General features: G+C 43.8%; 2 protein-coding genes across 6 annotated transcripts in view; both read left to right on the forward strand.

Moving 5' to 3' along the window:
* Positions 1-2,428: 2,428 nt before the first annotated feature.
* On the forward strand, positions 2,429-48,865 carry FERMT1 (fermitin family member 1). Of its 5 annotated transcripts, none has more exons than XM_032295451.1 (15): positions 2,429-3,237; positions 6,760-6,931; positions 9,364-9,597; positions 13,401-13,547; positions 14,716-14,929; positions 17,962-18,064; positions 27,086-27,193; positions 27,704-27,835; positions 29,759-29,808; positions 33,468-33,592; positions 34,631-34,737; positions 37,209-37,430; positions 38,644-38,825; positions 43,526-43,667; positions 46,035-48,865. In XM_032295451.1, exons 2-15 carry the CDS (start codon positions 6,781-6,783, stop codon positions 46,206-46,208), a joined length of 2,091 nt encoding a protein of 696 aa, XP_032151342.1. In that variant the 5' UTR covers positions 2,429-3,237; positions 6,760-6,780; the 3' UTR covers positions 46,209-48,865. The 5 variants fall into 5 exon arrangements, with proteins under 5 accessions (XP_032151342.1, XP_032151344.1, XP_032151343.1 ...); XM_032295453.1 differs by having other exon boundaries at positions 2,431-3,237; positions 38,701-38,825; positions 46,035-48,115; XM_032295452.1 differs by having other exon boundaries at positions 2,981-3,237; positions 6,763-6,931.
* A 22,491-nt stretch (positions 48,866-71,356) lies between these two features.
* LRRN4 (leucine rich repeat neuronal 4) overlaps positions 71,357-71,769 on the forward strand; it is a 12,452-nt gene continuing 12,039 nt past the window's right edge. The window contains exon 1 of the mRNA XM_032295457.1: positions 71,357-71,606. The gene's annotated coding sequence lies outside the window, so the exon portion shown is untranslated. The remainder of the gene's footprint in view (positions 71,607-71,769) is intronic.

Below are 71,769 nucleotides of genomic sequence, written 5' to 3' on the forward strand. Positions count from 1 at the left end.
TATAGTGACTAGTGAATAAACAATCCATTACTGATTAATATGTATGAATTAATTACCAGACTCAGTGAATTGATTCTGCTTGTTTTTCTGTTTTTGTTTTTTGAGAGGGAGTCTCACTCTGTAGCCAGGCTGGAGTGCAGTGGCGCGATCTCGGCTCACTGCAATCTCTGCCTTCCAGGTTCAAGCGTTTCTCCTGCCTCAGCCTCCTGAGTAGCTGGGACTACAGGTGTGCCACCACGCCCAGCTAATTTTCTATTTTTAGTAGACACGGGGTTTCACCATGTTGGCCATGATGTTTTCAATCTCTTGACCTCATGATCCACCCCCCTTAGCCTCCCAAAGAGCTGGGATTATAGACGTGAACCACCATGCCCACCTCTGCTTGTTTTTGAAGGGGGAAAAACGTGTGCATTTTCTTTTTTTCTTTTGAGTTGGGAGTCTCACTCTGTGGCCCAGGCTGAAGTGCAGTGGTGCAATCTTGGCTCACTGCAACCTCCACCTCTTGGGTTCAAACAATTCTCTGCCTCAGCCTTCCTAGCAGCTGGGATTACAGGCATCTGCCACCACGTCTGGCAAATTTTTGTATTTTTAGTAGAGAAGGGGTTTCACCATGCTGACCAGGCTGATCTTAAACTCCTGACCTCGTGATCCACCCACCTCTGCCTCCCAAAGTGCTGGGATTACTGGCGTGAGCCACTGCACCTGTCCCAGGGTGTGCATTTTCTTAATATATATGTATAAAATGTTGAAGTTCAGAATACGCTTTTTAACCCACTTCTAACCCAGGAACTTAGGAGATGGGTTGGGCCTGTGTCACAAGAACAACAGGAACTGAGTAGTAAGTAAAACATAAAGTTAAATTAGACCCAAGACAGCCAGGCATGGTGGCTCATGCCTGTAATCTCAATACCTTAGGAGGCCAAGATGGGAGGATGGCTTGAGCCCAGGAGTTCAAGACCAGCCTGGGCAACAAAGTGAGACTCTGTCTCCACAAATGATACATTTAAAAATTAGCCAGACATGGTGGTGCACACCTGTAGTCCCAGCTTAGGAGGCTGAGTTAGAGAATCACTTGAGCCTGAGACATCAAGGCTGCAGTGAGCCATGATTGTGCCACTGCACTCCAGTCTGGGGAGAGCAAGACCCTTTCTCAAAAAAAAAAAAAAAAAAAAAAAGCGTAGGATACATAATATGGATGAAACTCACAAAGTTGAACACAAGAAGCCAGACACAAAATAATGCATATGGTCTGATTCCATTTATATAAAGTACAAAGACCAGCAAAACCCATCTAAGGAGTTAGAAGATAGGATAATGGTTATCCTGGCCTGTGGGGAGTGGGGGGCAGTGGTAACAACTGAAAGGAATAACTAAAAGGGGGCACTAAGGGGCTTCCAAGGACTGATGATGTCCTGTTTCTTCAACTGGGCACGCTTTATACATTACTGTCTTTATATACACTGTATATAGGTGTGTTCAGTGTGAAAACTCAGCTATACAGTCATGATTTGTGCTCCTATCTATATATATTGTGTATATGTATGGGTGTGTGTATATATAATACATATTTATATACACACAAGTCATTACATATAATTAAAAGTTTAAAAATTAACCTAGACCAAGAGGAAAGCTTAAAACCAGTTGAATTCTTAGCACAATGCAGAAATTTTCCATTGAAAAGAAAAAAATATTGTTATAAATAGAAGCATCATTCAAGGTCACACATAAAATCTGGACCAAAGTCTAAGTTCTAATGGGCAATGAGCAGGGTTTCCAGAGAGCAAGCATTAAATACTGTCTACCCAGGATGACAGCAGATGTTCTCATGGTGTTCACAGGTAGGGAAGTGGGCCCGGATAACCCTTCCCATCGTTGACAAATTCTACCAAATGAAGACATTCTGCTTCAAGTTTTTACTGATTTTATTTTAATTATAATATCCTATATTTGCCAACAATGTTCAACTCACCTTTTTAAATTAAATATGCTTTCAAATCTTAATAATTCCTGAATATGGTGAGGTTTAAGCAAAAACAAAGATTCAACTTCTAAATTTTGTAACTTTTTAATTAAAATTTAAGACATCACAGGCCTTGTGATGCAAATCGCTAACGCCTGTATTATACTACATGAAATTCCTCCATGGCCTGGCAGGCATTCTAGCCCTCTACCTACTTCACAGATGAGGAAATTGTCATTTCCAGTTTTATTAACCACTGTATTCTGGGAGCCCAGGCCCCTGCCTGTCGAGCAGTAAGCACTCAACAAACGTGCACGAAATGAACGAAGGAGGCTTGGAGAGGTTGTGTAAATTGCCCAGGTCACCCACCCTTCCTGGATGGCCCCGGCCCTCTTTAAAAATCAATCCAACAGGAAGGCGACCAGCGGAACTGGGTGATGATCCTGAAGTGAGCCACACGAGATGTGGCCCAGACTTCCGCATGCAGCCTGCCCTCGGGTCTCCTGGAGTCTCCCCAGGTCGGGCGCCTCAGCTTTGGTGAGAGTCACACGCGACACACCCTCTTACTCAGAGACGAATCGCTCTGTTGCCTCCCCTCGCTGACCACAGGTGCTCCAGGGCTCTTTCTAAAGGAGACAGCTATTCCAGCCGGGAGGCTGGAGTCTCCCGGCCTGAAGGCCCCGGGGTGTGAGGGATGGGTTTGCCTGGAAGGAGAGGAAGTGGCCGCGCGGCTTTAATCATCGGGGCTAGTCCCCGGCGGGCCTCGGGGGACAGGGAAACTGGAGGCGGCCTTAAAGCGGCGAGATGAGAGGTCGCAAGAGGAGCTGCAGAGTGAGCGTGCGTCCAGCTTCTCGCCGCCAAACCGCCCTTCCGCCACCCTTTGCCCTTAAAAATCTGCAGACTGCGCCTCCTCTCCGAGGGAGCGAGACCTAGCAGGCCCGGGGCTGGGCGTGCCCTCGCCTGCCCCGCCGCGCGCTGCCCTCAGCCGGGCCGCTGGGGGCCGCGCAGGGCGGAGACAGTGCACCTGGCACATTGTGCCCGGCGGGCGGCGGACACCGAGCCTCAGCGGGAGGTCCCGGCGCAGCTTCGCCAGCGCGCCCTGGCTCCAGCCCACCCCTGCTGCAGCCTTGGCTGGGCAGCCGCCGACACTGGACGCCCCCCGCTCCCAACTTCGCCAGCGCCTCCTCCCCGGCTCTGCGCCGGGCGGTTTGTAGGGACTCAGCTCTCCACGTGCAAGTCTGTGAAGCGGCACGCAACAGGCTCCTGGAAAGGAGGTGGGTGCTCCGGTACTAGGGCTGGGGAGCTGGAGGTTCGGAGGCTTTGATGGGCACCAGTAGCTCCTGATCCCCCTACCCCCTTTCTTTCTGCAGCCTCTTGTACTTAAATGGCTGTTGATTGAAAATAATTTCGTCTGGATGTGACCACCTTCTCCTGCCCTATGCATCTGGCCACACGAAACAAACTTTCAGTCCAGCCTTAATGGGAGTAAGGGGCATGCTTATCCACCCAACATCCGCCCCAGGTCCTGCAGAGCTGGCAAAAGACAGGCTGAGTGGCCTTCGGGCACCAAACACCTTCAGATCTTCCAGGGGAAGCGTCGGGGACTGTCTTCCCCTCCTTCTTCTCTTTCCTCCTTCCTGCTCTCCATCCCTCCATCCCTCCTTCCCTGCTTTCCTTTCTTTCTTTGATTTTCTGCGAAGGGCTGTTGAGCTTCACGTCTGCCAGTAGCTTTGCTTCTTGTTTTGGTCTCCTTAGATGCGTTTTCCTGGCTGAAGTTTGCTGCTATCCTTGACAAGTAACAGCTTGCTGCAGACTAGAAGTTCACTCAAAAATGAAGGCGCAGAAAGATAGGAGAGGAATGCGGGAAAACCAGCTTGTCTAACTTTAGCCTGCGTTTTGTCGTAAAGGGAATCAGCATCTACCTATTGCCTAAATGCATAGTGTTTTAATCACCCAGGTTAGGAAAAGAAAAGACCTTATATCGGATTGTCCAGTGAAATAAGCAGTAAGGAATCACCTTTAAAAGTTATTTTCTTTATACACAAAACTTTTTTTTTTTTTTTTTTTTTTTTGAGACGGAGTCTCGCTCTGTCTACAGGCCCCAGGCTGGAGTGCAGTGGCCGGATCCCGGCTCACTGCAACCTCCGCCTCCTGGATTCAAGCAGTTCTCCTGCCTCAGCCTCCAGAGTAGCTGAAACTACAGGCGTGCACCACCATGCCCAGCTAATTTTTGTATTTTTTTAATAGAGACAGGGTTTCACCATGTTGGCCACAATGGTCTTGAACTCCTGACCTTGCGATCCGCCCGCCTCAGCCTCCCAAAGTGCTGGGATTACAGGCGTGAGCCACCACGCCAGGCCCCAAAACATTTTAAATAACTAGACCTCCCAATCATAGAAATTGTAAGGATCTTAAAGTCAAACAGTTCAATGCCAAGTTATGAGGTTGACGATGGGGCATCTTTTTTTGTCTGCTCATTGGGCAAGATTCATGTTGATAGAAATGCTTAGTAAAGGCAACTGAGAATTCAGTTCATGCAGTTTAAGGAGTTTTCTTTCATTTTGGCATTACAACATTATCAGAGTGGTTTCCCAGTGTGGTGGATAAGAGTTTGAAGTTAGAAAGAAAGACCTGGATTTCCATCTGGCTCCAGCATCTCACTTGCTGTGTGACCTCAGACAAGTTGCTTCATCTCTCTGAGCCTGCGTTTACTCATTTCTAAATGAAATTGTTGGGAGGATGAAAAGGGATAATGGAAGACAGGAGTTAACACAGAGCACATCATCCAGTCGGCAGGTGATACAGGATACCTGAAGCCGATGATGACAGAGGCAAGCAGTTAGGCCTAATGCAGTCACTGACTAAACCACTCCCCATGCAGAGGGTTCTGTGTGTGCCTCTGTGCATGGAGAGTAGATGCATTGCATGCTTCTGACTATAAAAACATAAGGAGCTACTTCTGAACTCTTAAATTTGATTCTAATCATAAAATGTGTCCCAAATCTGTTCAGATTTGGAGTATTAAATGTATCTATGTAACATATTTTGAGATTCTCTTATGCTTACAAATGAGGAGTTTCAAGTGAACACACAGAACAGATATGACACTGGTTGTTGAATTATCATTAAAAGTAATGTTCGTCAGATGTTACCGACATTCCTGGCTTAATATTGATCTGAATAGGTTGAAGGGAGGAACTGAGTATGGCCACAAACCAGCAACATCTGGAGCCTGTTAAGAAATGCATGGCCCCACTCAGCAAGGTGGTTCATGCCTGTAATCCCAGCACTGTGGGAGGCAGAGGTGAGCAGTTCACGAGGTCAGGAGATCGAGACCATCCTGGCCAACATGGTGAAACCCCATCTCTACTAAAAATACAAAAATTAGCTGGGCATGGTGGCATCTGCCTGTAATCCCAGCTACTCAGGAGGCTGAGGCAGGAAAATTGCTTAAACCTGGGAGGTGGATGTTGCAGTGAGCTGAGATCACGGGCAACCTCCAGTTTGGGTGACAAAGCAAGACACCGTCTCCAAAAAAAAAAAAGAAAGAAAGAAATGCATGGCCCCTCCCCGGGCCTGCTGATAGAATATGCATTTTAATAGAATCCCTGGGGGATTTGTGTATATCCTCAGTTAGAGGAGCCCTTTCTTAGGAGTTTGAGTGCACTGATGTTTCTCAAAAATAGGCCTTATGAAAACAGATTTCTCATAAGCTGGCTTTACATGGTAAAGTGAAAAAGACTCATTATCATTTAAATGATGTTTACTTTAAATGTTTAAAACAGCCAAGGACTGTAGCATTATTTATTTCTGTTTAAAAGTAAGAGAGAACTGACACCTCACGTTTTGTTTAAGTTCTGCCGATTTTGGATTCCAGTGTTCCTGTTACCCTCCAAAACGTTTCAGTTGTGAATGTTCTCTCTTGCTAGCTTCTCCAGTTAGGGGAAAACTATGGGTTTGAAGTTCACACCCCCATCTGTACCTTGAAGAGCGAGCTTTTTATATCTGTTACTCCTGTTTTTAAGTCTTTTGCCAAAGATGTATCCAAAAACTTAATTGGTGCATTTATATAATCTATTTTTACATGATATAAAACAATAATAAGTAAATCAAATACATGGCAATAATTATTAATAACCCATATCTTTATATGCACTTAAGGTAAAACTATGTATTACAATGACAGAAATAGGATTTTGGCTTTTTAAATTTTTTGAGCTTTATTATAAAATATAAATTTTTGTAGGAGGAATGTAATAATATACATTAAAGATATTAGAGATAAGAGATTTTAATGACATCCCTTAAGCGTCAACTTTATTGAAGTATAATTTGCATACAACAAAATGTATTCAATGGTAGTATATTTTAAATCTGTGCATTTTACTACATGCAAATTATACCTTAATAAAATTGATTTTTTAAAAAGGTAACATGGAAGATTGCCTATTGCCAGGTAGCTGAGAGAAGGTCAAAAGAAGTCAATAGAGAGAGGAAATGAAGATCGAAGCATTGAGTGGACGAAGAAAATACAGAGCCAAATGGTCTTGGATGAGTGGGTGAATGAAAAATGAAGTACATAAATTTAGACAGTTTGAGACCATTTTTATAAAATTTTTTGTTTTTAAAGTTAAGATGCTGAATTTAATATCTGGAGTATCAGAAACTTTGCAGAGTTTTTTGAAGAGGAGGTTAAAATGAAAAACGAAACGAAAAACAGAAATTTTGCTCTGCAAGTCTCCTGGCACGTCCCGTTTCCTTCCCACATTCCAATCTATGTCTGCCTTTGTGTTCAGAAGACACCAGCATTTGCCACAATGCTGTCATCCACTGACTTTACATCTGCCTCCTGGGAGCTTGTGGTTCGCGTTGATAATCCCAGTGAAGAAGAGCAGAAAGATGTCACACTGCGAGTGTCTGGAGACCTTCATGTCGGGGGAGTGATGCTCAAGTTAGTAGAACAGATCAGTAAGTTACTCCTGCTTTATGGTTTCTCTGCATTTGAAACCCTCTCTGTTGCATCGCTGCTAATGGCTGGTCTAGGTTTTTCTGATCATCTATCTTGTAGTGGCCTGGGGAGCAATCCCCCACCCCCCATCCCAGAGGAAAGAGAAATAGAGAGCCCAGGCTGGGTGCTGTGGCTCACACTTGTAATCCCAGCACTTTGGGAGGCCAAGGTGGGCAGATCACCTGAGGTCAGGAGTTAGAGAACAGCCTGACCAACATGGCGAAACCCCATCTCTACTAAAAATATAAAAATTAGCCAAGCATGGTGGTAGGCACCTGTAATCCCAGGTACTCAGAAGCCTGAGGCAAGAGAATCATTTGAACCCAGGAGGTGAAGGTTGCAGTGAGCCAAGATTGTGCCGCTGCACTCCAGCCTGTGCAAAAGAGCAAGACTCAGTCTCAAAGAAAAAAATACAAAAACTTGAGTCTTTGGTGCCAAGTAAAGTTCCCAGCAGGTATAATGCTGGACTTCAGCAGGGATGGAACCCATTCCACTAGTGACATCTAATGTGGCTTTAGGTAGCTTGGCATTTGAATGCTGTGTTAATTCTCTGTTTATACTTGATAGCTTAGTGATAAATTGGTGCTGCAATGTCTTTTAACACTTATCCACCACTTACTACTCTCCCTGTTTAAGGAAAGAAATCTTCAGTGTTCCATTCTTCACATCAGGAGTCAACATTGTCAACCTAGAATTTAATAACATTCTCTTTTCATTGTGCTTATTTTACCTTCTATTTAAGGCCTTGGAGGCTGGCTTTTCATTTACTCTAGCAAGATAGCTTTTTTTTTTTTTAAGTAAGTCCTTATTGACATATAATATACATACAGAAAAGTTCACTTATTATAAACAAGGGTTCATTTATCTTAAACAGTTCAATGAATGTTCTCTAAGTCTTGTAACCACTCAGATCAAGAAATAGAACATCACCTGTTCCCCACCCCAGCTCCATACCTTGACCTCTCCCAGTCACTGTCGCCAAGGGTAACCACTATCCTGACCAATAACACCGCAGGAATAATATGCCTTATTTTGAACTTTATACAAATGAGATTATAAAAGATATACTCTTATACATTGACTTTCTTTCACTCAAAATTATGTCTGTGACAGTTATCCCTATTGTTGCCTATTGTTTTGGTTCATTTTATTGCTGTACAAGATTCCATTGTATGAATATGCCACAATTATTTATCCATTTACCTCTTAATGGACATTTGGATTGTTTCCATTCTCGTGCACTTACAGAAAAAGCTGCTATAACACCTGTCTTTCAGCGATCATTTCTGTTGGGTGGTATAGCTCAAATTAAAAAATGATGATTCATAAGGTTTTCCAAAATACTTGTGCCAGTTTATGCTTCTACTAACAGCATTAAGAGGAGAGTTTTCTGGTTGGGTGCGGTGGCTCACATCTGTAATCCCAGCACTTTGGGAGGTCGAGGCGGGTGGATCACGAGGTCAGGAGTTCAAGACCAGCTTGGCCAACATAGTGAAAACCTGTCTCTACTAAACATACAAAAATTAGCCTGGCATGGTGGCACACACTTGTAGTCTCAGCTACTCATGAGGCTGAAGCAGGAGAATTGCTTGAACCTAGGAGGCGGAGGTTGCGGTGGGCTGAGATTGCACCACTGCACCACTGCACTCCAGCCTGGGCAACAGAGCAGGACCCTGCCTCGAAAAAAAAAGAGAGAGGGAGAGAAACATTTAAAGAAAAATAAGAAAACAAAGATACAGATAGCTCTTCATTTTGCAAAATAAAAGATTGAAAATTGACTCCAACATTGATGAAGGGAAAAGATTGTATTTTAATGCCAACGTTAAGGGAGAGAAAAGATTTGACATTAATGCTAACATTGACAGGGAGAAAAGATGTTAACTCTGACTTCAGTTTAAACACTTTGGATATGGTGGTACTGATAAAGAGGTGGACATTACTAAGAAGAATGAAATGTCAGTTGTACAGTACTTCTGTGTGGTCTTCAGGGCCTATTGATACTCCCTTGTGACACAGTGGTGTAAGGATACATTTCTGTAAGAGAAATAATCTTGATTAAACACAGTCAGGTGCTGTTGGCCTTCTGAGAAAGGGCCCTGGCACAGAGAGATGTTAGCAGGGAACTTTAGGTTCATTGTGAACACATTTTTATATTTCTTTTCCTCCACAGTATTTAAACATAAATGATGGTAAGGTTCAGTCCCTATTACTTCCCTGGAGACTTTGGAAAGAAGCCAAGGGTTATTGAGCCTGGAATTGTAAAAGGCGATGGGGAGCTGAAGATCAGTTTTGGTTTCTGTTTTTTGCACACGATGAAATTGACTCTGCAGCTCCAGGACCCTCCATGCTGGGCTCTCTCTCATTTTACTTAATTGCGTTTTCATTTTTGCAGACATATCCCAAGACTGGTCAGACTTTGCTCTTTGGTGGGAACAGAAGCGTTTCTGGCTTCTGAAAACCCACTGGACCCTGGACAAATATGGGGTCCAGGCAGATGCAAAGCTTCTCTTCACCCCTCAGCATAAAATGCTGCGCCTTCGCCTGCCAAATTTGAAGATGGTGAGGTTGCGAGTCAGCTTCTCAGCCGTGGTTTTTAAAGCTGTCAGTGATATCTGCAAAACCCTGAGTGAGTATCCTGGAAGGGCCCCTGTGCCCTTTAGACTCTTGCAAAGGAGGATGGGAAAATTATGTGTGCATTCTGCCTACTTTAAGCAATGGACTAGAGAACATTCACCTATTAGGAAGCACACGTTTAAGCCCGGTTCTGGATATTGCAGCCATTTAAGTGTAGTTAAGCCCAGTGGAACATTACTGGCATAAATCAGGTACATCTCCACAAAACTTAAAACTATTCCAGACCAGGTGCAGTGGTTCATGCCTGTAATCTCAGCACTTTGGGAGGACAAGACAGGCAGATCATGAGGTCAAGAGATCGAGACCATCCTGGCCAACATGGTGAAAATCCATCTCTACTAAAAATACAAAACTTAGCTGGGCATGGTAACGCATGCTTATAGTCCCAGATACTTGGAAGGTGGAGGCAGGAGAATTGCTTTAACCCAGGAGATAGAGGTTACAGTGAGCCGAGATCGTGCCATTGTACCCTAGGCTGGGCAACAAAGAGAGACTCTGTCTCAAAAAAAAAAAAAAAAAAAAAAAAAAACTATTCCACAAGAGATTTGTAAATAGACAAGATAAATCATTAAGATTGCCCCCACAAATTTATTTATCCAAGCTATACTCAAACATTATTATACAGTATTTAAGATAAAAAAAAAGAATTGTATTAAATACTTAATCACCATAAAGCTATGTATCTTAATTGTTTTTGAGATAATTGTGTTGCAAAGTCTTAATTGCTTCATTAAGAACTGGCTCAAGTAAATAACTGTTCACAAAAATCACTTATGAAGTGATTAAGCATAAAAGTATACTTAATTGTAAATTTAAACCTAATTACTTATAGATTTGGTATCCTATAATTTACAGTCTTAAAGACAACACTACCCAAACCATTCTTTTCTTTATAAAACTCCATAAAGGGAAAGACACACCATGAAGGTATTCTCATTTTATATTTTTTGAAAGTATTATAATCATTGATTCCAAAACCAAAAGTCAACATCTGAACCCAGAATAGATAATATGTAGTGAGTAATCTATTTTTTCCATTAAACCATAAACTACTTTATTCACTCATTCAGCAAATATTTATTGAGCACCTACTGTTTCCCAGGCATTGTGGTGAAAGCCAGGGATACACTAGTGATACAGAGCTAAAATCCCTGCCCACCTGGAGCTTGCATTTTAGCAGGCAGAGGCAGACACTAACCAATAAATGTAAATGTAACAAATTTTAAAATATAAATGTAACAAATAAAAAAAGAATGTAAGAGGTTAAAATGGGATGGATAGTACTTAAAAAAAGAGAAAACCTATCAGCAGGATTGGAAATGCCAGGGTTGGGCAGTGGGGGCTGGTATGGTATATGAAATGGAGTGAGGGCAGAAACCGTTTCCTGAACATCTCTGCATTCCTCACTCCAGTCACAATGCTCAGCACACAATAACTATTGAGTGAACAAATGAACAGAACGTTTCATTACAGAATGTAAGTTGCAGTCTTGTCCATGGTGTGCAAATGGCAAGCATGAGGACACCTTATTTTTTGGCAATATTCTAATGAAGATTTGAAAACAAAGTAGATGATTAAATAAAATAGTATATTCTACATACCACAGTAGAATAGAAGCACACATCATAGTTGAGGCCAAAAACTTAAAGCTTTCAAATAAACAGAAGCAGTCAGTTGTTCTCTTTTCCTGATTATCTCTTTGTGGTAGTTTTAAAGGCTCACTTGGTGTTTCTAATCATTGCATTTTATACCTTAACAATTGAAGTGAAATAAAATTCAGCAGTTTAGTGGTTTTTTTCTATTCTTGAAGAATAGAAAAGATGCAAATATTGGCCTTGAAGATACAGGTGTTTCTGTTTCGTTGTTTTGCTTTTAGTGCTCACAGGGGAATTTTTTATTCATGACCGGGTTTTGTGAATAAATTATGCATTTGGAATGGTCACAGGTGTGTTGCAACCTGACAGTCTTTGGCTGCTGGGGAGAGTCAAGCTAAATTGCTAGGCTCAGTTTCAACACTGAGCAGTGTATGAATTAAATGATGAGAGAACCTAATGGAATCAGTGCACTTACCTTCAACAAAGCTGACCAGAGACTAAAAGTCCACATTAATTAGCTTTTACCTGGAATGATAGCCACTAGTGTAATTAAAGGTTATCAGCAATTCTAATCAACAATTATAAACATATTTGATTAATGGGGGAAATGGAGATTATCAAAGTTTCAGCTCCCAGAAGCAGACCCTGAGATAAGGATTCAAATACAAATAGTTTATTTAGGAGTTGATGCCAGGAAATACTGCTGGTACAGGGAAGTAAGACAGAAAAGAAGAGTGTCACCAACCAAGTTACACTTCAGCAGCTGGTGACTTCTGGGAGAGAGTGTAGACACAGCCTCAGGGTAAGGATGTTTATGCAGCACTGTGGACAATCACTGAAGGCCACTCTTGAGGAGCATTCATTCCCTGAATGTGTGGGCTGTTGCATGTGTAGGTAGGCAGTGCAGACCCTGGCCAGCTGTTGGAGCAAAGCCTCTGGCAGAAAGACACATGGTCTAGATTCCACCCGCAGCCAGGTGAGGACCAGGAAGATATGGGCAGGGCATGAGGACATCGCCACAGGGATGGAATGAGTTGATGGGCAGTGCATAAAGGAAAGACTTTCAAGATCTGTGGTCTATAAAGAAAAAGGAAGCAGGACCTTTGTTGGTTGTTTAAAAAACTGGAAAAAGGAAAGGGAGAGGGAGCAAGGAAGAGAAACGTATTAGTTCATTTTCATGCTGCTGATAAAGACATACCCAAGACTGGATAATTTACAAAAGAAACAGGTTTAATGGACTTACATTTCCACGTGGCCGGGGAGGCCTCACAATCATGGCAGAAGGCGAGGAGGAGCAAGTCATGTCTTACATGGATGGCAGCAGGCAGAGAGAGGTTGTGCAGGGAAACTCCTTATAAAACCATCAGATCAGCCAGGCATGGTGGCTCATACCTGTAATACCAGCACTTTGGGAGGCCGAGGTGGGCAGATCACAAGGTCAGGAGTTTGAGACCAGCCTGGCCAACATGATGAAACCCTGTCTCTACTAAAAATGCAAAAATTAGCCAGGCATGGTGGTGGGAACCTGTAATCTCAGTTACTTGGGAGGCTGAGGCAGGAGAATTGCTTGAAATTGGAAGACGGAGGTTGCAGTGAACCAAAATCATCCTACTGCACTCCAGCCTGGTAAACAAGAGCAACACTCTGTCTCAAAAAAAAAAAATCAGATCTTGTGAGACTTAATCACTATCAAGAGAACAGCACAGGAAAGACCCACCCCCATGATTCAATTACTTCCCACTGGGTCCCTCCCTCAACACGTGGGAATCCAAGATGAGACTTGGGTGGAGACACAGCCAAACCATATCAGGAAGAAAGGCGAGAAAGAGGTAAAGTTGGTGGTAAATAGGTAATGAGAATAGCATAATGCCAATAACGGCTGAAGCTGAGCAGGGAGCACATGAAGGGGACATTATACCATTCCCTTTGCCTTGGATACATTTGAAATACTTTTACAATAAATTTTTTTAACTAGAAATTTCACTAGACTGAATCTCCCTCCACTATTTTCTCCCCCAACCTACTTTGGAGGTCTTGGTTCCCCTTTCCCCTTGTATTTCTTCAAAAGGGATGCAGTTTAGTCCCATTTACTTTTCAGAAATTTCCTATGATTTCAAATGCACAAAATGACTCTGAGTCTAGAAGGATTTTTCTTTTTACTTTCTCTTTTTCTTCATTTTTAAAAAAATTTTATTTCCAGATATTAGAAGATCAGAAGAGCTTTCCTTGTTAAAGCCTTCTGGTGACTATTTTAAGAAGAAGAAGAAAAAAGACAAAAATAATAAGGAACCTGTAATTGAAGATATTCTAAACCTAGAGAGTTCTCCAACAGCTTCTGGTTCACCAGGTAAGATTTGTGACAGGTGTTTTGTTGTTTGAATGTAGAATAAAATTCAAGAGGATAATACACCTCTCCTCCCACCCCTTCCAAACAAAGGAGAAATTAAATTGCAGAACTGATGTGGTAGGAAAGGCTATCTAGTTGTTTAGAATTAACGGAAATGTGTTTCAGGCTCTTTTTTTTCAACAAGCATGCTTAATAACTCATTATTTGAATTGTACATCTCATGTTGCTGAGGAATGCAAAATTTTAGTACCACTGACCACAAATTTGGGATAAAGAGTGATATTTAGAGAAAAGATAAGTGGCTGGGCGTGGTGGCAGGTGCCTGTAATCCCAGCTACTCTGGAGGCTGAGGCAGGAGAATCACTTGAACCCAGGAGGTGGATGCACTCCAGCCTGGGCAACAAATAAGACTCGTTCTCAAAAAAAAAAAAAAAAAGAAAGAAAGAAAGAAAATAGATGGTCCCCAATGTTTGTCTGTGTTGATTTTGGGAGGCTTATTTGAGTTCCAAGGCTTTTGATGAGCTGAATGTACAGATAAGACTATTACTTGTCTATTACTAATCTCTCTACCATCATGATCCATATTATTATTTTGTGTGTGTGTGTGTTTGTGTGGTTTTGAGATGGAGTTTCACTCTTGTTGCCCAAGCTGGAGTACAATGGCATGATCTCGGCTCACCACAACCTCCACCTTCCTGAGTTCAAGCGATTTTCCTGCCTTAGTCTCCCGAGTAGCTGGGATTACAGGCATGTGCCACCACGCCTGGCTAATTTTGTATTTTTAGTAGAGACAGGGTTTCTCCATGTTGGTCAGGCTAGCCTTGAACTCCTGACTTCAGGTGATCCACCTGCCTCAGTCTCCCAAAGTGCTAGATTACAGGCATGAGCCACCGTGCCCGGCCTTTTTTTTTTGTTTTTTGAGGTGAAGTCTTGGTATGTTTCCCTGGCTGGTCTCAAACTCCTAGGCTCAAGCAATCCTCCAACCTTAGCCTCCCAAGTAGCTAGGATTATAGACGTGGGCCACAGTGCCCAGCTTGACTTGTATTATTTTAAATGGTGCCAACATTTAAAGTTAAAACTCATTTTAGTGTAAGTAATGTTAATATTTTCCTGAAGATTTCTATCCCTGGATTCTCATATCATAGTTCATGCTCCCCTTGCCTTGCAGCAAGTCCTGGTTTATACAGTAAAACCATGACCCCCATATATGACCCCATCAGTGGAACACCAGCATCATCCACCATGACTTGGTTCAGTGACAGCCCTTTGACGGAGCAAAACTGCAGCATCCTGGCATTCAGCCAACCCCCCCAGTCCCCAGAAGCACTTGCGGATATGTACCAGCCTCGGTCTCTGATTGATAAAGCCAAGCTCAATGCAGGGTAAGGACACGGCTCCTTTGACTTCTCCCTGAGCTAGTGCCGACATAGTAAGAGTAGGGGCATGTTTCATTTTCAAGTTGGTAGGCCTAGGGATTGTACTTTATTTGCAAAAGTCAGTGCTGATTTTAGTATCAAAGGGGAAAAATTCAGTCTTTGGTCATTTCAGTATATTTAACGTGTGTCTAAACCCAGGTTTGGGTAACACAATAGATTTACTATCTGTGAATACCAATTCTTTGCCACTGCAGATATGGAAAGCATATTTTATGGGATGTAGGGGAGCTAATAAGTGTGTTGTCCCCAGGGGTCAGTGGGGGAGATCCCAGGTGGCCCACCAGGCTTACACTGTCTTTTGTAGAATCCCACTCTTCTTTTTAGGCATTCTAATGAGCAAGTCCTTGAGCTCTGTTTGAAATGGTCTCAGAAAATATACCCAGACTATTTCTGAAGCTACCATTTCCGTTGTTCCCTATTACCTACCAGGTAAAGTCAAACTTGTCAACAGCATTCAACTCCCTAGAAGAGCTGGCCCCAGCAAGTGTCTCCACATCCTCCTGCGCTCTTACCACCCCATGCCACCAGGTGCACACTCACTCTTTCTGTCACTATGTCCCCTGCAGGACCAGTCCCTTTGTGGGAAGTAGAAAAATTCCTCTTCAAAGTTTCCTTTCGTGTTTAAAAAAAAAAATGTACAAGTGTTAAGAATAAGAGTTTGTTTTAAACACTTTCTTCAAAATCCTTCTTGCTTTTTGCTAAAAGCCCTGTCCTATGTAGCGTTAGACATGCTTACAGGCACGTAGTACATTCTATGTCCTTGTATGTCTGAAATGTCTGTGCTGGATGTGCTCATAGGCATGTCCCAGCCTGCAGCCTCTGCCCCTTCCTTATTTGGATTTCCTTTTTTTGCTTTCCATTGCTTTTACCTGTTTAAAAAAGTTTCAAGCTATTAGCCAATCAAGTTTTAAATTGTGAGGTCTGGCTCCAGCCAATGGAAATCAAACACAGCAGTAAAAGCAACCCCAAATGCGTAAAAAATAAATATGTCTGCTTTCCTTTGTTCGTTGTACCCTTGTGACAAAATTGCTAACAGGAGTACCCTTTCTGCGGGAAGTAAAAAAAAAAAATGCTTTGCTAAAAAATCCTTGGTGCCAATACTAATTTTTCTCCACGGCACCAAAAAGAAAAATTTTACACATAACACCCCTTTACCAAGTGGTCAGTCCCTGCCTGTCCTTTAAGGCCCAGCCACATGCTGTCTCCTGCTCAAGGATGACCTTCAAGATCACCCTCCTCCTTTCCTGACACGTTGCTCACTCTAACGTCACAATGTCCCTTTGTTATGAGGCTTGGTCTCCCCCAGCAGACTGTCAACTCCTTTAGGATGGTGATTTCATGTTGGTCATCCTCTTTGCCCACCAGGGCCTAACATAACAGAAGTTCAAGTCATTGTTATTCAGTGGTATTGAATGACACTCATTCCCCTCTTATTTTGTTAACTTTTAATCTCCATTCCTCCACCCCTCACCATTTCCCAATTTTTATTTCTCAACTCTAGAACTCCACCTTGTATTGTAGTACAGGAACCCCTAGCCACATGCGGATATTTAAATGTGGATTGGATTTTTAATTAATTAAAATTAAAATGAGGCACTAACAGCCACATTCAGCTGAGGCTAATGCATCGAACAGCACAGATACAAGTATTTCTCTCATTGCAGAAAGTTCTAGACAGTAACACAGAGCTGGCATTGGGGCAAACCATCTGGTAAAAGGAGAAGTGGTGTGGGCACTCAGGACATATGGATTCTCAAGCTGGCCCCATAACCAGGCCTGTGCATTTTTTTTTTTTTTTTTTTTTTTTTTTTTGAGACACTGTCGTCCAGGCTGGAGTGCAATGGCACAATCTTGGCTCACTGCAACCTCCACCTCCTGAGTTCCAGTGATTCTCCTGCCTGCCTCAGCCTCCCAAGTAGCTGAGATTACAGGCAGTTGCCACATGCCTGGCTGATTTTTGCATTTTTAGTAGAGATAGGGTTTCAGCACGTTGCCCAGGCTGGTCTTGAACTCCTGACCTCAGGTGATTTGCCCGCCTTGGCCTCCCAAAGCACTGGGATTACAGGCGTGAGCCACCACACCCGGCCAAGGCCTGTGACCTTTAAGAATGATCTAATGTCATTCAGACTGTGTCTCTTCGTCTACAAAGATGAGATAATGGGAACTGCCCTGGCCTCTTTATTGGATTACTTTAGAGTACCCATGAGAAAAAAAATCTATAAAGCACTTTCAAAACTATAAGATAAAATGCAAATATAAGCTATTATTATAGGCTTACTGGTTTTTGGTTATACAGGTTAAGTACCCCTTATCCAAAATGCTTGAGACCAGAAGTGTTTTGGATTTGGGAATTTTTTTTTTACATTTTTTCAGAATTTGGAGATATTTGCATTATACTCACCACTGAGCATCCGCAATCCAAAATTCTGAAATTCAAAATGCTTCAGCGAGGCTGGACGCAATGACCCAGCCTATAATCCCAGCACTTTGGGAGGCCAAGGCAGGCAGATCACCTGAAGTCAGGAGTTCAAGACTAGCCTTGACTAGCCATCATGGAGAAACCCCCTCTGTACTAAAAATGCAAAACTTAGCTGGGCATGGTGGCACACATCTGTAGTCCCAGCTACTCAAGAAGCTGAGGCAGGAGAATCACTTAAACCCGGAAGGCGGAGGCTGCAGTGAACCAACATCACACTACTGCACTCCGGCCTGGGTGACAGAGCAAGACTACGGCTCAAAAAAAAAAAAGAAAAGAAAAAGAAAAAACCGCTTCGGTGAGCATTTCTTTTGAGCATCAGGTCAGTGCTCAGAAAGTGTCAGATTTTGGAGCATTTCAGGTTTTCAAATTAGGGCTACTCAATCTGAATGACCCTGATTTTGTTTAAGGATATATATGTAATATATAATATGTAACATAATAATATAATGGATAGATGTAAAATTGATTGGCTTCTAAAACTCACACTATTGTTTTCTAGTTGGCTGGACTCCTCACGCTCCCTTATGGAACAAGGCATCCACGAGGATGAGCAGCTGCTGTTACGATTTAAATACTACTCTTTCTTCGACTTGAATCCTAAAGTAAGAAACTTTTTCTCTGTTCCCTTTGTCTTTTTAATATGAATGCATGGAAGTATCAAGTTGAGGCATTTGGTTATGAACATGAGGATGAATTTATTTGTGTGATCGCCTGTTTAGCCCTGTTGGGTGAGAGTGATACATGGACCCTGGTCTGTGAATTTTTATCCTTTGGTTTCTACTGAGCACGGTAAGCTGCTACCGAGTTAGCTGGAGTCTCTAGGGATCTTAGTGCCTAGCATGGCCACGCACCGCCCCTCCCCATTCGCAGGAATGGTCAAACAAGGCAAGAGCGGCTCACAGAGCTGGAGTTCTTAATGCTGAGGAAGGAAAGGAGTTGTCAGAGGTCAGGGTTAAAGGCAGCTTCCCGTGAACAAGCTAGGACCACATGATGGTACACACAGGACTCCGCACTTCAATGCCTACTCTTTGGAATTGAGGGAAAGGGATCATCTATGTAATCCCTTTTTCTCAGCGGGTCACCCAGATGGTCGTCAACTCCATTTTCACTGCACATCTCCCACCTAAAGTCTATCAGAATAACGAATGAGTGAGGTAAGTCCTTTGAACTTCTGCCTCTTCCTTGTTCCTGATACGCTGGCTTGTAGAGCTGAGAGTCAGCAGTACGATGGCCCGATGTCAATGATGTAAACTGGATGACTGCCCCTCTGAGCGCACAGGGTCACTGTGTTCCGTGTGAACCCTGTGCTGTTTTTTCTGTGTTGTTGCTCTTTTCCATTTACTGCCAGACACCTGGGGACCTTGCTTTGGTCAGCCTTTCTGTACAGACCCTTTCCTCTACGGCAGTGCTTCTACCTCTTCTCCTTGGTTCTGATTGCAGGTCTGGTCTGCAAAGGCTCACCTCAGCTTCCACTGTTTCCCCAACTGGCATCTTCAGAACAAACCTTGTTCCTTGTCATTTCTAAGGAGAGGTTCCTGCTCAGTCCTTGATTTTTATCCCAAGGACCAAGCTTGTATCTGGAATGCGTAAGTGAATCATGACAAAAGGGCAGATTTTGGCTTTTCTTCAAGAAAATCTTCAGGAGAAATTACTGTACTTCTTCTCCTATACAGTTGGCTTGGTTTTGTTTTTTTTTTTTTTTTTAACTGTACTGTGAATTATGCAACTGTCCACGTTTTTTTGTTTTCGTTTTTGTTTTTGCATTGTCTGCTAAAACCAAAGCCATACTTTTTTATTTTATTTTTAAGCCTCGTTCATGGCTCAACTTTAGTCTTTCCCTGCTTAACTCTTAATTTAAGCTATCTTGTTGTATGACGTCTGTTCTAATAAGCTGCTTTACATTTTTTTCTGAAAATAGATAACATATAAATAAAATATGCCCATGCATTTTCTAATTGCTAAGTCAATAATTTGGTCCCATCTTATGTCTTCAAATCTGTGCCCCATCTGTTGTTTGTTTATATGTTTATTTATTGAGCAACTACTGTAGGCCAAGAACTAAGTTGGGTACTGAGAACTCAAAACTGTTGTATATTAAAATAATGTTTTCCAATTAATAAGATACATAGGATTACAAAATAAAATAGTTATAATGAACTGTAGTGACCAAACCCTTTTTCGAAATGTATAGAGTAATATATTTGTAGTTAATTGAGCAAATAAGATCTGATGCCAGTTGTTGTAACTACCATAATTTCAAAGTAGTGAGGTAGGTGAGCATTACTTGAAGACAGCAGCAACAACTGACATACAGAAGGGAAGAAGTCTTGGTTCTGGTGGTCACAGAGTGACAAGTACTCTGCAGTGTTGTGGTTCGTGGCTCGTGCTCATCATGAGAGGAAATGCTAAATTTCCATTAGAAGTCGATGCAAATGGAGAGGTTGTGTTTCCTCATGGAAGTTTGTGGACCACCTGGTAATCAAACTCCCAAGTCCAAGAACCCCAGATCAGAACCCCCGCACTGAAACCACATTCAGGTTCCACTCTTTCCAGAAAGGAGCTTTTTTCTACTTTTGGTCACATGGGACTTTGCCTTCTCTGAGCCACAGCTGAGGACTGCACAGTTTCAGGACTCACGCCTCTAATCACTCCACGTCTGGATTTTTTTTCTACAAATAGAGAACCAAGTCCTTGGAGACAGAGACCACATCTGGTACTTCCTTTGCCCCCCCACCCCACATGCTGTGAGTCAGGCTTTCCCACTTTAGGCACCTGATCGATGATAGGATCACTCAGCCCTTGGGGAACCTTACAGCAGTTTCTTTGCCAAGAGACTCCCCCATTCAATCTCCTGCTTCTGAGTTGAGCTTGAGCCAAAAAGAATGCAGTTCAGTCATCTATCCCCTGAAAAAATGTCAAGAACATGTAAGTGACTTCACAGTCAAATAAGCCAGATAATGGCAGATCATTGGTATCAATATAGAGGAGTAGGGTTAAATATGTATTTGTCTAAAAAGTAGAAGAAAGGAAATGAATCATACTCCAGAAGGGGACAAGGACACTGAAGCTGAGGGTCACAAGGGCTATTGTCTCAGGCTCTTTGGCCTCCAGCCTCCGCTTGCTTAATTGGTGAGGGGCTCCCTCTTCGTAGCCTAAGAAGTGAAACCTATTTGAATCTGACAGCCACACACAGAACCTGTCAACCCAAAGGTGACAGGAAGACTCGGGATAGCGGGACATGGCTTTGGGGCACACAGTGATCCTCAGCCACTTTACTACCTATGGCAGAGCTCCCTTCCCTCCCCTCTTAAAATTAGAAATAAAATTAAGTTTAGGACTCCTACTCTGCACTGCAAAAATATAGGGGGATATAGAAATTTGTGATGTAGGCCAGGCACAGTGGCTCATGCTTGTAATCTCAGCACTTTGGGAGGCCAAGGCGGGTGGATCACCTGAGGTTGAGAGTTTGAAACCAGACTGACCAACATGGAGAAACCATGTCTGGGCATGGTGGCGCATGCCTGTAATCCCAGCTACTTGGGAGGCTAAGGCAGGAGAATCGCTTGAACCTGGGAGGCGGAGGTTGTGGTAAGTCCAGATCACACCACTGCACTCCAGCCTGGGCGACAGAGACAGACTCCATCTAAAAAAAAAATTAAAAAGATGTAGTTTGTGTTCTCATGGCAGCTATAATTAACTCTAAGAAGAGGAGAGAGCACTCATGAAGCCACTGCAAATTTACAAGGCACCCTAAAAGTAGGAACTAAAATCTCCAGTGAGGACTAAGGAGCTGCTCTGGCTTTCAGAGGAGAGATGCATACTGGCCACAGGTCCTTAGTAACAGGTACTGATTAAAATCTCAGATATATAAAATGCTAGAATTTAGCATTTCAAAAATAATAGACTCCTCCGGGCACAGTGGCTCATGCCTGTAATTGCAACACTTTGGGAGGCCGAATCGCGCAGATCACTGAGGTTAGAAGTTCAAGACCAGCTTGGCCAAGATAGTGAAACCCCATCTCTACTAAAAATACAAAAGTTAACCAGGTGTGGTGGTATGCGCCTGTAATCCCAGCTACTTGGGAGGCTAAGGCAGAGAAATCACTTGAACCCAGGAGGCAGAGGTTGCAGTGAGCCAAGATTGCACCATCGCACTACAGCCTGGGCAACAAGAGCAAAACTCTGTCTCAAAAAATAAATAAATAAAATAATAATAAACTCAAAAAATGAAAATTTTACACCTGGCAGAAAAACACTATAAGCAAAGTAAAAGTCTTTACAACACATACTACAAACAAAAGACTAATTTCTCTAATATGGAAAGAGCTCCTAAAAATCAATAATAAGAAGACCAACAACCCAGTAGCCTAGTAGGCAAAGGATGTAAACATATTGTTCATAGAAAAGGAACTACAATGCTTTATAGTGGCAAAGATCAAAAAGTTTCACATACTATCTTGGCAAGAGTGTCAGGAAATGGGCTCTCTCATATACTGCTTGTAGGTCAAAGTACAATTAGTTTATGGAAGGCAATTTGGCAGTCATTCTGCATAGCTTTGATTCAGCCAATCCACTCCTACCTAGGTAGTTATAGCACGGTTACACTCACACATGCAAACTGACATGTGTGTATACAAAGACAGTTATTATATGATTTGTTTTAGGAAAAGACTGGAAACCACCTAAATGCCCATCGCTAGAGAACTGGTTAAATACATTATGATACATTCATACCATGTTGTTTTTAAAAAGAATGAATCTATTCTTTTTTGATATGAAACAGATTCCAGGTATATTATTAAAAGATGCAAAACACCTCACAGAGAGGCTACCATTGCTGGGGGACAAGGTAGAGAGGGGGACTGACTTTTCAATTGAATACTCTTTTGTCCCTTTTGAGTCCATTCATAAATGGATTCATTTATCATATACTCTTTTGCCCCATTTTAAATGTGTTCAGAATGTGTGAATTAAAAAAACACATATTTTATAACTCTGATAGTTTATAGTATTTTGTGTTTAGTACAGGAAAAGCACATCTGTTTTAATAAGAGCCCTGAGGATACTGAAAGCTGCTCCCGGGCTAATAGGGAATCTCAAGTAATTAGATCTAAATAGTAGCCCCTTCTTAAGAAATAGCAGGAAAACTATGAGAGATACGTTTTGTTATTTGCTTTTATTGTTGGTCGGTGGAATGATGGAGGAGGGTGGAGGGTTTACTGAACCAACTAGACAGGGAGAAACAGGGATTCAAGGAGTGGAGAGGCGGCAGAATCCATGTGGTTCCAGCTTGGGAATTCTGTTTTCTTTTCTTCTTTTTTCTTTTTTTTTTTTTTTTTTCTGTTTGAGACACAGTTTCACTCTGTTGCCCAGGCTGGGGTGCAGTGGCACATTCTTGGGCTCACTGCAACCTCTGCCTCCTGGGTTCAAGCGATTCTCCTGCCTCAGTCTCCCAAAGTATCTGGGACTACAGGCACCCGCCACCACACCTGGCTCATTTTTGTATTTTTAGTAGAGATGGGGTTTCACCATGTTGGCCAGGCTGGTCTCGAACTCCTGACCTCAAGTGATCCTCCAGCCTCAGCCTTTCAAAATGCTTGGATAACAGACCTGAGCCACGGTACCCCACTCTATTTTCAATTATGCAAAGAAAAGGACCAAGGAGAGGGTATGTGTAGCCAACCCCACCAAGGAAACAGTTTGTTTCTAAGTCACTGGAGAATCCATTGAAAGAGTTCTAAGGGCCAGGAGGTGGGGTGGGGGGAGTCCTATAAGGATACCCGTTAATGACCTGTGAAAGATCTGGAACCTTGTGATGCATCCAGCAAAGCTCTGGAGTTTCCTCTCTGGAGGTCTGTTCCCATTTCTCCAGAGACAAGGCTGCATCACAAGGTTCCAGATCTTTCACAGGTCCTGTTTTTCTGTAGATGTAGGTAACTTTTATTTAATTCGTGTTCTTTCAAAGAATTGTTTTATTTGGCATGTAGCAGGGTGTTAGGATGTTCAGGTATGGAAGATTTTATTAAATTGTTGAAGTTTTTATTCACTGCATTGAGAGAAGCCTTATAGAGTAACTTAACTTCCCACTGAGACTCCTGCAGTATTAGCATTGTAAACACTGGGACTAAGTGACTGACTGACATAAAACTGGATATGACGGTGTGTTAATTCCATTCAAATTTCAGTGGCTGCCCATACTATTTAGATTCCATCTGTAAACTGAATTACAGCAGGGGTCTTTTGGGGAGAGATTGGCTGCATGGTTTTTTTGGAATGTGGTTTTTTAGTTGTTATGTTTTGATTGCACTATAATTTACATAACATGAAATTCACTCATTAGGCGAAGTTTTGGTCTACAATGATTTTTGGTCAATTTATACAGACGTGTAACCATCACGCCAATACAGTTTTAAAAACACTTCCAGCCAGGCATCGTGGCTTACGCCTGTAATCACAGCACTTTGGGAGGCCAAAGCGGGCAGATCACTTGAGGTCAGGAGTTTGAAACCAGCTTGGCCAACATGGCAAAACCTCGTCTCTTTTGAAAATACAAAAAATTAGCCAGGTATGGTGGCAGGCGCCTGTAGTCCCAGCTACTTGGGAGGCTGAGGCAGAATTGCTTGAGCCTGGGCAGCAGAGGTTGCAGTGAGCCAAGATCACACCGCCATTGCACGCCAGCCTGGGCAACAGAGTAAGACTCCATCTTAAAATAAATAAATAAAAATTTTAAAAATAAAAATCAAACATAATGAGAAAGAAATTATTTAGAGTAAAAATGGAAAACAGACCATTCTCCTAAGAGGCAGCCACGGTTAACAGCTTCGTAACCAACCATCTTTGCAGAATTTTTTCACATATTTACAAACGTATTTTTTAATAGATTTTCAAGACTTTGTGTTCTCTAGATAAATAGGATCTTTTGTTTGCTCTGTAGCTTGCTTCTTTTTACTTCATAATATTTCATGGCTATCTTTCATGTCAGTATAAATAAGTCTGACTCACTTTTTTTAACCACTGAAACATAATCAAAGGAAAGGCTAAACTGTAGTTTATCAGGACGCAAATGTGAACATGCCACCATGCCTGGATAATTTTTTGTTTTGTTTTTGTAGAAACAGGGACTCTTCATGTTGTCTGAGCTGGTCTTGAATTCCTGGCCTTAAGCAATCCTCCTGCCTCAGCCTCCCAAGTAGCTGGGACTATTGGCATGCTCCACTTTTTAAAAGAATAGAGACAAGAGTCTTGCTATCTTGATATGTTGCCCAGGCTGGGCCACTGTCCATTTGCAAAGCATCCCAAAAAGAAACTCTGTGCCCATTAAACAATAAATCTCCATTATCTCCTCTCCCTTGTCCCTGGTAACCTCTATTCTACTTTCTGTCTCTGTGAATTTGCCTATTCTACATAGTTCATATAAGTGAAGTCATACAGTATTTGTCCTTTTGTATTTGGCTTATTTCACTTAGTATAGTATCTTCAAGCTTCATTCACATTGTATCATGTACCAGAATTTCATTTCCTTTTTTTTGTTTGTTTGTTTTTGAGACAGAGTCTCACTCTTGTTGCCCAGGCTGAAGTGCAGTGGTGCAATCTCAGCTCACTGCAACCTCTGCCTCCCAGGTTCAAGTGATTCTCCCACCTCAGACTCCCGAGTAGCTGAGATTACATGTGCCTGCCACCATGCTCGGCTAATTTTTGTATTTTTAGTAGAGATAGGGTTTCACCTTGTTGGCCAAGCTTGTCTCAAACTTGTGACCTCAAGTCATCTGCCCACTTCTGCTTCCCAAAGTGCTGGGATTACAAGTGTGAGCCACCACGCCCAGCCAGAATTCCATTCTCTTTTAAGGCTGAATAATGTTCTATTGTATGTATACAGCACATTTTATTTATCCATTCAGCTGTTGATGGACATCTGTGCTCTTTCTACCTTTTGGCTATTATGAATATTGTGCTGTAAACATTGTTGTACAAGTAGTGTTTGGATGCTTCTTTCTGTTTGTTTGGGTTTACATCTCGGAGTAGGATTGCTGGATCCTATTCCTTTTCTTTTTTTTTTTTTAAAGATGGGGTTTCACCATATTGGTCAGTCTGGTCTCAAACTCCTGACCTCAGGTGACTCCACCTCAGCCTCCCAAAGTGTTGGGATTACAGACGTGAGCCACTGCGCCTGGCTGCTGGATGCTATTCTATGTTTAACTTTTTAAAGAACTGACAAACTTTTCTACAGAGGCTGCATCATTTTACACCTAGCTGTGCACAAGGGTTCCAATTTCTCCACATCCTCACCAACACTGGTTATTACCTGTCTTTTAGATAAGAGCCCTTCTAGTAGGTGTGAAGTAGTTTCTGATTGTGGTTTTATATGTTTAAATTATTTAATCCATCTGTAATTTATATTTTTGGATAGCGTAAAGTTATTTTTTTGTTTTGACTTTTGTTCCCTAAGAGGCTAGGCATTTTTAACACTGTTTATAGTATTGAATTATTTCTTCCCCTGCTGATATAAAATGTTAGTTTTATATTTTAATATAAAATAAATATTTTATATTTTATATAAAATTTAATGTTTTATATTAAATTTATATACATATATAAGTCTGTTTCTAAATAAGTCTTTATTGACACTTTATCAACGTACCATACCATTTTAATTATTGCAGCTTTATAATAGGTTTTAATGTCTGGGAGAACAAGTGCTTTACTCAACATTGTTCATTTTCAGTTTCTTGGCAATATTTGAACATTGTGTCTTCCGACTTAACTTGAGAATTGGCTTGTATAAAGCTTCATTTAAAAATTCCTGTCATATTCTGCTTGGGATTGTACTGAACTTGCAGATCAGCTTGGGGATCCATTCTATTACACTGGTTTTTTTTAAATTATACTTTAAGTTCTGGGGTACATGTGTAGAATGTGCAGGTTACATAGATATGCATGAGCCATGGTGGTTTGCTGCATATATCACCCCATCATCTACATTAGGTGTTTCTCCTATTATGTAAACCATTTTTACTATCTATTTACTACCAATATGTAGTAATAAAAAAAAAAAGAGGATAATGGAATCAAAGTTGGGTTGTGAGGAAGCAGCAGCAGCTATGGAAAATATTTGAAGAAAGTTAGTTCTGAATTTAGAAGTAAAATGGGCTGGAGAGGCCAGGCACAGTAAGTGGCTCACGCCTGTAAACCCAGCACTTTGGGAGGTTGAGGTGAGTGGATCGTTTGAGCACAGGAGTTCAAGACCAGCCTAGGCAACATGGTGAAACCCTGTCTGTACAAAAAATATAAACATTAGCCAGGTGTGGTGATGCACACCTGTAGTCCCAGCTACTTGGGAAGCTAGGGCACAAAAATTGCCAGGAGGCGGAGGTTGCAGTGACCCGAGATTGCATCACTGCACTCCAGCCTAGGTGACAGAGTGAGACCCTGTCTCAAAAAAAAAAAAAAAAGACCCTTTAAGAAAGAGGGCTGAGGAAGTGGCGCAATAGAAATACTCCTTTCAGTTACCTGAACTGAAGTTTGTTGCATCTGATTAACAGAGAATGGCCTCAGTTTTTTAAGAATTTTTGTATTGTAGGATATAAATATATCTCACTACACACATACCTCTGTTTTTGTCTCAGTATGATGCTGTCCGAATAAACCAACTCTATGAACAAGCCAGGTGGGCCATTCTCTTAGAAGAAATTGATTGCACAGAGGAAGAAATGTTGATCTTTGCAGCTCTACAGGTATGGGAACTTCAGTACCTTTTCCCTGGAAGGTGACAAACCAAGTTTGTTCTGCTTAAAGTTTCATATGCTTCATACTAGTTTTTTTAATGTATTATTCTTTGAAGAAATAGCGAAAATAAGGGGAGCAATTTTTTTGTACTTTTTATTGTACTTTTTTTCTTGCTTTCTCCTTCAGACAAGAACAAATTTTTAATTTAAAATGCTCCTCATAATCCACACACGCTCACATCCTATATAAGACACTAGTCTTGCAATTATTATCTCTTCCCTACAGTAAGCACAATCAGTGATGAGAAAGAACTGCTTGTGAACATGACTAACCATGAACCTCAGAATTATCAGGTTAAAATATCATTTTCCCTGCATGGGAAGGAGACCTCCTTTCAGGAGATGTTCACTATTCCAAGGGAATAGTCCTCAAAGAAAAAAATGGCTAATGGCTTCATTTTATAATGTTTTGTAACATTTCTGTTTGTGACATTTCTAAAACCTCTGCTTTCATTTTAGTACCACATTAGCAAACTGTCATTGTCTGCTGAAGTACAGGATTTTACAAGCGAGTCCGAGGTTGATGAAATAGAAGCAGCGCTTTCTAATTTGGAAGTAACCCTAGAAGGTGGAAAAGCAGACAGCCCTTTGGTATGCACTTTTTCTGATCACCCAGAATTGTGGCTTTCTTCTAACTGATTGACAAGTATAAATGAACCTTTATTTATTAGAAGTAAGAGAATATGTCATCTGATTTTGAAAAAAAAAAAAAAAAAAAAAGATGCTCTTCACCTAACAAGCTTCAACCTAGCAAGAACTAACTAACTTTTCTCAGCTTAGCTCTGTAACGGACTATATTTTCATTTCTACTAATGACAATACTTTTGTGTTCTTCCTAGGGATAAGTTGGCACAGTAGGGAGCCACTGCTGAGGGCTCCACTTCACTAGCATGGAATGTGGAATTGGTCCCTCAACTTAAGTCTAGAAAATACCATCCTGTCTATTGCACGGGGCAGCTGCGAGACTAGAATAGAGAAAATTGTTTCTTTTTTTCTGAAACAAGCTGAAGTGCAGTGGTGTAATCAAGGCTCACTGCAGCCTCAGCCTCCTGGGCTCAAGCAGTCCTCCCATCTCAGCCTCCTGAGCAGCTGGGACTACAGGCACACACCACTGTGCCTGGCCAATTGTTGTATTTTTTGTAGAGACAATGTTGTGTCATGTTGCCAGGCTGGTCTCTAAATCCAGGGCTCAAGTGACTCTCCCACCTCAGCCTCCCAAAGTGTTGGGATTACAGGCATGAGCCACTGTGACCGGCCAAGAAAATTCTTTACAGATAAAAACCTTATTTCTATTTACTTTGTCATCCATTTCAACTAGACAAGCTTGACAGAAGTCGTGGCCTTTTTTCCGGGACATTGTAAAAAGTTTCTGAATGCTTTTGACTTCAGGAGATAAACAAAAACCCTCCAATAAAACATAAAGAAATGAAATGATTTTGTCATATCTTGCTCCTTACCCATGAAAGGTGAATGTCAGCTTTATAACTGAAATGTCCCTCCTATTTAATTCACTCCTGAGGTGCCACCCTTTTGTTTAACATTGGTCATGAGGATAATTATTAATCATATTGAATCAGAGAGGTGGGTCCACCATATTGGATGTAAACAGTAATTGTGGATTAGAATGAGTTACTCCATTCTTCTGCATTCAGTGTGTTCTCTTATCGTTAAATGTCCTAAAATAAGAAATTGGTCTCCTTCAGGAGCAAATACTTAATGCAAGCTAAATGCCAAGATTCTATAGAGATGCAGGGCCTTGTCTCATGTTCATAAAACACGTAAGCCCCATGAACTTGGAGTTCTCTGTTGTCTACTTTCTCCGCTGAATAAATATAACAGGCATGTAATTCTTCTTAGAACAAATAAAAAGTTATTTTCTTCCTCCCTTAATATTTTTATGTGACTCTAACAATAGGCTTTTCAGTTGGAAAATGTAGGTACCAACCTACATTGCAGAATGAACTTCGAACCAGGTTCACTTTGAGAGTTTAATCAGTGACCTGGGTGTAGCAGAAGCTCCCCACTCTAATGTAAAAATTATAAAATCTTTTGTTTGCATATAAAAGTATTCATTTCTAATTCAGATTTTTAACTTGAAGGACAGTTACAGGGAGTACTTGATCCCTTTTTTTATTTTTTTCATCTCTTGTTTTTCATTTTTGTCTTCTATGACACAAACAGAAAAGTGAAAAATACATACGTGTACAGCTTAACAAGTTAGTATTAAATTGTCACTCAAGTCACCACCGAAATCAAGAAATAGAACTTTGCCAGCCACCTCGGGGACCTCAATAGGTCCTCGTTCTTTTTCTGACCCTCCTATTCCCACGCCCGGCTAACTATTGGAAATATGGCCAGTGTAACTGAAGAACTGAGTTTTTCATTTAATTTAATTTGAATTAATTCATTAAATAGCCACTTGCAGCAAGTGACTGCCCGATTGGACAGTCCAGGCTGAATGTCAGCATCACTTACAAAGTTCCTGCTTTTGAAACGTTATCTGTTTTTTCTTAGGAGGACATTACTGATATCCCTACACTTGCAGATAATCTCAAATTATTTAGGTAAGTAACCTTTAATGGGGAAAAGGAGTTACTCGTAACAAAGCCTTGAAGATAAAGAGTGCAGGAGTTTAAATTGTATGTCCCTGAGGCAGGTTCATGGTTCAACGGTGAAAGTGTGGGCTTTGCCATCAGACAGACAGTGGGTTGAATCCTAGCTCTACCACACACACCAGTAGGTGACTTTGGGCAATATATTATGTCTCTGAGCCTCCATTTTCCAATCTATAAAATGAGAATATGCCTCCTCTTGGGTTTGTCAGGAGGATTCAATGAAATAATGCATATGAAGCATTAAGCATGATACCTGACTCATAGTACATGCTCAGTGAATGGCAGCATGAACCTGGCCATCATCAGTGATAATAAACACATCTGCCTTACTAAAGATTCTAAGAGGATCCATCTGGGAGGCTAAGTACTCTGATACCATTTGAAGGCTCTTTTATAGTTTAAAAGCCATTTCTCTCTAGAACTTTGATCCTCGGCTTACAGAGAGTAGTCACCTTAGTTTATCTACCTGTTTAAGTGCTTCTGATAAACTCCCCCATCACCTCAGGTCGACCTGAAACTGCTACAAAGGCAGAGAAGTTTTTTTCGTGGAAAAAATGGACTGCCGCCTCTGCGATGGTGCCAGGGTGTGTTAGGATGAAAGAAACAAGGCTCTTTGAATTCCTATCAGTTCCTTATTTCACTTTATGGTTTGTTGACTTTTCTTAACCAACTGGCACTTCACTGGGGCGGTGGCTTTAAAGGAAACATAAGCTGCTTTTGATAGCACAGGATGCAAAGAAAGACTTGGAAAGAATGAACAATGAAGCAGATATAAATGAAAAGCATCCAAAGGTAACAATATTTGTCACTAGGTTTCTACAGGTTTGGTTTTGGGTTTCTTTTACTGTGATTGTAGGATGTGGTCACAAACAATAGGGTCATTCTTTTTTTTTTTTTTTTGAGACAGAGTCTCACTCTGTCGCCCAGGCTGGAGTGCAATGGCATGATCTCAGCTCACCGTAACCTCCACCTCCCAGGAATGAGCTATTCTCCCGCCTAGCCTCTTGAGTAGTTGGGATTATAGGCACCCACCATCATGCCCAGCTAATTTTAGTATTTTTATAGAGAGGGAGTTTCATGCTGGCCAAGCTGGTTTTGAACTCCTGAACTCAGGTGATCCACACACTTTGGCCTCCCAAAGTGCTGGGATTATAGGCGTGAGCCACCACGCCCAGCCAGGGTCATTCATTTAACTTCCATGGCATAAATGGTTGTAACCACATTTCCCTCATTTTGTTATAGTCAGAGCGACAAAAAAAGTAACAATTTGAATCCACAAATACATCTTAATAAAGTATTCATAATTGTTCTACAAAAAAATGAGTTACCACATTCTCTGTAGAGGACAAATCCAGCCCTTCACAAACCAAATGGTGACTGTAGCCTTCCTGTAAAGGCTGTATCTTTATTATTCTCAAAATACTATTCATTTTGGAGAATCTGAGCATTAGAAAAACAACCTTCTAAATATGTTCCTTAGAACTGCCTGCGTGTGGAGGCTCACACCTTTAATACCAGAACTTTGGGAGGCCAAGGTAGGCGGATCGCTTGAGCTCAGGAGTTCGAGGCAAGTCTGGCCAACATGGTGAAACCCCAACTCTACTAAAAATACAAAACTTAGCTGGCCATGATGGGGCACACCTGTAATCCCAGCTACCCAGGAGGCTGAGGCACAAGGATCGCTTGAACCCGGGAGGCGGGTGCTGCAGTGAGCCAAGATCATGCCACTGCATTCTGGCCTGAGTGACAGAGCAAGACTCTATCTCAAAACAAACAAACAACAAACAAAAAACTTGTATTTATCTTGTCGAGGGCTATAGTTAAGATAGCTCTTTTTTTTTTTTTTAAGATGGAGTCTTGCTCTGTCATACAGACTGAAGTGCAGTCGCCTGATCTCAGCTTGCTGCAGCCTCCACCTCCCGGTTAAAGTGATCCTCTTGCCTCAGCCTCCTGGGGAGCTGGGATTACAGGTGTGCACCACCACAGCTGGCTAATTTTTGTAGTTTTAGTAGAGCCGGGGTTTCATCATGTTGGCCAGATTGGTCTCGAACTCCTGAGTTCAAGTGATCTGCCCATGATGGCCTCCCAAAGTGCTGGGATTACAGGCGTGAGCCACCGCACCCAGCAAATAAATACTACTTTAATACAGTGTTTTTTCTTAATCCTGGAAATGTTAACTTCATATAATGTTTTTCAAATTTATTTGTATAACTTGTATGTAATATTCTTCTATAATATTCTGGGGGGGTGGAATTCTTGGGTTTTTAATTTCATTTATTTATCTTTTAGAAACGAGGCCTCACTCTGTCACTTAGTGTGATCATAGCTCACTGCAGCCTCAACTGCCCAGACTTAAGCAATCCTCTCACGTAGCTGGGACTATAGACACACCACCATGCCTGGCTAGTTTTTCTTTTTTTGTAGAGGTGGGATCTTGCTATGTTGCCCAGGCTGGTCCTGAACTCCTGACCTCAGGCAGTTCTCTCACTTCAGCCTCCCAAAGTGCTGAGATTATGGCACCGTACCCAGCATATACCTTTTTTTAATGTCCACCTTTTCTCTTATCTTTTTGTAAAGGATAATACATTTTTAGCTAAGGAAAGACTAGTACTGACATGTTAAAAAAAACTGGCCTGAACTACATATGAATGGTGTTAACACCAAGGTTCCTTTCTTCTCCCATTCTTGATGCAGAATTCCACCCCTCTTGCATGAGATATTCTGATCATCCCCAAGGCTGGGATGCTTCCACAGAACCAGTACTAATAATTTCATTTCTCTACCTATCTCTGATCCCTGTCCTACCCACTAGCTCATTCTCAGGTTTCCTATTTTGAATGACCCAAACTTTAGGCTTACCATTGGCACCACCAACCTTGTGTAGTCCATGGTATAAGGTTTTCTGTCCCCAACAGATACCAGTACCACTGTTGGATATCTTCCCTCAGAATAGTTTTTAGTAACAGTAGAGTCTATATTGACCAGCTGTAGATTCGCTGATTTCCCTGGCTCACTGAGAATTCTCTTATAGTTTCTCTTAAAAGCCAAGAAGAAACTGCAGAAAATGCTGCTCATGTTTATATCTGACTTGTATGTCTGATAACTTGAAGCTTGGGCTGTCCATATCGACACCTTTTTCAAATGCAAGAAGTATGCCGAGATTCCAGATGTCACCAGATTCGCATAGGTTTCTCACATACACCATCACAATTTAGCACTTCAGTTGTGTCAGGCACTGTGATAAGCTCTTCATGTAAATGACCTCATTCTATCCTCACAAAAGCCCTGGGTTCCCAGATTACGGCTGTCCCCAGCACACAGAGGCAGTGCATGCAACCCAGCTGAGTACAGGATCTTTCCCAGGGCACGCATGCAGACAGTAGCAGAGCCAGTTGTGGCCCCAGGTGGAACCTTGGTATTAAAATCTACATCTCATATCAGCACTTCATGTCCAGTGTTTAGAAATTAGCAATTTGAAAATCGTTTTTGAAAAAATGAAGCGTGTTTTGTTTGACAGGGCATCTAGAGCATCTGATCTGCTTGAAATCTGCAGTATGTGCTACATTTCTGGATGGTGATTTAAATGTTTACTCTCCTTTAATTTGCAGGCCCAAGAAGTTACTACTAAAAGCTTTCAAACAGTATTGGTTTGTCTTTAAAGACACATCCATAGCCTATTTTAAAAATAAGGAACTTGAACAAGGAGAACCAGTAGAAAAACTAAATCTTAGAGGTAAGAGTACCCTACTTACATCTTGCTGTGGTTCATCATAAGTCAGGAAACAGGCCAGACGCAGTGGCTCAAACCTGTAATCCCGGCACTCTGGGAGGCCAAGGTAGGCAGATAAGCTGAGGTCAAGAGTTCAAGATCAGCCTGGCCAACATGGTGGAGCCCCGTCTCTACTGAAAATACAGAAATTAGCCAGGTATGGTGGCACACGCCTGTAGTCCCAGCTACTTGGGAGGATGAGGCAGGAGAATCACTTGAACCCAAGAGGCAGAGGTTGCAGTGAACTGAGATCACCCCACTGCTCTCCAGCCTGGGTGATAAAAAAGCCAGGTCGCAGATTAAAGGCAGGGTTCCTACACAACGAAGCAGTTTACTTCTAGAGGAACCACCATACCTGTGTCACTGTTTTTTTTCCAAATGACACCCTGGCTGCAGGTGCACTTCAGAGCATGGGCCTTGAATGTGGTCTAGTAAACATGTTTATTTGCATTCTGCTGTTCCGTCTTTCTCAGTGTGTCCAGAGTTTATTCATGTCCAAGAGTGTAGGATATTAGGTGCTGTAAGATCCTGAAAAGTTTTCTGTATTCCAGAACAGTTATACTTAATTCAGTGTTACTTTAATGCCTATTCTAATTTCTGAAGGTCACTGTGAGTGTCCTGATAACTATCGATTAATTGAAATATTTAATTAACCAGTACACGCAATTCTCATTATTGTGACAGATTTCCTTCTGCTTTGATTTATTTTAAAGTTCATAGTTATAATTTTTTCTGTGAGTTTGGAGAGCCAACATTAACCTGAAGATGAATTAAATTGACTTTTTGATTTAATAAAACCATAAAAGTATTTTTCTTTGTCTGTGTTAATTGTTCCTAAGTCTTATCTAGTTATCCATTAATTAATGTTATCAGCTTAGGCCTCCATTTTTCAAAACCAAATCTGAGGGGCTTATATTCAAAGTCTTTATTTTAGATACACACCTGATATTTATCTAACAGATGCTTCAGAACTCGGTTTTGTCCCTGATCTTTATGCTTCAGGCTGTGAAGTTGTGCCAGATGTAAACGTAGCAGGGAGAAAATTTGGAATCAAGTTACTAATTCCTGTGGCCGATGGTATGAATGAAATGTATTTGAGATGTGACCATGTGAGTAAAACCCCAAAACTGTTAAGTCGCTTCACCTTTACTAAGAGTAAGAACAAAACCTAAAAATGTTTTCACAGATTTAGAGCACTATTGTGTCAGTCAGCTATTGCTTTGTAACAGACAATCACAATGTAACAAAATCATAATGACATTCAACCATAACCATTCGCCATGCAGTGGCTCACACCTGTAATCCCAGCACTTTGGGAGGCCAAGGTGTGAGGATCACCTGAGGTCAGAAATTCGACACTAGCCTGGTCAACATGGTGAAACCCCGTCTCTACTAAAAATACAAAAATTAGCTAGATGTGATGGCGGGTGCCTGTAATCCCAGCTACTTGGGAGGCTGAGGCAGGAGAATCACTTGAACCCGGGATGTGGAGTTTGCAGTGAGCTGAGATAGTGCCAGTACACTCCAGCCTGGGTGGCAGAGCAAGACTCTGTCCCACCCAAAAAAATAAAAACAATAAACATTGTTTTCTGAAAGATGTGCTGAAAGGTAGTCTGGGGACTGGATGATCCAGGATGGTGTCAGCTAGTCATTTGGGTCTGGAGACACAGGTTTAGCTGGACTGTGCCTCTGATTAAGCTGATTTTATTTATTCTGGGTCCCAGAATGCCTGGGGGAGGTCTCCTCTTGGTGAAGGAAGAAGTGTGAGAGGGCACATGGCAATAGTGCAGCTCCTAAAGCTTAGGCTTAAAGTTGGCACATTGTTACTTCCACCCACATTCCATTGGCCAAAGCAGATGACATGACTCAGCTTGCAGTCAACGGATGGGAATTTCACTGTCCCTGGTGGGAGGAACTGTAAAGTTATATGGCGAAGGGTGTGGATGGGGGTAAGGGGGTATATTAGTCCATTCTCACATTGCTATAAAGAACTACCTGAGACTGGGAGAAAAAAGAGGTTTAATTGACTCCTAGTTCCACAGGCTGTACGGGAGGCATGGTTGGGGAGGCCTCAGGAAACTTACAATCTTAGTGGAAGGAGAAGGGGAAGCAAGCACATCTTCACATTGTGACAAGAGAGGGAGAGTGTGAAGGGGGAAGTGCCACACACTTTTAAATTATCAAATCTCATGAGAACTCACTCAGTATCAGGAGAACAGCAAGGGGTAAATCCGCCCCCATAATCCAATCACTTTCTACCAGATCCCTCCCCAGCACTGGGAATTACATTTCAACATGAGATTTGGGTGGGGACACAGAGCCAAACCATATCAGGGGCAGTGAATTCAATGTTCCTCACCCACTGTTGCCCCTCTTTAACTGCATCCCCTGTGCTTCTGAGGACCACTCCTGTTCACTCTCTGAAGTCAGAAATGAGCACACACATTAAACAACAATAGAAGCCATCACTGACTTGTTAAGGTCCCATAATGGCCATGATTGCTACCTTAGAGTCTTTACTAAGGATAGTCCAGGGTGCAAATAATATAGGAAATCGGCTAGTTTTTTTTCATCATTTTCTTTTCTCATAGAGATCAGATGTGATATAGAAATGGAAATATGTATCAAGGAAAGTGCTCTGATTGTTTGGGGTTTCACCTATCTGTGCCTCATGGCACTTCATTGTGTCCTTGGATCATCATTTTTTTTTTTTTTTTTTTTTTGAGACAGAATCTCCCTCTGTCACCCAGGCTGGAGTGCACTGGTGGAATCTTGGCTCACTGCAACCTTTGCCTCTTGGGTTCAAGCGATTCTCCTGCCTCAGCCTCCCAAGTAGCTGGGACTATGGGAGCCCGCCACCATGCCCAGCTAATTTTTCGTATTTTTTAGTAGAGACAAGGTTACTGTATTAGCCAGGATGGTCTTGATCTCCTGACCTCGTGATCCGCCTGTCTCAGCCTCCCAAAGTACTGGAATTGCAGGTGTGAGCTACTGTGCCCCACCTTTTTTTTTTTTGAGACCAAGTATTGTTCTGTCTCCTGGGCTCGAGTGCATTGGCACAATCTCAGCTCACTGCAACCTCCGCTTCCCAGGTTCAAAGGATTCTCCTGCCTCAGCCTCACAAGTAGCTGGGGTTACAGGCATCTGTCCCCATGCACAGCTAATTTTTGCATTTTTAGTAGAGACAGGGTTTCGCCATGTTGGCCAGGCTGGTCTCGAACTCCTGACCTCAAGCAATCCACCCGTCTCAGTCTCCCAAAGTCCTGGGATTATAGGCATGAACCACTGCACCTGGCCCTTGGATGGTCTTTAAATGCAAAATTCCCTGCAGGCAATTTATCAAAGTTGACATTCCTATCCTCTAGCTCCTTAGCATCTAGAAACTCAACACAGGACTCAAAAGCTACTGTCAGTTTTACATTAGGTGACGAGCAGCCACTCTGAATGTGTGCCACTTCACATCTTGCTGGGAAGGTGATGGTTTTGCACTGTAATGGGAAGAAAGCCCAACTCTCCCTCCTTGAGCAGCAGGGGGCTTTGCACTTGAGCTTGCTTCTCAGCCTTCTGGTGTTTGCTGCAGGAGAATCAATATGCCCAATGGATGGCTGCCTGCACGTTGGCATCGAAGGGCAAAACCATGGCAGACAGCTCCTACCAGCCAGAGGTCCTCAACATCCTTTCATTTCTGAGGATGAAAAACAGGAACTCTGCGTCTCAGCTGACTTCCAGTCTCGAAAACATGGATGTGAACCCAGAATGTTTTGTATCACCACGGTGTGCAAAAAAACACAAATCTAAACAGGTACTGTTAATCTTGTTAGGGCAGTTGTTTGCAGTAAATTCTTTATGCAAACAAAAATAAAAGGAAGATTTCTGGCTGGGCATGGTGGCTCATGCCTGTAATCCCAGCAATTTGGGAGGCCAAGTGGGTGGATCACTTGAGATCAGGAGCTCAAGACCAACCTGGCCAACATGGTGAAATCCCTTCTCTACTAAAAATACAAAAATTTGTCGGACGTGGTGGCGCACGCCTGTAATCCCAGCTACTTGGGAGGCTAAGGCCGGAGAATTGCTTGAGCCCAGAAGGTAGAGGCAGCAGTGAGCTGAGATTGAACCACTGCACTCCAACCTGGGCGACAGAGCAAGACTCTGTCTCAAAAAACAGGGGGGTGGGGAGTAATTCCATCTGATTAAGAGTATTATCATGAAAAAATCAGCTGATGGTGAAATTTGACTATGTCCTCAATATTAAATGATGTTATGAAATTATTAATTTTGTAAGAGGTGACTGTACTGCTGACTGAACATGTAGGTATTCCCAGATTGAACTTAATTATTTAGTTCTCACAAATTAATAATTAAAATTATGCTTCTATAGGAGTTGGTTAAAAGTTGTGCAGATGAGCTGATTCATGTAGAACCGTTGTCTGTGGACACTCCACGGACCTCAGAAAGAGAGACCCCAGAGCTCTCCAGTGCTGCCAACTTTAGAAGTTTATGTGTTGGGTGATCTTTTTCCTGCTTCTCCTGATGATTGTTGTATCTTGTAGAAAAAGAGCGGGCCAGGCGCGGTGGCTCACGCTTGTAATCCCAGCACTTTGGGAGGCTGAAGCAGGAGGATCACGGATTTTGAGACTAGCCTGGCCAACACAGTGAAACCCTATCTCTACTGAAAATACAAAAATTAGCCGGGCTTGGTGGTGCATGCCTGTAGTCCCAGCTACTCAGGAGGCTGAGGCAGGATAATCTCTTGAACCCGGAAGGCAGAGGTTGCAGTGAGCTAAGATAGCGACACTGCACTCCAGCCTGGGCAACAGAGTGAGATGCCATCTCAAAAAGGAAGGAAAGAAGGAAGGGAGGGAGGGAGGGAGGGAGGGAGGGAGGGAGGGAAAGAGGGAAGGAGGGAGAAAGAGACAGATAGAGAAAGAGAATGAATGGATGAGAACAGATTGTCTTTCTAGAGCTGCAGTCAGGCCTCGTGTGTACTGTTCTGACGGGGGATTGGGAGCTAACAGGATGATTACAGAGCAGCCGGTGCATGTGAGGAGAGGTTGATGTCTGTTTCTGCTCAGCTGGCTGCCCGGATCCTGGAGGCGCACCAGAACGTGGCCCAGATGCCCCTGGTCGAAGCCAAGCTGCGGTTCATCCAGGCGTGGCAGTCACTGCCTGAGTTCGGCCTCACCTACTACCTTGTCAGGTGATTACAGTGTTCACTTGCTTCTCACACTTTCCATTCAATTTTCAGTGGCTTTCTGGGAGCCCCAGTTTTCTCATTTAGCATAGAACATAGAACTCTGTTTATTTTAGAATACTGTCCTTTTACAAATAGCCCCGACACTTCGAGCTGCTCATAAACATTTTCCATACCTTCTGTTCTAAGTGCCAACACCCCAAAGCTCAGCTAACTGTGGGAAAGGAAATTTTAAAAGGAGGGTTCTTTTAGGATAACTACATTTGCAGAACCAGAGGGAAAACATCACATTTTGATTTTATGAAATCTGTAACTTCTTTTCTTTTTTTTTTTTTTTTTTTTTTTTTAAGAGATCAGGGGCCTCTCACTTTGTCGCCCAGGCTGGTCTCAAACTCCTGATCTCAAGCAATCCTCCCACCTCAGCCTCCCAAAGCACTGGGTTTACAGGTGTGAGCCCCCACACCTGGCTATGACTTTCTTTCATGTCAGCTTCCTCCCTTTTGCATCCCATACTGTGTCTCGTGGTGTGGCTTTGAAGGATTTTTAGGTTTTTAGAGAGGTCCCAGCAAGCCCTGCCTTATTTCTACCCAGCTTTCTCAGATAGCAGCCCTGTTCCCACTGGTCTCTGAAGATTTCTGGATCTGAAAGACACATAGGAGGCCCATCTATTGCCCCCAGGAAAATAGCTTAGGTGACTTGTCCAAGTTCACCTCCTAGTCCAGCGCACACCCTGGCATAAGCCCTGTGTCCTCATGTGTCATCCCTGCTCAGCGCTATGGCCCTGCCCCACTGTAAACAATGGATGGTTTCCCAAAACACGTCCACAGCTTGCTTGTAAATCAAATTACATTTTCAGTTCAGTAGAGAAGACTGATGCTTAAGCGAAATCTACACCCAGTCCTGCAGTACAGCAAGTACTCTCTGTCACTTTCTCATCTTATAATTTGGGGGTGGGAAAATTGGTTTGTATTTTTAAGTGTTGACAATTTTTGTTTTCTTGGCCCTTTCCAAAGACTCCATTTCTCCATTACTTCTAACAGGGGAGGCTATTCAGACTTTCTGGCCAGGCGCGGTGGCTCACGCTTGTAATCCTAGCACTTTGGGAGGCCAAAGTGGGTGGACTGCCTGAGCTCAGGAGTTCAAGACCACCCTGAGCAACATGGTGAAACCCCATCTCTACTAAAAATACAAAAAATTAGCTGGGTGTGCTGGTGCACACCTGTAGTCCCAGCTACTCAGGAGGCTGAGGCACTAGAATTACTTGAACCTGGGAGGCGGAGATTGCAGGGAGCTGAGATGATGCCACTGCACTCCAGCCTAGGCGACAGAGCGAGACTGTCTCTAAAACAAAAACAGATAACACTGAAATAGCTCATTTAACATCAGTCCCCAATGTTTGTCCCAAACAAGCAACTCCTTCTGTTTTACTTACCCCAGGAAAAGAGTGAGGAAAGGCAGGGTTGTGCTGGTTACCCACTATGTGCAAACGTGTCCATGTGCAGACACACACTCACCTGTAACCCTGCAGTCAACCCTGAATAGTAAAAAACACATGAACACTTCAACTGACCAGGCGCAGCTTTCAGTACCACCTCTGCCTCAGCTAGCTCTGTGGCCTGGGCATCTCTGCTGCCCTCCCCAAGCCGCAACTTCTGCGTGTGTTCAGTGGGCATTCCAAACCTACTGTGCTGAGAGAATCCAGTGCAACCTGCGAGCAAAGTGCCTGATACATGGTGACATGTGGTGCGGGCCTGAAGTTTCTGGTGTCAAAGACTCCTTTACTAGCTATTTCCCCCTGCACCTCCCTCTGTCTCTGACACCTGTTTATGGAGGTGAGGCTTTGAGGCGGCGGCCCCAGGTATGGTGAAGATCTACTTTTTCCAAGGTCAGTCAGAGTCAAAGCCTGGAGGAGCCTTGCTGTGTGTAGGGTGGCTGGTGGAATCGGGGTCTGCCCACACCTGAGAAACCTAGGTCTTTGTTTCAGCACTCCCTGGATGATGGAGAGCAGCCCAGAGAATTCCCATAGGTTAGAGAGAAGCAGGTGGAGTCAGAAGTGGGTTAACTTGTGATATTAAGCATTAAGGTGGTGAAACGAAGGAATAATGTGGAAATAATTCCAGAAAAGTGGAGTAGATTTTAATCAAGGGTGACATGCAGAAGGTAAGAATGATAGGCCAGGTGCAGTGGCTCATGCCTGTAATCTCAGCACTTTGGGAGGCCAAGGCAGGCAGATCACCTGAGGCCGGAAGAAACCCCGTCTCTACTAAAAATACAAAACTGGCTGAGCGTGGCGGTGCAGCCTGTAATCCCAGCTACCCAGGAGGTTGCAGTGAGCTGAGTTCGAGCCATTGCACTCCAGCCTGGGAAACAACAATGAAAGTCTATCTCAAAAAATAAAAAATAAGAAGATAATGATGTAAAAAGTGACTTACTCAACTAGGAACTTTTTTTTAAATTATGCTTTTCTGTCTCCTGCAGTGTCAGTTGTCACATCAGTATCCCCTCCTTTCATCCCCTCCAGTTGCTGTCCCCGTTCTCTGCCCCACTTCACAGCAGAACTTCTTCAATGTATTGTACCTACCCACTACCTCCAATTCCTTTCTTCCATTCTCTCTTGAATCCACTCATTAGGTTTTCTCTCCTCCGCATCCCACTGGCCCTGCTACTTTCTGTCATCAAGGTCACCTGTTGACCATCCATGACCTTCATTCGTGTTGTTGAGCCCACACATAGGTCAACCCTCTGTCCTTGCGCCAGCTGCCCTCTCAGCAGCATGTGACACGGTGAGTCACCCCATCCCCCTTGGCAACTTGCGTCACTTGCCTTCCAACACAGCTGACTTTCCTGGCTTTTTTCCTCCCTCACTGACCGGTGCTTTCGGTCTCCTTTGCTGGTTCCTTTTCATCTTTCCAATCTGTTAGAATACCGGAGTGTGCAGTCCTCAGTTTTTTGTTTTATTCTTTTTTTTTTTTTTAATTAGAGACAGGGTCTCACTCTGTCACAGTGGCACAATCATGGCTCACTGTAACCTCGAACTCCTGGGCTCACGTGATCCTCTCACCTCAGCCTTCCAAGTAGGTGGGACCGGCGAGCCACCACACCTAGCTGACTTTTTTTTTAGGAGATGGGCCCTCACTATGTTCCCCAGGCTGGTCTCAATCTCTTGGTCTCAAGTAATCCTCTTTCCTCGGCCTCCCAAAGTGCTGGGAGGGATTACAGGTGTGGACCACCACACCCAGCCAGGCCTCAGTTCTTAAAGCATTCCTCCTCTCCATCTCTACTCACTCTCTCAGGTTCAGCTGTTCTTTTGACTTCATTTATATGCCAGTTACTCTGAAATGTATACTTGAGCCCAGAACTCTCTCTTGAACTGAAGATTCATAGATTCAGTGACCCTTTGATATCTAAGGAGCATCTCATCTCAACATGTCCAAAATTCCTGATTTTCTCCCTGAACTTGCTCCCCGCTACATTCTTCTTTATCTCAGTAGAAGGCAACTCCTCCTGAACGTCTAGTTCAGGCCAAATCCTTTGGAGTCATTCTTTATTCTGCTCTTTCTCTTACACCAGCATCCTGCCCATAGGCAACTCCTAGTGACTCTACCGTCGAAGTACACAGAATCCGACCACTTCTTCTTCCCCCTCCTCCACCACCACCACCACAGTGCCTGTCCAGAGTGATCCTGCTTGGTCTTCCTGCCTCTACCCTGGTCCCCCTAAGTTTTTAACTTAGCAGCCAGAGGTATCCTTTTAAAATCTTAAATGAGATTTTGTGAAGCCTCTGCTCAAAACCAAATGGGAGGGGCATGGTGGCTCATGCCTGTAATCCCAGCACTTTGGGAAGCAAAGGTAGGAGGATTGCCTGAGTTCAGGAGTTCAAGACTAGCCTGCGCAGCATGACGAGACCCTGCCTCTACAACACACACACATACAGACACACACATACGTGTTTTTAAAAAAACATCTGAAGGATTTCTTATCTCATTCTGAGTAAAAACCAGATCCTTACAGTGGCCTACAAGACCTTTGTTCTTGAACTCGTATTTCTCTCCCCTCCTTCACTGCGTCAGCCACGTGGGCCTCCTGGCAGGTCCTTAAGCACATTAAAAAAAAAAAAAAAAAAGTAGCTGTGCCCTCTGCCTGGAATACTCTTTCCCCAGATATCCTCATGGCTTACATCTTAATGCATATCCTTTTTTTCTTTTTTTTTTTATCAAATGTCACCTTTTCACCGACCTTCCCTGACTTCCCTGTTTTAAATGGTAACCACCTCATTGCCAGTATTCCCTGTACCCCTCCAACTTTATTTTCTTTCATGATCTATCTGGCATACGTACTTCCTACTTATGATCTTCTCCCTCCTGTAGTCAGGAATTTTCCTTCCATTTAGCTCACTAATATATCCCCATGCCTAGAAGAGTGCCTGATACAGTAATAATTTTGAATGAATGTATTTGATTCCATCATATTTTACTTTTCTCTGATGTCAATTTCACTTAGAGACCATCTGCAGGATAGCCTTCATTCTTTTTGCATGCTGTTTATATCACAATAAAAATGCCCCCCAGCAGAAAGTTAATCTTCCATTGCCCATTCCTCCGAAATGATTTAGAAATACCAGTCGTATCCTGAAAAGTTATATGTAAATGAACATCATATTATAGGAAGCAGTTGCTTCTCTTAACTAATATTGTAATTATTTTCAGATTTAAAGGAAGCAAGAAAGATGAAATTCTGGGAGTTTCATATAACAGGTTGATTAAAATCGATGCCGCCACCGGGATTCCAATGACAACATGGAGATTCACAAATATCAAACAGTGGAATGTAAACTGGGAAACCCGGCAGGTAAAGTGAAAGTTTTTGGTGTTCAGCGTTGAGCCTATAAATGTGTGTTCCCTCAGAATTGCAGATTATTCTGATTTTTAAAAGGCGTTCTTCTATTTAGAGCTAAGAAACCACAAGCATGTGGTAATTGTCTGCTAAAATAATCATGCAATTCTGGGCAGCTTCCTAACAAGCACAGGCCAAATGCTCTTGCATTAGCACTGGAAGTTGGCTTAGTCTCCATGCAGACTTCCAATACAGACAGGTTCTAAAATTGCTAAGAGCAGTTTGATTAATTTCTATTGACTCAGCATTATATATAATGCTGATTATATAGGATTTAGGTTGATCATTACTTAGCAGAAACTACTGGAGCTGTAACTGCTATGCAAAATAAATCCAAAAAGGGTTCATCTAACTGGCTGCCAAGAAATCTGGTTGAGGACTCGAAGATTCAATTGCTCACCTGGAGAGTACTCCAGTCCCAAAAGGGAAAAACTGCCGAAGAAGCAAGTGAGGTGCATAGCATTGACTGAGAAAAGCTTCGCATTTTTTTTTTTTTTTTTTTTTTTTTTTTTGAGACGGGTCTCACTCTGTCACCCAGGCTGGAGTGCAGTGGCATGATCTCGGCTCACCACAACCTCCGCCTCCCAGCTTCCAACAGTTCTCCTACCTCAGCCTCCCAAGTAGCTGGGATTACAGGCGTGTGCCACCATGCCCAGCTGATTTTTCTATTTTTTGTAGAGATGGGGGTTTCATCACGTTGGTCAGGCTGGTCTCGAATTCCTGACCTCGTGATCCGCCTTCCTCGGCCTCCCAAAGTGCTGGGGTTACAGGTGTGAACCACCACGCCTGGCCAAGCTTCAGTTCTTAAAACCAGGAGCCCTCAAACCCTTAGCCTGTGTTACAGCCTGCCATCATCTCCCAATCCTAGAAGCTAAGTTCAGGCCAAGCCTGTATCATGGAAAATTCTAGATGAAATTAGAGGCACCTTAGCATCCTCCACTAATTTAAAACAGTCTATTCAGTGCTTTGGGATTCCGAGGTGGGAGGATCAGTTGAGGCCAGAAGTTCGAGACCAGCCTGGGCAACATAATGAGACCCTATCTCTACAGAAAATTTAAAAATAAATAAATAAATAAAGTCAAATTAGCCAGGTGTGATGGTGTACACCCCTGTAGTTTCAACTACTCAGCAGGAGAGGATCACTTGAGGCTCAAGGTTACAGAGAGCTATGATTGTGCCACTGCACTGCAGCTTGGGTAACAAAACGAGACCCTGTTTCATTCATTCTTGAATTAATAAAAACATCCTGATGTTGCTGATAAACAGTCAATCTTCCCTCACTCCTTTGGCATTCTCGTTTTCCAATAGAAAGTCATTGATGAAGAGGGATGACAAGAGGCCCACACATTTGTTAAGAACCCTGGCTTCCTCTCAGCAGTGCTGATAACCATCTGGGTGCTTATTTGTAAAATCAACTCAGAGATTAGATGACTTCTAAGGCTGTAGCTCTAAAGCCTTGATGCATATTAGGATCACCTGGAGAGCTTTAAAATACCACTGCCCAGACCACACCCAAGGCCAATTAAATCTGAATCTCTGGGAGTAGGAGCTAGGCATTAGTAATTTTTAAAGGTCCGCAGGTGATTTTAATGGGCAGCCAAGGTTGAGGAACAGCAAAATCTCTAAGTCTTTCTTCTAGAGCTTAGAGTTTATGACTTTCATCTAGGAAAGGGTTTGGGGCAGTGGCGGTAGGAAAATTCAAGCAGACCTTTTATTTTCCATTAAAGAGCCTGCAGGCTGGGTGCACTGGCTTGTACCTGTAATCCCATCACTGAGAGGCTGAGGCAGGTGGATCACTTGAGGTCAGGAGTTTGAGACCAGCCTGGCCAACATGGTGAAACTCTGTCTCTACTAAAAATACAAAAATTAGCCAGGTGTGGTGGTGAGCACATGTAATCTCAACTACTCAGGAGGCTGAGGCATGAGAATCACTTGAACCTGGGAGGTGGAGATTGCAGTGACCTGAGATCGTGTCACTGTACTCCAGCCTGGGTGACAGAGAGAGACTCCATCTCAAAAAATAAAATAAAATAGCACTCTGCCCCCTCAACACAGGGAGTGCTTGGGAAATCCTTATATTTAAACTACAAACAGAAAATGTGTTGGGAGTTTTTTTAACCAGATGTGCAGCAAAGTTGACACCACCAGAGCAAAGATGTTTTCTGAAAGTGTTTAATGGAAGTGACGGTTTTCTGTGCGTTTTAGGGGGATATCCATCTGTCATCCACCTCAGCAGCCCTCAGCTCCAGGGTCCAGTACAGCAAAGTGCCCCTTTCTCATCATTTGTCAGAGTTTAAGCTTCTCTATGCCTTCCTCTTCCAGGTGGTAATTGAGTTTGACCAAAACGTCTCTACTGCGTTCACCTGCCTGAGTGCAGATTGCAAGATTGTGCACGAGTACATTGGGGGCTACATTTTCTTGTCCACCCGCTCCAAGGACCAGAATGAAACACTTGATGAGGACTTGTTCCACAAATTGACCGGCGGTCAGGATTGAAGCAAGCACGTGCCTACTCGGCTCACACCAGCAAGGACAAACCAAAGGCGCCTCTCCCCAGAGGGATGGGATCCATGACTTGCTCAGCATGTAGATGCTGGACTAACAGACAATATACGTTCACCTCTGGTCACCTGGAGCCTCACCTTATTTCAAACCCACTGGGTTTTTTCCTTTTGGCACATCCCTTTCCTTTACCCTGTGCTACCAGGAAGGAGCCTCTCTTGTTTTTTCTATAAAACGGGTGTGCAGGAGAAAGGGAGGTGCCCTAAGATTGCTCTAAGGCCCAGCCTGTGGTTACAGATCTGTGACTTGCAGAACCTGCCAGGTGTATGGCTAGAAGTTGTCCTTGTGCTGATGTGTCTCATTACTAAGTCAGTGGAGAAGACAAAGGTAAAAATCATGTATCTGGTTTACATCATAAAGTACAATTCTCATTTTACAAACTCAGGTATGAAACGAAACACCTGTCCTTCATGGAGCTGATTTTAGCTCCTGTCTTTTCAAAATGGCTGAGGGAGTTCCTACACACACTTTTTCCCTGGAGGCCAAGTCTAGGGGTAGAAAGGGGAGGGGCAGGGCTACCAGGTAGCAGTTGACGACCAAAGGCCTGAGCAGTGGCCCTCAGTGTCATCTGTCCACAGAGCTATCTGCCAAGACGACCACTGACCCACATCTGGTCTTGGTTGTTGGTCTCAGGTTTCTCCTGCCACCTGCAAGCCCCATTCCGTTCCTACAGGTCTCTCGGCCATCTGTAAGTCCTTTGTGAAGACGTGGGTGACACGAGGGTACAGGAAAACCCATTCCTCAACCCAGATCCACGTCTCAACTGCTTCTACTCTGCGTTGGCGTTCAGGAAGACAGGCACAGTTCTCTCTAACCATAGAAACACCTCCCGGCATCAAGGATTCCAGTCAGGTCTCTATCCCAACTGATCAGGGAGAGAAGGGCAGACCTATTGTCAAAGACCACCATGTCCAAGCTCTGATGGCTCCCCACTGGCTGCCACCACAGGGGCTTTGGGCTGGTCTGGGTCATGGGGAAGCATCCCCCTTACTGCTGGTCAGATACCAAATCTCCTGGATTTGGCATCTATGTTGGTACAACTCCTGGCCTTTTCTCTAAAGGCCTTTGGCTTTTATAAATCACAAGCCAGTAATACATCCCCCCCCCCCCCCCCTGCCACCGCTCTGTTTTTTGCTGTGTCATCTCTGCCTTGAGACCGTGCTTGCCTTAAGAGAGTGAGCCAATTAACAGCTGCCTGAATTGTCATTTTCCATTTCGGTTTGTTAGAGGTGGGAAGGGTGGGTTTTGAGAAGGTTCAAAGCAATACCCAAAGTAAAGGGAAATATCAGACAAGATGTTATCATTTTTATAGATGTTCTCCTGCCACACAAAGAATTTGGGCTGCAAGGATAAGGCAAAGGCTCCAATCCTATTTCTCCTAGGATGCATTCTTCGAGAGCCTGGCCAGAGTTCCGAGGCCCGCGAGCGTCAGCTGTTGTTTTATTTCCCAACAAAGCCCTCTGACAAATGAGACCTCAGCAGTTCTGGGAGCCACGTAGAGACAGCCTTGGCGAGGGGACCCGAGGCCCTGAGCCAGCAGCTGCCATCTGGAAATTCTTCTTTTAGCCTCTCCTTAGAGGTGAATGTGAAAGAAGCCCCTCAGGCACCCGCTGAATTTCTGAGGCCTTGTTAAAGCTCGGAAGTGGCTTAGGCATTTGGGAAATGTGGTTTACATCATAAAGAACTTGAATTGAAATGTTTTCTATAGAAACAGGTGCTCGGTGTACTGTGTTATACTTGGTGTTGGTCATTTCTCAGTCCTGGGCTCTATCATTTTAGAACCTTGTCAGTTATTTAAGATTATAACTGGCCCTGCATTAAAATAATGTATCTTGATGTCAGATTTTACCTGTTTGCTGCTGAGAACATCTCTGCCTAATTCACCAAAGCTGGACCTTCAGTTCAACGCACTTCCTTGGCTTTTCGTGGTTGTCTAACATTTCCATGAAAACAAAGAAACTAACCGGTTTTGCCTTGAGAGAGTGAGCCAATTAGCTGTAACCAAACAAAGGAACAAACTTTGTTTGGTTACAGCATTCAGGGGAGCATTTTTTCTGTGACACACAGCAACATCCCAAAGAAATAAACAAGCATGACAAGAAAACCCTAAATGCTACCGTTCCAAAAAGCAACTTAACGTCTTTTTTATATTGGGTGCAAAAGGTCACCCAACTTCCTATGATGAAATTTTAAATTAATGGGTGCCTTTCGGCATCATTTGCTTCCTTATCTACACTAGAGTCAGAAATCTGCATTTTTTATTCTTTTATATGACTTGTAATTTAAAAATGTATATAGATTTGAGTATGGTCCTGTTGTGTTCTCTCCAACCTACTGTCTCCATAAAGGTGACTGTTTTCTCTATTAGAAATGTGTCTCTCCTCACAGCACCAAGATTCCAAGTCTTTTGCTCCCGTGGTATCAGGAGTGGCAGATCACGGGCAGGGGTCCTCAGAGAGCACCTTAGAAACCTCACTTAACCGCTGGATTCAACCCCTTTCTCACTGACTTGGTCACAAATTTTCTGGCATATCCTGCCTTATCGTGAGCTCTTTTGTCTCTTTCTAGGCCTATATTTAAAAAAAAAAAAAGGCAAAAAAATATCCAGCAGCAATACAGTAGCAGAAGCCTCTGATTCTGACGGCTGAATGTTGAGGGCACTTTGCTTTAGTGACATGCAGTTTATAGATACTCCTTTGTGCAATTCTCACATCAGCCCATAGGGGGTAGAAATAGCTTGCTTTGCAAAGGAGAAAGGCTCAGAGGGTGAACCTGCCCAAGGTCACACAGCCAATGAGCAGTGTTTGTAAACCAGCAAACCCAATACCCGTTACCCCAGCTCCAGAGCAGGCTTCCCCGAGCTCAGGCTCACACCAGTAAGAGAGAACCAGGGGCAGTAGGAATAGTTAGCTGCAGGAGGATAGGCTAGACCAAAAAGGTCTGGAAGCCAGAGAAATGAGGTGCCTAGAGAGTTATTTTGTTCTTTGGGTTTTTTTTTTAAATTCTGGGAAAGTTTCACTTTTAGTCCCAAGGTCAGAAAAGTAAGGAAATGAGAAGGCTTTAATTTGAAAACTCATCTTTTGATACAAGAAGTCAAGATATTTTGTAATACCTGTTTTCTAAAATCACTTAAAATTTTTTTTAATTCACAAAATTTCTTTTTTGGGGCTGGGCATAGTGGCTCGCCTTGTAATCCCAGCAGTTTGGGAGGTCAAGGCAGGAGGCTCACCCGATCCCTGGAGTTCAAGACCAGCTTCGGCAATGCAGTGAGACCCCATCTCTACAAAGGTTTTTCTAAATTAGCTGGGCATGGTGGCACACAGCTGTAGTCCCAGCTAGTTGGGAGGCTGAGATGAGAGGATCCCTTGAGCCCCAGGAGTTCAAGGTGGCAGTGAGCTATGATCATGCCATCACTCTCCAGCCTGGGTGACCCTTTCTCAAAAAAAAAAAAGAAAGAAAATTGGCTTCTACATTCAATATCTCTATATTTATTTTCATTATTTTCTCACACAAACGTGACTTTCCTGCCTCCTCCCCTTCCATCCCTGTCACCCAAGAATCTCTCAGTGGTAGAGGGAAGAGGGGAGCATTCCTCTTTATTATTTCACCCATCTTTCCTTCTCATGCCCTCTACATCCAAGGACTCTTGAGTCTAGGAAATCATAGCTGGAAAATCTGAAGGTCAGCCCTTGGCCCTCACTTGCATTAAAGTTTTTCCAATTCCTTGCACCTCAATGGAGTTGTGTGGAAATATTGAATGCTATCAGAGAGAGGGGGAAAAAAAAGCTGGTTTTTGTTCTGTCCTCACCAATGCCTCTGTAAGCCCTGAAGTTCAGCTGTCTATTCTTGGGATGGTAGGTTCTCAGACTTCTTCAGCAAGGAACTTTTCTTGCTATTAGGTTGGTGCAAAAGTAATTGCAGTTTTTGCCACTAAAAGTAGTAAGTGAAAGTAGGACCCTAATGAATTAAGCCACCCCTGAGCCCAGGGTTCCATGGAACCTAGTTTAGATGCCACTACACTGGATGGTTTAGAAAAAGCCATCCTGGGCCAGGCACGATGGCTCACACCTGTAATCCCAGCACTTTGGGAGGCCGAGGCAGGTGGATCACTTAAGATCAGGAGTTCAAGACCATCCTGGCCAACATGGAGAAACCCCAACTCTACTAAAAACACAAAAATTTGCCAGGTGTGGTGGTGCACACCTGTAATCCCAGCTACTCGGAAGGCTGAGGCAGGAGAATCACTTGAACCCAGGAGGTGGAGGTTACAATGAGCCAAGATCGTGCCATTGCACTCCAGCCTGGGCAAGAGTGAGACTCCATCTCAAAAAAGAAAGAAAGAAAGACATCCTGACATTTGCCCACCCATCTCATCAAGACTCAGTGATGGCTCACATCTGTAATCCCAGAATTTTGGGAAGCCAATGCAGGAGGATTGCTTGAGCCTAGGAGTTCAAGATCAGCCTGGGCAACAGCAAGACCCTGTCTCTATTTAAAATAATAGTAACAATTTTTTTAAAGGCTCAGTTATCTCAGAGGAGTCCCAATTTTTAAAAAACCTGAATAAGAATCCTCCTGACACCTGTGGGGAAGATTCTTTCCACTAAAAGGATTTACCTTCTTTCTCCAACTCACTGTGTGAGCTCCAAAAACACCCGTAAGCCCCCGTGTGCCTCACTGTCTTCAGTCACTACAGAGGAAAGATCCTATCACCACTTCTCCCTAGCCACTGCAAATGACAAACCCTGCATGAGAACTTAACAGGATAGTGTCTCTCTTCTCACCCCTGGAAGTTGGACGGTGAGGCCTCTGACTGCTCTGACATCCCTCAGATGCAAAACTGGACCCTGGGGAGAAGGCAGAGCCCTGTGTGAGAGGAGCAGAAGACCTGGAGGAAGGGAAGGCCCAACGCCCCAATCCCGTGTCCTCTGACTCAAGATTTCTGTTGATGGACATCAATGGGTATTTATGTCCCTCTGGTAACAGGGAGGGCAAATGAGGTTCAAAAATACAGACAGCTATGACTGCACCACTGCACTCCAGCCTGGGCAACAGAGCATGACCCTGTCTCTAAAAATCAAATTTTAAAATAAATACATAAACATATGTATTATATAAATAAAAAATACATATATATATAACTTTAAGGAAAGAGTAGGGCTTGCCACAAGGCCTGGGGTCAGGGCTCAGTGCATAGGCCCTATTGTGGTGATGAGTAGCTGGTTTGGGCCCAGCCCCTAGCTGGTAAGGGAGGCTATTGGAAGACAGCAAGGGCGTCTTCCAGGCAGTGCTACGGAGGTCGGGAGGCAGGAGTAATGGTGGGATATTCTGGGAACCCAGGAGGGTTAGGGATGAAAGTCTGACCAGGTACTTACAAAAGGGCCCTGGATCTCTGTGCTACCAACTGAACTTCCTGAAATGTCACTAAAGAACCAACATTGTTGGCAGCCAGTCCAGCCCATGTGACCCAGTGTTATTTAAAAAAAAAATGTAGCAGAATCACTGTTGCCTTTCTAGGAGTTACAGACATCCAACTTCAAAATAGAAATACCCTCATTGCTATTGAGGGTGAGATTCCAAGCATTAAACCCACATGGACTGCAACTCCAAGTGTGGTCCTTGGCCCAGCAGCATTTGTCAGAAAGGCAGAATCTCACAAGGCCAGGACTAGGGTGGCACAGTGAGGCGCCCTGGGCACAGCATTTAAGGAGACCCTTCCTGTCAGGGTTGTGCAGGTCACCTCCTCAGCTCACCCTACCTCTGAGGTCCGCCCAGACCATTCTGTGTCACAGTCTGACTTTTAACAAGACTCTCAGCGATATGCATGCCCAGAGAAGTTTAAGAAGCTTTGGCCTTAGAGTGTGGCATGGATTTGGCAGGGAGGATGCCAGACACCAGAGAAATTGTCAAGAAAGGGTGTAGATGTCATAAATTCTGCCAGCCAGTGCACTGAGTTAATGGTGTTTCCCAAAATTCACATCTAGACAGAACCTATGAATATGACCTATTTGAAAATAAGGTCTTTGCAGATGTAATCAAGTTAAGATGAGGTCATACTGGATTAGGGTGAGCCCTAAATTCAATATGACTGGTGTTCTTAAAAAATGGAAAAGAGAGGCTGGGTGGGGTGGCTCACGCCTGTAATTCCAGCACTTCGGGAAGCCGAGGTGGGCACATGACCTGAGATCAGGAGTTCGAGTCCAGCCTGGCCAACGTGATAAAACCCCATCTACTAAAAATACAAAAATTAGCCAGGTGTGGTGGTGGGTGCCTGTCATCCCAGCTACTGGCAGGATGCGGCAGGAGAATCATTTGAACGTGGCAGGCAGAGGTCGCAGTGAGCCAAGACCACGCCACTGCACTCCAGCCTGGGAGACAAGAGGAAAACTCCATCTCAAAAAAAAAAAAAAAAAGGAAAAGAGGCACAGAGGGGTAAAGGCCATGTGATGATGGAAACAGGCAGGGGTGAGGTAGGTGCAGGCCAAGGAGTCCCAAAGACGGCCAGCAAACACCAGAAGCCAGGAAGAGGCAAGGAAGGTTCCTCCCTGCGCTCTTCAGAAACAGCACGGCCCTGCTGCCATCTTGATTTAGGACTTCTAGGCTCCAGAACTGTGCGAGAATACATTTGTTGCAGCCACCAGGCTTACGGTAATTCGTTACAGCCGTTCTAGGAAAATAATGCAGCCAGAATCTTCCTATCTTATAAAATGGGGATGCTGCCTTTCCACTCTGTCACTGGAAGAAATATATGAGAGAATGATGCAAAAATGCTTTTAAAACCAAAATATGCAATACAAGTATAAAGTATTATTTTTAACAAGAACATAGTTTTAATTAGAAAAGTATTTCATCAGCTTATTTTCAAATAAGTGTGATGGTTTGTGTGACAGTTTGGACCATTGTTCAGCAAATATTGGCTCCCCTCTCCTCTCCCGCTGTGGGTAGCATATACTACCCGCCCACTTGATGTTGGGCTTGGCCGTTTACCTCCTTTGGCCAATGGGATGTTAGCGGGCATGTTAGCGGGTGAGAAGAGGCCTCCGCTGTGCTTTTGCAATTCGTTTGCACTCTTGCATCCACTGTGGGAACAGGATTCCCCAGGTCATCACCTGAGCCACTGAATGGAATCCATGCAACAGAGCTGAATGGAGTCCACAGCCTACGCCAAACCCAGCTAGATCAGCTGACCCACAGACAATTGGTGTGGGAATCAATTCTTGTTATTGTAAGCCACTGAGCTCTGGAGTAGTGTGTTAAGCAGCATCACTGGAACATCTGACTAGTGCAGGATGAGATATCCCCAAAACGTAGAATAAGAAACCTATTCCACTCTAGCAGTATCCTAAGACACAGCTGATAGCATTTCAGAGTGTGTCTTTCTCGTCTTTATACCATCCTGTCTCCTGGTTTTTGTTTTTGTGTTTTAATACGATATCTATTAAGCCATTCGAAATTCATGGAAATTGGCTAGGTGCAGTGGCTCACACCTGTAATCCCAGAACTTTGGGAGGCCAAGGCAGGTGGATTACCTGTGGTCAGGACTTCTAGACCAGCCTGGCCAACATGGAGAAACCCCATCTCTACAAAAAATATAAAAATTAGCTAGGCATTGTGGACTGCACTTATAATCCCAGCTGCTTGGGAGGCTGAGACAGGAGAATCGTTTGAACCTCGGAGGTGGAGGTTGCAGGGAGCTGATATCATGCCATTGCACTCCTCCATTGATTACAGTCCATCTCCACCACAATCAGGTCATGATATATCGCCCACTCGGGTGTAATAATCTGGGACCTTTGTACCATGCATGTGCTTTTCTTCAGAGACTCCAGTGTCTCTCCGCCAACAGAACCCCATTATCCTAGTCAGGCCACTGAGTTAAATAATTTGCTGAATTTCAGGGTAAGTTGACAGGTTGCCATACCAGTCAAATAGGCCCCAGGGGCAAGAGGGATACCAAGAGGGTAAGTGGCTTTACACACCAATGATAGAGCAAGTGAAATCAGCTTCCACCTCTCCTAAAAGCAGTCTCAACAATACTATAGCAAACATTTACATGGCTAAATGAATTAGAAAGCTAGTCTGTATTAAGGGCCATCACTTTGGCCTCCTATGAGCTCTCTCAATTCACCCCCTAGGTAAGATAGGTATTATCAGCCCATTGCACAAATTAGGCAGCATGCAGTGATGCACCTGTAAATGTTTACAACTTTGTGGGCTGGTGGAACACTGATGTGCCAATTCCCATGGTGTAAAGATTCCCACCACAGCCAACATGGCGTCAGTGAACACAGAGTTAGGAAGACATGCAAACATCCATCTCTCCAGCAGGGATAAACCAGCTCCAGCACACACTGGAACTGTGCACAGAGAGATCAAGCAACTTGTCAAGGTCACTCAGCTAGGATGTGGGAAGCAAGGATCTGTATACAAATCATCTGACTTGAGCATGCTCCTGAGGACCACTCTTGATTTCCCAGGAGAATGGCAAGGCCTCCTGACCCTAGATAGTCTACTTATGACAATGTCCCTGAGTTGATTATTCTCAGAACATGTTTGAGTAAGACCTGCAAAACTCCATAGACACTTTTTTCTTCCAATTACTTTACACTAAGTTTCAAAGGCGAAAATCATGAAAATTTCTGCTAAAAAGTTCTCAGATTCCCACTGTTGGTCCAATACGACATTTGTTTGCAAATCTGGGTGAGAGGTAGAGTTCAGAAGGGGAGGAAATAGTTCTGCCTTTTTCCTGACAGAGACAACACCAAATCAGAGACCCTTCCACCCCTGCAACTGGTTGGCACAACTCTCACTAGTGCGTGGCAATGGTTGGTGCCAAGTCTCACAAGAAAGAGGCGACTTTTCCTTAGGGACTGAGCTGTGTTTCTGGAGGCTGCATGAAATGTTTTTACCCTGACCTTTTCTTCCTTGTATATAGTTCTTTTAATCAGGTAGACATCAGGAGAGCAAATAGGCAGCCAACACTTAGCAAGAAACTGCTGAATCCATTGCATGTAACTCAAGCAAAGTTCACCCTTTTAAGATAAGGGGCTGCACACGTTGCTGTGGGGTAAGAACCATACCTGGGCACAGTTGGTCAGATATGAGACCACAGGGATTTGTGAGGCATGCACTGCTTAGTATTCATGATTTCCGTTTTTGTTTTGTTTTTTGAGATGGAGTCTCACTCTGTCACCCAGGCTGGAGTGCAGTAGTGCCATCTCAGCTCACTGCAACCTCCACTTTTCAGGCTCAAGCAATCCTCCCACCTCTGCCTCCCAAGTAGCTGAGACCACAGGCACACAACACCTACCTGGCTAATTTTTTTGTATTTTTGGTAGAGATGGGGTTTTGCCATGTTGCCCAGACTGGTCTTGAACTCCTAAGCTCAGGTGATCCACCCTCCTCGGCCTCCCAAAGTGCTGGGATTACAGGCATGAGCCACTGCACCCAGCCAGGCATTGCCAGTCTTTAGGGGTGATTTTCCATCCCTTGAACTAAGGCGTGTTAGCACTTACCACCAGCATGTTGTCACCATTCCAACCAGAAATGAGCACAAATGTTTCTATATCAGAAGTACAGCCAATTTTCTTAATGCAAGTACTGACTTCCTTAACAATTTCTTCACATCTCTTCTGGCTGCATGGTGGCTCAGTGGAATCCATTTTGTGACTACCAACAATTAGTTGTTTCACACCCGGAGTGTAAGCCAGAAGGGCAAGCTCACGGTCTGCCCACTCTTGGAGATACCAGCTTCAAATTCACCAACACCAGCAGCAACAACCAGGACAGCACCGTCAGCCTGAGATATCCCCGTAATCGTGTTTCTGGTATAGTCTCTGTGTCTCGAGGTGTCAATGGCAGTCATGCAGGCTTGCTGGTCTCAAATTTCGACAGAGAGGTATCAATGGTGATGCCACATTCACACTCAGCTGTCAGTGGATCCAAGACCCAGATGTACTTGGAGGAGCACTTTCCCATCTTCTCAGCCTCCTTCTTGAATTTTTCTATGGCTTTTTCTGTCAGTGTCAGTGCATTTGGAGATCAGATGGCCAGTAGTGACGGACTTGCCCAAATCTATGTGTCCAATGATGACGATGTTGATATAAGTCTTTTCCTTTCCCATTTTGGCTTTTAAGTGTGGCTTTTTTGTTACCGGTGTTCTGGGGGCAAACCCATTGTGAAAAAAAAGCCACGTTTTTTTACTTACGATGGGTTTGTTGGGATATAGCCCCATTGTAAGTTGAGGAGCATCGGTAACTCTATAATGCTGCAATATATGCATTATTCTAAAGATATGAAAAAGACATATGAAAACAAAAAGAAGGGAGTGATTCATTTTGTTGGAATCAAAGGCAGATTACAGAGGATTCCCCAGAGGACGGGGCTTTTAAGAATGAGTAAGAGCTTGTCAAGTGGAGAGCAGGGCATCAGTTGGGTCACATTTGGCAGAGGGGATATCAGGAGAGGGAGCCAGGGAATGCTCTTTCCCATGACATGCTGTGATCAGGTTTGCATTGTTAAAATATAAGTCCAGCGGTGATGGAGAATGACTGCAAGAAGGCAGATCACACTAGAAGTTGGAGAATCAGTTCAGAGGTTGTTGTGATCGCCTGAGGACAAGCAGACACTGTGGGCTGGAGCGAACCCATGCAAAGAGACATAAGGAGCTTTGAGAGCTGCCTCCGAACTAAAATAAGCAGACTGCAATTGTGGCCAACACAATTTTTTACCCACCAAAGCCATTTTCCCCTCTTCCTTGCTAACAGAACTTGATTTGAGCTGAATCAATATCTCCAGATCAGTTGTAGATGTATACAAAGGTCTGTGCCAATTATGACAATCTTACTCCCTAACTTATCAGCTTCCTTTGCAGGTTGGTGGGGCCAGGAAGTGGGTATGGGATCCAGTTCCGACAAATGAGGCCTAAGAGGAAATATTCTGTGGAGATTTCTGGGAAAGCTTTTTCCATCCTGATAGAAGGGAAATTCAGCTGGCTTCACGCTTCACCTTCTCATTCTTCCTGCCTTGAATGTGGATATGATGACTGGAGTTGTAGCAGCCATCTTGCACCCAGAAGGTAACAGGAATGAGGATAGAAGGAATATGTTAAAAATGGCAGAGCCTAAAAACAGAAAACGTCCATGTTATCATGGAACAACTGAAGACAGGCCAGTAGCTGCCTAGTTCTGGACTTTTTGTTATGTAAGAAAAATAAATGAATGTATTTAAGCCATTGTTAGGTGGGGTTTCTGTACCTTAAAGATGAACACATTCCTAACTGATCGTGGTGAGCAATGAATGATGAATTTTAGAGTAATGGAGCAGAGGGTCAATTTGACCCTACAATCTTAAATTGACTAATGGAATGAATGGAAACCCAACTGGTAGATAGCTATAAAGAGTGTCAGAAGAAGGGGAGGTCGGAGGACATAGATTTTCTTTGGGTGACTCTAACACTTCAGTCTCGCCTGATATGCTGGGATTCTGTGACGTATGCGTGGACCTTTGCAATGGTGCTGATCAGAACATCCTTGGAACCGCCCTTGGAAAATTCTCGGCAAAGACTGATTCACCAACTCTGTAAGTTTCTCACTGCTGATGAATTTTCACTACTTTCATGGGGGTTTGATTTTTGGAAATATCTGACAGTACATAAGGTGAATTATGAGATTATGATAAATAAAATACTTGGGTGAGTAATTTAATAAATAAAAATAACCCTGATAATTGTGGAGTGTGCGTGTGTGTTTCAGAAACTCCTCCTGAAAGCAACTTCAGAACATGAATTACAAACATATTTTTAATACTGGAAGCATCATTTGCAAAGAGATTTCACCAACTGAGTAATTTTTCTGAAGACTAACTTTTGCCAGATGCTCTTTCTTATCTCTCTTAAGAGTTGGGAATCCAAACAACCTCTCAAGTAAAACAAGCAAGTATTCTTCATGTTCTCAATACTCCCCCCTCAAAAATGATCTCAAAGTTCTAATCTTAGGTCCTTTATCAGATTTACTTTATGAAATTGAATGTAATTTCTGCAGCAATAAAATGGAAATAATAGCATTTGCCTCCCTCCTAAAAGAAGTGTGGTGAACAAGAGTTGGTCAGCAACACCTAGACGTTGGAGTATCTCTCATGGATTCCATAAATATTTGGCACAATTAATAATTACTAGTAAAGAGATTGTGTTATTAATGTATGATTGAGGATTAATAATCATGTATTTATAATCTTTTCAGAAATGACAAAATGACAAAATACCTAACTTTCCAATTCTGAGATTACTATGTCCTACCCCGATTTCTTCTCAGCCCTCCGCATCCACCCCTCAGCTGTTGAGCTCACCTGTACATTATCAAGCAGCATGACGTCATCATATGGGATCAGCCTCATCTTTTCACGGTGCACCTGTCCTCACCATGTCTTAATCCCTCTTGTCCCAGTGAGGGGTGCCTTCGGAGTATTGTCCCCTTGTGGCCTCTGAAGGACTTTATTCCTGCAGTTTTCTCTTCTCTCTTCTGCATCATTCACCTCTCCCCACTCCCCAGTGCCTTCTCATCTAATTTGTAAACATGTTCTGCAGCTGTGGGGGGTTTAAACACAGCTGCAAAGACTTTGACAATCTTTCCATCAAGAAGGGGAATCTGGCCAGGTGCGGTGGCTCATGCCTGTAATCCCAGCACTTTGGGAGCCCAAGGTGGGCGGATCACTTGAGATCAGGAGTTCAAGACCAGCCTGGCCAACATGGCAGAACCCCATCTCTACTGAAAATACAAAAAATGAGCGGTGGCGTGCGCCTATAATCCCAGCTACTAGGGAGGCTGAGGCAGGATAATGTCTTGAACCCGGGAGGCGGAGGTTGCATGGAGCCAAGATTGCACTACTGCACTCTAGCCTGGGTGCCAGAGCAATACTCTCTCTCGAAAAATAAAAATAAAAAAGAAAGGATATCTACGTCCCCACTAATTAGATCTGGATGGGTTTGTGGCTAGATTGACCAATAGAGTACATCAAAAGGGATACTATGTGACCTCCAAGCATAGGTCATGGAAGGCCATGCAGCGTCTGTCCTGTTTGCTGGAACACTCCCTCCTAGAGCCCTGAGGCCACTTTGCAAGAACTTCAATTATTCTGGTGCCACCATGCTAGAGAAGTCACATGTTTGTACTCCAGTCAACAGTCCTGGTGGAGCCCAGCCTTCTGACCATCCCCATCAAGGTGCCAGGCATGTGAGTGAAGCCACCTTGAATCCTCAAAACCAGCCCTTTCAACAGCTCAATACCACCAATGACCCCAGTCAATGATACATGGAGTAAAAGAATCATCGGCCGGGCGCGGTGGCTCAAGCCTGTAATCCCAGCACTTTGGGAGGCTGAGGCGGGTGGATCACGAGGTCAAGAGATCGAGACCATCCTGGTCAACATGGTGAAACCCCGTCTCTACTAAAAATACAAAAAATTAGCTGGGCATGGTGGCGCGTGCCTGTAATCCCAGCTACTCAGGAGGCTGAGGCAGGAGAATTGCCAGAACCCAGGAGAAGGAGGTTGCGGTGAGCCGAGATCGCGCCATTGCACTCTAGCCTGGGTAACATGAGTGAAACTCTGCCTCAAAAAAAAAAAAAGAATCATCTAGGAGGCCTCTAACCAAATTCCTAACCCACAAAATAATGGAATCAAACAGCAGGTCCTCAAATCATATTGTTTCATTCAGTATCATTTTGTTATAATGTTGATGAGGATAAAAAAATCAGTCAACTGTCTCTGTGAAGTTTGCAGGTTCTTCCTATGTCTTTTCCCCAGGCATTGTGCTTTCCTTCCACGTCTCAAAGTTGTGCATATCAAGTTCATTGGCCTGTCTACATGGTTCACGTCTGAGTGAGTGTGTATGTGTGTGTGAGTGCACCCTGCAATGGGGTGGTGTCCTGCCCAGGGCTGGCTCCAGTCTTGCACCCTGAGCTGCTGGGAAAGGCCGCCTGCTACCCTGAACTGGAATAAGCAGGGAAATAATGATCTTACTTGTTTTTATTAACCTTTCTTTCTTTTTTTTTTTTTTTTTTTTTTTTTTTTATAGAGCCTTCTTCTGTCCTTCAGGCTGGAGTTCAATGGCACAATCTCGGCTCACTGCAATCTCTGCCTCCCAGGCTCAAGTGATTCTCCTGTCTCAGCCCCCTGAGTAGCTGGGATTATAGGCGCCTGCCACCGCGCCCAGCTAATTTTTGTATTTTTAGTAGAGACAGGGTTTCGCCATGTTGGCCAGGCTGGTCTCAAACTCCTGACCTGAGGTGATCCACCTGCCTTGGCCTCCCAAAGTGCTAGAATTACAAGCGTGAGCACCACACCCAGCCCGATCTTTCTTAAATACATGTATAGCTCACATTTATCTTAATATTAAACATTAGAAGTGTTTTGGTCTTTATTTGTAAGTTTGGTGATGTTTTGTGACCAGAAATATCCCACAGGAACTTAATTCTTGTTTATATCAATTCATCTATAGCAAAACTGGTTTCATTTAAAGTCACAGGTTCTAAGAACCTATAAACAACATTAAGTGAAGATATACTGAATAATGACTTGTTTTAAACCACTAAGTTTTGGGATACTTGTTAGCAAGAAATAACCACAGCAATGTCCCCCACCTTAAACAATTTTTAAACTCTCCCCTGCCCTATCTTTCCGCTCCATCTCATCACAAAACTTCTCCAGAGAGTTAAGAAGGCTAACACACGCTTTCTCTTGTTCTAACTCACTCCTCTCCTGCTTCAGTCTCAGCCCCTCAGTACCCTGCTCTTGTCCAGGTCATACATGTCTCCTCCTAGTTAGCCTCTAAAAACCTGATCAGATATCCTCTCCTCAATGAAACACAGGCCTCCCGCCTTTCATGATCTCAAACTTTTCTGAATTTTCTTCTACCTCCCTGACTGCTCCTTCTCATCCCCCTCAGCTCGTTCCTCCTCCTCTGTGCACCTTCAAAGGATAGAATGATAGCTTCATCCCCTTCTTTTCTCTCTCCACTAATTTTCCCTAGGTGACCTCAATCCATCTATTAGCTCTAAGCACCATCTCACACTGATGCCTCTCAAATGTAGCCCCAGCTCTCCCCTGAATTCCAGAGCTGAGTTGCCAACTGTCTCCTCAACATTTCCTTTGGAGGCCTGACAGACATCTCAAATGTCATATGGCCAAAACAAGCCTGTGATTTCCCTACCCCTGATAGGTTGCTCTCTCAGATTTCTCTGTCCCAGGAAATGGCATCTCAATCCAACCAGTTCTCAGCCAGAAGCCTGGGGATGCTCCTGCACGCCTTCTTTCCTCTCATCCCTCATGTATTAGTTTTCTGCAGCTGCTGTAACAAATTATCACAAATTCGGTGGCTGAAACCAACCTACAATATTTGATATGGTTTGGATTTGTGTCACCACCCAAATCTCATGTCGAACTGTAATCCCCAATATTGGAGGTGGGACTTGGTGGGAGGTGACTGGGTCATGGGGGTGGATTTCCACCTTTGGTGCTGTTCTCATGATCGAGTTCTCACGAGATTTGGTTGTCTGGACATGTGTGGTGCCTCCCGCTCTTCCTCTTCCTCCTGCTCCAGCTGTGTGAATATGCTTGCTCTGCCTTTGCCTTCTGCCTTGAGTAAAAGCTCCCCGTGGCCTCCTCAGTCATACTTCCTGTGTAGTCTGTGGAACCATGAGCCAATTAAACCTCTTTTCTTTATAAATTACCCAGTCCCACGTACCTCCTTATAGCAGTGTGAGAATGAACCAACACAGTATTATTCAGCCATAAAAAGGAATAACATCTTGACATGTACTGCAACATGGATCAATCTTGAAAATTATGCTTAGTCCAACCAGAAACCAAAGGACAAATATTGTATGATTCCACTTATATGAGGTACCTAGAATATAGAGACAAAGTAGAATAGAGGTTACCAAGGCTTGGGGGAAAGTGGGAGTACTTGTCTCATGGGTACAGGGTTTTTGTTGGGGATGATGAAAATGTTTCAGGTATAGATAGTGGTGATGGTTACACAATATCATTGTGAATGTATTTAATGCCACTGGAGTGCACACTTGACAAATGTTTAAATGATAAATATTATGTCATATATATTCTACCACAATAAAAGTAACAACAACAACATACACATTTATTGTCTCAAAGTTCTGGAGGGACAATCCTGAAATCAGTTTCACTGAGCCAAAGTCAAGGTGTCAGTAGGGCCACACACCCTCCGGAGGACCCCAGCCAGTTCCTTGCTGCATTCCTTGCATTTGATGGTCCCTTTCTCTATCTTCAAAGTCATCGTAGTGTCTTCCTTTGGTTTTGTTGTTGTTTTGTTTTGTTTTGTTTCTCTGAGACAGGATCTCCCTCCGTCACCCAGGCTGGGAGTGTACTGCAATCACAGCTGGCTGCAGCCTCAACCTCCCACCTCAGCCTCCCAATTAGCTGGAACCACAGGCAGGCACCACATACATGGCTAGTTTTTATTTATTTACTTATTTTATTTTATTTTTATTTATTTATTTTTTTTAGAGATGCAGTCTCACTATATTGCCCAGGCTGGAGTGCAGTGGCTATTCACAGGTGTGATCTCATGACTGATGAACATAGGAGTTTTGACCTGCTCTGTTTCTGACCTAGGCTGGTTCATCCCTCCTTAGGCAACCTGGTGGTCTCCCGATCCCGGGAGGTCACCATATTGATGCCGAACTTAGTGCAGACACCCAATCAGCATAACACACTATACAGCCCAGAACTCCTTGGCTCAAGTGATGCTCCCACCTCAGCCTCCTGAGTAGCTGGGACTACAGGCATGTGCCACTGCACCCGGCCCTGGCTAATTTTTAAACCTTTTATAAAGAGATGGTCTCCCTATGTTGCCCAGGCCGGTTTTAAATGCCTGGGCTCATGTAGAGATTCATTCAGGGTGGCTGGCAAAACATTAAGGAAACATTAGGGAAAGTTGTAAGATTATAGTCTCAAATCTTTGGAAGGCTGACAAGGTTTTATTAACTTATGGAATGGGCTGAAGTCAGCCAGTTCTTATCTTAGAGAATTCGGTCATAGGATGAAGATTAGGGATAATAGAAGCTGTCTGTTTACTCCACGTTCCTTTACCTCTACTCATTTGTTTACTCATGTAAACTTTGTGTCTGATGGTCCTCTCAGTGGGAGGTTGATGAAGGGGTGGGGATCACCTGTTAATGGTGTTTACTCTGGGCTCCAGAACCAAAAGCTTTTATCATTCATAAAACCACTCTTTTAACCACAAGTGTGTTGAATTAGAACCTCTGTTATTAAGTCTACACTGAATAAATGTGAGGGAGAACAGCAAATAGTGGTCAGTTAGCTACAATTGCCCTCTGAGAGCAGCTGACGACCCCACAGCCCAACTCTTACACTGTATTCTGTGTCTAAGAGTGTATTTTATTCATCTGTCTCTGAGTCAGGGTCTGCAGGACAGACCTCCACAGATGGTGATCGACATCTTGGGTGGTGACCCCGACATGATCAATGCCACAGGCTCAAGCAAACCTCCCACCTTGGCCTTCCAAGGTATTGAGATTACAGGCATTAGCCACCACGCCTGGCCTCCCTTCCATCTTCACATTGCTTTCTCTATAGTGAGATCTTCTTCTTCCTCCCTCTTATAAGAACAGTAGTGATTACATTCAGGGCCCCCTGGAATAATCCAGGATAATCACCTCATCTCAAGGTCGTTACTTTAATCATATATGCCAAGTTTCTTTTGCTATATAAGATAACATTTACATGTTCCAGGGACTAACACATGGATATCTTTGGGGACTATTATTCAACCTAACAAACTTCACTTCCAATCCACCAACAGGTATGTTGATTCTACTTTCAAAACATAGTTCAAATCTGTGTACTTGTCTTCATCTTCACTGTCATTACTCTGAGGGCAACATCCCCCCCTCCCCAATGAGCATTTTCAACACCTTCCTGAGGTAGCTTTCCAGCTTGCTTTTGCCTGCAATCCACACAGCAACAAGGGTGTCTCAGACAGAGCAGGCTCTTTCTTGCCGTTGCCTGGAACATTATTCCTATGGCTCTGTGCAAGATAGCTCCCTCTCATCCTCAGGTCTCAGTTCAAATGAAGTCACCCTTCTTGATGACCATCTCCACTCTCCTTTCCAATTCCTTTATGTCACATCACCCTGTTTATTTCCTTTATAACTCTTATTGCAATCTGTAATTACCCACCATGCACCCACAGAAATTAAAAAATTAAAAATAAATAAAAATTTAAAAATCCATAATGACCTTGTTCATTTTTTTGCACATTGTCTGCATTCCCCAACAGAACAAAAGCTCAAGAGGAGGGACTATGTCTGCTCTGGCATTTAGAACAGTATCTAGTGCAGAGCGGCCTTCAACATGATGAATGAATGAAGAATGAATGAATGAATGAATGAATGAAACAATGAAACTGACACTAAAATCAAGGCCTGTATCCATCTAAATAAATAGGCTATGCTGTGGTAACAAGCAACCTAAAACCACAAAGGTTTATTTCTCATATTGTATATGCATTGTGATCAGCCCTGGGGGAGCTCCAGGCTGATGAAGCAACCACCAGACCAAATGGTGCCAACTGCCATGCCAGTGAGGAAGAAAGAGCTCTGGAGGGCCTCACACCAACAATTGGATGGCATTGTCTGGAAGTGACACACATCTCTTCCTGTTGCAAATCACTGGCCAGAACAAAACAAGGAAACATGGCCCCACCCAACCACAAAGGGCTAGGCAGTACAATCCTACCAGTAGCCAAAAGAGGGAAAATCTGAACAATGTGGGCAACAGCCCTGATGACTACCACTGAGCCTTTCACAAAATGACCCCAAATAACCTTTTCAATCTCTCCTCCCTACACTCCTCCTCCATGGCCCTTACCATCCTCCCACTCTTCCACCATATTCAACCTCCTATTTGCTCAACACACCATTCCTTATCAAGTCTCCATTCCTTTCACATACTGGTTCCTCAGCCCAGGATGCTCTTAAGAGGTAACCATTATTCTGACCATCAACTAGTTTTGCCTGTTCTCGAATTCCATAAAAATAAACCTGTATAGTATGTACTCCTCTGTGTCTGGCTTCTGTTATCCAACAGAACATCTATGAGATTCATTAATCTGTGTTGTTAAGCGTGGCATAGTTTATTCTTTTTTGTGGCTGTATGGTAACCCACTGTATGACTGTACCATGACTTATGCATCAATTTTCCTATTGATAGCCCCTTGGGTTGTTTCCATTTTGGAGCATTTATAAAGTTGCTATAAACATTATTTTGGTGGCTATACCTACTCATTTCCCTAGAGTATAAACCCAGGAGTGTAATTGCTGAGTAATAGGATACATGCATGCTCAGCATTCATAGATACTGCCAACCTATTTTCCAAAGCAGCTATACCATTTGACATTCCCACCAGCAGTGTATGAGCTCTAGCCAGGTATCATTTGAGCCCAGGAGTTTCAGCTTAGCCTGGACAACCTAGTGAGACCCCACCTCAAAAAAAAAAAAAAGCTATATTTGCTCCACATCCTAGGCATCATTTGATGGTGTCAATCTTTTAAATTTTGGCCATTCTGGTGGGTGTACTACAGTATTTCATTGTGGCTTAAATTTGCATTTCTATGGTAAATAATGATGTTGATCACATGCTCATAGGCTATTGAACAGCATGTGTTTTTTTATTCAACAAAATGTTATTGAACATCCCCATTGCATCTGCTTGTTTCTATAGCAATGGGGAACAAACAACACTTGAGCTCCACAAGAGTCCAAATCATTGCTTTGTCAAGCACTTTTATTTTTGAAAGAATTTTTGTTAACATATTGGAAATCTAAATAAATGCACAGACAAACCCTGACTGCTCTTCTGTGAAAAATTCCAAATAAGGGACTGTAACTGATCAGAAACAGGAGGAGAGGGCACAGCCACAGTCATTCATTCATTCAGTAAATCTCTTTCTCTCTCTCTTTTTTTTTTTTTGAGATGGAGTTTCATGCTTGTTGCCCAGGCCGGAGTGCAATGGTGCAATCTTCGCTCACCGCAACCTTCGCCTCCTTGGTTCAAGCGATTCTCCTGCCTCACAGCCCTGAGTAGCTGGGATTACAGGCATGTGCCACCACACCCAGCTAATTTTTGTATTTTTTAGTAGAGATGGGGTTTCACCATGTTGGCCAGGCTGGTCTCCAGCTCCTGACCTCAGGTGATCCACCCTCCTCGGCCTCCCAAAGTGCTAGGATTACAGGTGTGAGCCACCACGCCCAGCCCAGTAAATCTTTCTTAAGCATCTATTGTGTGCAGGTGCTGCCAGATACTCAGATGCAGCTGTGAACAAGCTGCACACACTTCCTGGACCGACAGAGCTCACAGTTGAACTTTTTGTGATGCGATAGTGTTTTCACACTGTGCATGATTTATTTCTGTCTTCTACCCCTTCTAGGCTGGAAACTGCTTGGGGGCACGGTTCAAGTCTTGTTCATCTCTGAGCCCCCATGTTACATACTGGACACCTGGATCATGCACCAGCATGGTCTCAAGATATATGTACTGAATGCTAAGTCAATTTCATTTACTTTACAGATGAAAACTACGAGATAGACAGAAGTTTAAGAACACAGACATTGTACCCAGAAAGATGGTAGACGTGATGAAATGACGTCTACCAGCATCTTGTGTCCCAGTTAAGGTCCTTTTCATCTAGTGTGCTATCTCTGGCTGTGGTAAATTCCAGGATATAATTTGTAAATTTTCCTATCCACTGTCCCATCCCACTTCCTATGGTCACATGCAAAATAAAGTGGCAGGTTAGAGTCTGACCTCACATTTCTGTTTGAATTTTTTCCACTATGGATTTTTAAAGGATCTTGAATGGTATCTTTTAAGATTCGAAGCATTTCATCAATCGTCATGCTGAAATCTGACTTGGTGAGTGACACGTCAACAAGAAAATAAACATGAGTCTCAACCCATTACTACTTTATTTCCTCCAGATCATTTCCTCAGAGGCAGGTCAGCCACATCAGTGAGCCCACTCAGATATCTTGGTTTCTACCACTTGAAAGCCTCTTTTCGACATTCCATTTCGGGAGAGCTGGCTCTTCCCGGAGATTTGACAACCTGGTACCGTCTCCTCCCACAATCACCCTCCCATTCCTCTGGCTTATCTCTGGTGTCAGAGAAGAATGTAATCTTCAGACTTGTACATTCCAACTCCGTATTTGGGGGAAAACTCCTCAGCATAGCTGGCTGGCATGTGGAGGGCAGGGCAGGGGCACCTGGCTGAGCAGTCACCGGTCACCTGGGTCAGCCCTCATCACCCCACCGTAGGCTGCAAGAGCTGTAAAGAGAGGTGGACAGGACCCACTTAGAAGATACCAGTTCTGGGTCTCTGGGGCAGTCTGTACTGGGAGAATTTATTCCTGGAGCTCTGGGGATGAGATGAGAACAGCAGGAGTCAGAGCCCCTGAAACTGCCCAGTGTTTTGATGCTTACCAGGTGTGTTTACTTAGTCATACCTTCAGGAAAAACTCACTCTGCTAATATCACGGCAGGAGAGACCTGGTCAGCTGTGCAAATAAGCCCATAGCCAGCGTGAAACAGTGAGAATTAGATCACCCTTCCTTCTCACTAGGTAACTAGGAACTCAACGCTGCGTAACCTCAGACAAGCCAATTTCCCTCTCTGGGGCTCAAGTTTTCTCCTAAAATGGACAAGGAAGGGTGGGACCAGACAAGTTCCAAAGATCCTTCAAAAGCCAAAGATCCATGACTCTGATTTTTATCTAAATCCATAAAAGTGTGGCCAAGTATATAATCACTGCTCTTTTTCCCCTGAGGCTGTGGTTTTACTGTCAGTCTAAACCTGTAATCTTCTTCTAAGAGATTTTCCCCCCCAAAATCATAAGAGTGTGGGGAATCTGAATTGGAAAGTTTTCTGGGACTCAATTTTCCACCTCCACTTCTGCTCATTTCTCCGTCTCAACTCTCACCATAGCCCTTCTCAGTGCTGGGATGCTAGAGGATTTGGGCTGTGAGTTTCAGGAACTTGAACTTGATTTTTACTGTTTGGAGTCCTGCCGCATCCGCTCTGGGCACTGTGGAGAACACCATGATCCTCCGTGTACACGGTTATGCCTTTTCCCATTCATTTGTCTGGAACATTTCTCCCGTGTGCCAGACGCCACCCCTGGCACTGGGGCTAGGAAATAAATCCTGTGGCCCAGTTATCAGGAAGTTTAGTCCTAAATTACACAAGAGCCAAGTCAATCCGCTTGATGGCAGGTAGCCAATGTTACCTAGGAAAGAACACCAACGAATGCACTTGATTCAGCTTGAGGGCATCCACTTGGTGAAATCTTAAAGGGTGCTACAGCAGGTGCTGTCAATGCCCACCCTATCCCCTTAACTCTCTGTGGAGTTGCTTGATCTATGTGCCAGGAGTTAAACCCCCAGGAAGAAACTTTCAAACCAACAAGAAGCAGCAACTGGTGCGTAGATACCTCCTCTTCCTGGCCACTTGATGGAACAACCCTGAGGTATGCTCTACACAGTCTCGCAGAGGTCCCCAGCAAGATGGAGTTCCAATTGTCTACAGCAGTCCCTGCTCATCAACACATCATCAGCGCCTTTCCTGTCTTACTTCCTTACTCCATCTCCGCATACCTTGAGATCGCTTCCCAAATAAATTACCTGCATTGGCACCCAGGTCTTTATCTCAGGGTCTCCTTTCAAGGGGATGCACGCTAGATATTCAAAAAAATTAGCTGACATGGAGACTAAGGCAATCAAGTGGGGTGTACCCAGGCAGAGGAACAGCTCAGTAAAGCCATGGAGGGCAAGGCATGGCACGGCACTTGGCGTGGCATTTGAAGGACACACATTTGTGGGTTCCAGGATTGTGTTGCAAGACCTTAGCATTCTTCTCTGGTGGGGACAAACAATTTAGTCATCTTGTCCTGACCTCTAAGAAGTGCTAGAAGAGAAGAAAAGACTGGGAGAAGAGGGCTGACCCTCCCCGAGAGGTGCCTGGTAGGCCCTACCCAGTCATCCTCCTTAGTCTTGGGCCCACAGTGACCCAAGAAATCAGCTCTGTGTATTTGCAGAACGAGCTCCTCGACTATGGAAGGAAATTTCCCATTGTCTTGGCTTCTCACACAATTTGGGTCTCAGTATTTGGAAAAGGCTCTCTTGTGCTTAAAGGCATATTATAGTACCAAATGCTGAAGTCTATGGAAGGCAATATAAGACACTGGTGTAGCTGGGTGCAGTGGCTCACGCATGTAATCCCAGCACTTTGGGAGGCCGAGGCGGGTGGATAACAAGGTCAAGAGATCAAGACCATCCTGGTCAACATGGTGAAACCCCGTCTCTACTAAAAATACAAAACATTAGCTGGGCATGGTGGCGCGTGCCTGTAATCCCAGCTACTCAGGAGGCTGAGGCAGAAGAATTGCCTGAACCCAGGAGGGGGAGGTTGCGGTGAGCCGAGATCGTCCCATTGCACTCCAGCCTGGGTAGCATGAGTGAAACTCCATCTCAAAAAAAAAAAAAAAAAAAAAAAAAAAAACCAAAAAAAAAAACCAGGATGGACTTGGCTCCTTTTCATCTGGGAAAGTCCTGCCTGGACTCCCCAAGTCCCTGCCGGCCTCAGCATGGTCAGTCGCCTTCATGGGTGGAACTGGCTGGTTTGACTCTGAAGGAAACACGATGCTCTAATTCTGTTTGTTCGTTTGTTTGTTTGATGGAGATGAGGTCTTGCTATGTCACCCAGGCTTGTCTTGAACTCCTACCTGCCTGCCTGCCTCGGCCTCCCAACATGCTGGGATTACAGGCATAAGCCACCATGCCTGACTTCATGTTAATTCTTGGACGTGGAGCCCTCAGTGCAAAGGCAGAAAGGAAGCAGGCTGCCCACTGGCCTGCATGCTGACCCCACCTCTCCCTGACTTCTCCTTCCCACCTGGCTGGGTCACCATGGCATGTGTTTCTACCTCTGGGGCCTGGGTCCAGGCTCCCTGGGAGGTGACTGCCTGAGTCCCAGGCTGGGGAGCACACAGCAGCCCCTCCCTGCTTCTGAGCAGCTGGGTCCTAGCTGGCACTGAGACTGGAAGGATATTTTGCAGGCTTTGGGTGGAAAGGCCTCAAAGGAATTTCCAGTTATCCAATCAACCCTAACAGGCCAGCTTTTGAGGTATCCTAGAATGCCTCAGGGCTGTCCAGATAAGGTCTAACAAGAGGAAAGATACGTACAGTTCTGGCCTCGGGGTCTGTCTGGTCTCAGCATCTGTCACACGATGCTGGGGCTCATTCGATGCTGGGGCTCATTAACCTGGATGAACTCTCAGACGGGGCTGGGCAGGATGAGGAGTGGGTGCAGATCAAAGGCCCTCAGAGGAAATGACTGGGCTCTGCCTTGGGACTTTGAGGGAGAGAGGCGCTGTCTTCTCTAAACAAACGTGCCCTAAACAAAGCTCACTCAAGCATCACATCTTCGGGAGACCTTGGGCTGCTGGTAATCAGGACCCATCCTCCCCGGCATGGAGCAGGAATGTCCTTTCTGCATTTCTGCCCTCTGTTTATTCTCACTTCTTAAGATAGATGAACGTCCACACTGTCACTGAGCAGGGTCCCAGAGCCACCAAACAAACTCTCCGCGGGGCCTCCTGGGTCTGGTTCGAGCCTGCTCCTGCCCCAGGCCCTTCTGAGTATCCCCTCTCCTGCCACTTTTTCCTGGAAATCCCTACCAGCTTCCCCTAGACTCGGATGCTCCTTTGGGAGAAACAGCTTGCTTTTCTTGCGGGCTCATCACTCAGCCTCCAGCCGTCCCAGGAAATGGGAGCCATCTGGCAGGAAGGGTCAGATTCCGGAGAGGTGACAGCACTGGTCTGCCTCACTGCACTCCATTAGCCCTCAGTGCTGACTCCTTTCATTTCTCCAGCCTGGGAAAGGTGGTGTTAGGAGAGGTGAAGGTGGGGAGGGCTAGGAGGAGGTGCCAAGCCTGGGAAGGGGCAGACACAGGCCCTAGCGGGAGAGGAGGGAGCTGAGCAATGAGGGTGTTGGCTAAAGCCAACAGTGTCTTGATGGGAAAGGAGAGGCATGGGAAAGGCTGGAGTATCTTAAGCCTGCTCAGTGGATGGGGGTTGTGGGGGAGAGGTAGCTTGGAGACAGGCCTCCCTGTGGAGTTCAGAGCTGAGCTGCTGTCCAAATCACTGGTCCCTGGAATCTACAAAACAGAACCGAGAACTGCAGAGGTGCATCCAAAGGAGCCGCACTCCAAAAGGACAACTTTCAGGTGAGCACGACACACTGCTGGACGCACACGCTCCTGGCTTTAGGTTCCAAGATCGTTCTCACTGCCTTCGCCCCCAGCTAGCAGTAGGGAGACCCTTCCCCTGGAGCCTGGGTGGTTGCTCGGAGATCTGCTGGTTGGCTCAGAGAGCTGAGCAGGAATATAC

This window comes from Sapajus apella, unplaced genomic scaffold, assembly GCF_009761245.1.
Source record: "Sapajus apella isolate SASKATOON/1434 unplaced genomic scaffold, GSC_monkey_1.0 scaffold33, whole genome shotgun sequence".
Lineage (NCBI taxonomy): Eukaryota > Metazoa > Chordata > Mammalia > Primates > Cebidae > Sapajus > Sapajus apella.

Bases quoted from the DNA above. Each gene is read 5' to 3' on its own strand.
- FERMT1 (XM_032295451.1), top strand. From the start codon at position 6,781: ATGCTGTCATCCACTGACTTTACATCTGCCTCCTGGGAGCTTGTGGTT. The intron at 18,065-27,085 runs GTAAGAAACTTT...TTTTTGTCTCAG, and splicing joins TCTTCGACTTGAATCCTAAA to TATGATGCTGTCCGAATAAA. The intron at 29,809-33,467 runs GTAAGTAACCTT...TTTAATTTGCAG, and splicing joins GATAATCTCAAATTATTTAG to GCCCAAGAAGTTACTACTAA.